This window comes from Diplotaxodon limnothrissa, linkage group LG12, assembly GCF_057381915.1.
Source record: "Diplotaxodon limnothrissa isolate DT_005_m linkage group LG12, D_limnothrissa_male_GT1.1, whole genome shotgun sequence".
Classification (NCBI taxonomy): Eukaryota; Metazoa; Chordata; class Actinopteri; order Cichliformes; family Cichlidae; genus Diplotaxodon; species Diplotaxodon limnothrissa.
Genome location: NC_140607.1, coordinates 38798344 through 38870432, shown reverse-complemented (window position 1 = coordinate 38870432; position 72089 = coordinate 38798344). Strand labels below are relative to the sequence as shown.

General features: G+C 41.7%; 4 protein-coding genes across 11 annotated transcripts in view; 2 read left to right on the top strand and 2 right to left on the bottom strand.

Moving 5' to 3' along the window:
• LOC146621891 (uncharacterized) overlaps positions 1-6634 on the top strand; it is a 9877-nt gene extending 3243 nt beyond the window's left edge. The window contains exons 3-5 of the mRNA XM_085367590.1: positions 1-398; positions 3827-4987; positions 5073-6634. The exon at positions 1-398 is cut by the window's left edge and continues 217 nt beyond it. Coding sequence (XP_085223716.1) covers positions 1-398; positions 3827-4987; positions 5073-6634 — 3121 coding nt within the window. The remainder of the gene's footprint in view (positions 399-3826; positions 4988-5072) is intronic.
• Positions 6635-13421: 6787 nt separating this feature from the next.
• Positions 13422-15209, bottom strand: LOC146621890 (uncharacterized). The gene is made up of 7 exons (XM_085367618.1): positions 15138-15209; positions 14966-15028; positions 14778-14872; positions 14239-14362; positions 13961-14078; positions 13666-13742; positions 13422-13529 (listed from the first exon to the last, which is right to left on the bottom strand). Exons 1-7 carry the CDS (start codon positions 15207-15209, stop codon positions 13422-13424), a joined length of 657 nt encoding a protein of 218 aa, XP_085223744.1.
• Positions 15210-29238: 14029 nt separating this feature from the next.
• LOC146621889 (protein mono-ADP-ribosyltransferase PARP14-like) lies at positions 29239-60841 on the top strand. Of its 2 annotated transcripts, none has more exons than XM_085367583.1 (25): positions 29239-29480; positions 29706-29788; positions 31947-31974; positions 32317-32379; positions 33560-33733; positions 34356-34481; positions 35710-35883; positions 42899-43024; positions 43158-43259; positions 43920-46101; positions 49043-49237; positions 49343-49409; positions 50175-50411; positions 53635-53856; positions 55333-55438; positions 56012-56146; positions 56735-56797; positions 56884-57066; positions 57684-57887; positions 58206-58288; positions 58848-59083; positions 59190-59461; positions 59595-59740; positions 60092-60266; positions 60365-60841. In XM_085367583.1, the coding sequence occupies exons 1-25, from the start codon at positions 29297-29299 to the stop codon at positions 60643-60645; spliced, it is 5847 nt and encodes a 1948-aa protein (XP_085223709.1). In that variant the 5' UTR covers positions 29239-29296; the 3' UTR covers positions 60646-60841. The 2 variants fall into 2 exon arrangements, with proteins under 2 accessions (XP_085223709.1, XP_085223708.1); XM_085367582.1 differs by having other exon boundaries at positions 58203-58288.
• Positions 60842-71814: 10973 nt separating this feature from the next.
• Positions 71815-72089, bottom strand: part of LOC146621888 (GTPase IMAP family member 8-like) — a 2900-nt gene continuing 2625 nt past the window's right edge. For all 7 annotated transcript variants that reach the window (XM_085367594.1, XM_085367596.1, XM_085367597.1 and 4 more), the window contains exon 2: positions 71815-72089. This exon is cut by the window's right edge. In XM_085367594.1, coding sequence (XP_085223720.1) covers positions 71815-72089 — 275 coding nt within the window.

Below are 72089 nucleotides of genomic sequence, written 5' to 3'. Positions count from 1 at the left end.
GGACTGTGTGAGACTCTCTGCTCCTGGACCTCATGTGTTTCTGCTGGTCCTCCAGCCTGCAGACTTCACTGAGGATCACAGACAGAGGCTACAAAGAGTCCTTGAACTCTTTGGTGATCCATCATTTGATCGTTCACTGGTTCTGATAATGCCCAAAGACAAGAGTTCAAGTTCCATTGAAAAGTATCAGCAGCATCCACAGTTAGGAGAGATTATCAAGAAATGTAGAGAAAAATTGTTGTGGCAGAAGAACCTGGAACAAGAGCAGCTGTTAGCAGCCATAGATACAGTGGTGAAGAAGAGCACGAGGGAGGAAGTTTCCAGTGAGGAAACATCGGTTTCACCCAGTCAAGATGAGGAAGAAAAAGTCCCTGCCAACGTGGATCCTATTAGGGGCGGTGAGTCTAAAACTGTGTTTTCTGTACAGTATAATGTGATGGTCAGGTTTGTAAAACTGTCTGGAAACTCGTGACAACTGCTGGCTCACTACCTTTCTGAAAGAAATCCTGGAGATGACTTTTTTTTTAAATGATCCAACTCTTAAATATAATCCCGTCCACATGTAAACGCTAAAAATGAAATGTTGGCCAATCGGAAGTATAGAAGGGAAAGAGTAAACAGGCCTTTGTATCCTGACAAAACCTTCAGTACTTCTGAAATGTTATTGTTTTTCTGAAAGGCAGCTAATTTTGTGTTACTTTGCAAGTGCCATTTTCAAGTGCTTTCATTATTTCAAATGTTAATAACTAAAGACAGTATTTTGGCTGTTGTGTAGACTCACACGTTGGGAATGAACCACATGCATAGAGCATACAGAAATGTAACTGAAAAAATATTACATTTATTCAAAACGGACGTCAGGATTTGGGTTGTGACAACGTCTGTGTTGAATGTAGAAACCACGTCCGAAGTTCACTCTGACGCCTCTGTCTTTCTTAACGGAGGGACAGTAACTGTGTGTGTGTATGTAAGCCTGTGAAAACTGCAGATAGTAAGATTAACAGCAGATAGACAGTATTTTGTCTTTATCCGCCATTATTGAAATTCATCTCATGTAAACAATAACGTGGCGCACAGCGTGACGTCAAAAACGGCGCACACCTTTGATGTTGCGTGAGTAAATTGAAAATCTCCACCCTGGCAGGAGTTTTTTAAAATCTCAGCTGTCAGTGACCCAGAATGCTGTTAATGTGTAGATGAAAGGCCCAAATGCATAGAAAATACCGTATTTTCAAAAACACCCGTGTACGTGTGGACGTAGCCTAAGGTACTGTTGGTAAGAAAGGTGTTTAGCTTGATAACAGTTCTAGGAAACTATTTTAGAAAGTCATGGATTATGGAGAGGTGAGATCATCTGCGTCTAGCTGTGAACTTTCCAACTTCAGTTCAGGTTTGAACGATTCCAGTTTGATAGAAGGTGGAGAACCTCTTCCAACTGTGGACCATGGCCTTTGATTTAGAGGTGCTGATTCTCATTCTCGCCACGTCACACTTGGCTGTGAACTGTTGCAATGCGAGCTGGAGGACACCACCTGATGAGCCAAACTGATGAGAAACACATAATCTGAAAAAATAAGCAGAGACGAATTTGTGCCTTCCACCACTGGACTGCACCTAGAAATTCTGTCCATAAAAATAATGAACTGGATTGGTGACAAAGGGCAGTCCTGCTGGAGTCCAACACCCACCAGGAGTCTGACTTGTTGCCAGCAGTGTGGACCCAGCTCTAGCAATGGTTGTAGAAGAATCAAATGGCTTGCTGCAACAGGCAAAACACTCCATACCCCTGAAGAACTTCTCACAGAATGCTCTGAGGGACACGGTCAAAGGCGTTCTCCAAGTCCACTAAACGCATGTAGACGAGTAGGGCAAACTTCCATGCACCCTCAGATATCTCTGCGAGGTTAAGAGCTGGTCCAGTGTTCCATGATTGGGACTACAACCACATTGTTCCTTCTGTATCCGAGTTTTGACTAAAGCATGGACCTTCCTTTCCATCATCCTGGAATAGACTTTCCTGGAGAGGTTGAGGAATGTGATCTCCATATACAGTGGCTTGCAAAAGTATTCGACCCCCTTGAACTTTCCCACATTTTGTCACATTACAGCCACAAACATGAATCAATTTTATTGGAATTCCACGTTGCATTTCTGATCAGCGCTCTCCTTGTTCGGCCTGTGAGTTTATGTGGACGTCCTTGTCTTGGTAGGTTTACAGTTGTGCCATACTCCTTCCATTTCTGAGTGATGGCTTGAACAGTGCTCTGTGGGATGTTCAAGGCTTGGGAAACCTTTTTGTAGCCTAAGCCTGCTTTAAATTTCTCAATAACTTTATCCCTGACCTGTCTGGTGTGTTCTTTGGACTTCATGGTGCTGTTGCTCCCAATATTCTCTTAGACAACCTCTGAGGCCGTCACAGAGCAGCTGTATTTGTACTGACATTAGATTACACACAGGTGCACTCTGTTTAGTCATTAGCACTCATCAGGCAACGTCTATGTGCAACTGACTGCACTCAGACCAAAGGGGGCTGAATAATTACGCACACCCCACTTTGCAGTTATTTATTTGTAAAAATGTTTGGAATCATGTCTGATTTTCGTTCCACTTCTCACGTGTGCACCACTTTGTGTTGGTCTTTCACCTGGAATTCCAATAAAACTGATTCATGTTTGTGGCTGTAATGTGACAAAATGTGGAAAAGTTCAAGGGGGTCGAATACTTTTGCAAGCCACTGTAGTTGGAGCACCCCCTTATGTCCACCTTGTTGAGGATAAGAACCCCCACCCTGGCTTACCAATCTAAAGGCTCTCAATGAGATCCTGTAGAGGTGTGTGAACCAAGACAGCTCTACAACATCCAGAGCCTTCAGGAACTCAGGGCAAACCTCATCCACCCCAGGGGCTCTGCCACCAACGAGTTGTATAACTGCCTCTGTGTCCTCACCTATGGTGAGGGATGACTTTGTCCCTGTTGTCCCCAGACTTTGGTTTCTGGAGGCAGCAGCCTAAGCAGAGAACCTCACACCTTCCTCTTTCTAGCCAACTCCTCTAGCTTATCCGGTGGAATACCAAAGCATTCCCAGGCCTCATGCACTAGCTCAGGCTCCTTCCCCACCAGAGAGGTGAGAGTCCATGTCCAAGTCACCAGTCTCTGTAGCAGGGATCAGTCTGCCAGTGTCAACGTTCTTAGTACACACATTGCACCCGACCTCTATGGCGTCTTAAGGTGGGTTACCTAAAGGAGGATGGGCCTATGTTCCTTCTTCAGGTTGCACCCGGCCAGGCCCCATGGGCTAAGGCAAGTCACCAGATGCTCTCCCTCGGGTCACCTCCCATGTCCTAGCTCCAAAATGGTGCCCAGGTAACCGGATGCCTGACAGGGTAAACTGTTCCCTTGGTCTGGTAAGGGTCTTATAAGGGTCTTCTAAATGGCTTAGTGTCTGGTCCCTCACTCAGGGCCAACTTGTAATGGGACACACAACCAGGTGGCAAAAGCCCCCCAACAGCATAGCACCTGGGATCCCTGGAACACACAAGCCCCTCAACCACGATAAGGCAGCGATTCACAGAGGGGCAGATGATATTAAAAGGTGATACTGGTTGTGCGCTGTGAATAGAGAGTGCATCTGCAGTTTTCTTGTTATCGTGAGCAATCATCAGCTAACTGTTTTAGGAAAAATAAGTAAATGGTGGTGGTATTTAACCAATCAGGTGATCTTATTAATGTTTCAAACCCTGTAACAGAATGTAGTAAAACTGTGGTGACAAAAGTCTGTGTGTCACAATTTTAAAGGTAATTTACAAGTTTTATCTTTGTTTTTCAGCACATGAACTCAGGATAATGCTTTTTGGAAAAAGTGAGAACAAAAAATCATCCCTCGAAAAGATCATCATTAGAAAGAAAGAGTTTAATATGCCTAAAGTCCTTGGAGGAAAGCAATGTCGCGCTGCCTCTGGAGAGTGGAAAGGGAAACCGTTAACAGTAGTCAAAACCCCCGACATCTTCAGTCTGTCTGTGAAAACTCTGTTCGAAGTGATGAAGAGCTGTGTGAGTCTCTGTCCTCCTGGACCAAACGTTCTGCTGCTGTTAGTCAAACCTTCTGATTTCACCGAAGAGGACAGAAAAACTCTGAATTTGGTCCTGAGCTTGTTTGGTCAAGATGCCCTTAAACACTCAATGGTCATTATAACACAGAAAGAGGAGAAAGGCAATAACTCAGTGGAAAAACTCATTGAAGACTGCAACCAAAGGCAGAACTGGTTTGAAAAAAATTGTTCTGCTACAGATTATTCAGAGTTGATGGAAGAAATGAATGAGATAGTGAGTGAAAACTGGGGGAAATATCTCATGTTAAAAGAAGAGGCTAAACCCAATCTGAAGTCCAGTGTGAACCTGGTTCTGTTTGGGAGGAGAGGAGCAGGGAAGACGTCAGCAGCCAAGGCCATTTTAGGTCAGACTGAGCTTCATTCAGCCTCCAACTCATCAGAGTGTGTTAAACATCAGGGAGAGGTGTGTGGACGTTGGGTTTCCCTGGTGGAGCTGCCTGCCTTGTATGGAAAACCTCAGGAGGCAGTGATGGAGGAATCATTCAAGTGTATCTCCCTCTGTGATCCTGAGGGTGTCCATGCCTTCATCCTGGTCCTACCTGTGGCTCCCCTCACTGATGAAGACAAGGGAGAGTTAGAGACCATCCAGGATGCATTCGGCTCTCGAGTCAATGACTTCACCATGATTCTGTTCACCGTGGACTCAGATCCTACAGATCCAGCTGTTGGTAACTTTTTAAAGGAAAATAAGAACATCCAGAAGCTCCTCCAGAGCTGTGGAGGAAGATCAGTTGTTCTCAACATCAAGAAAAAACAGCAGATCCCAGAGATGTTTGAGATTGTGGACAAAATTAGTCAGCCTACAGGACAACTGTGCTGTTATACAACTGCAACATTTTTACACGCACAAATGGAGAAAGTCTTAAAACTTGTCACTGGTAAGTAATTTAGATTTTCTATTTCCAATGACCCACTGAGTCCTGATCTAACTCTAAGTTAAATGCAACTGTTTTCATGTTTTAGGTGGTGAAGTTGGAGAACAGGACTCAGACTGTCTCAGGATTGTGCTGATTGGGAAGACCGGCTGTGGAAAGAGCTCTACAGGAAACACCATTTTAGGAAGAGACGAGTTTGAAGCTGCATCAAGTCAAATGTCGGTCACACAATGCTGTCAGAAAGCAAATAGTGAGGTGAACGGTCGTCCTGTTGTTGTGGTCGACACTCCAGGTCTGTTTGACACAAGTTTGTCCAATGAAGAAATTCAAGAGGAGCTGGTGAAATGTGTCAGTCTCCTGGCTCCAGGACCACATGTCTTCCTGCTGGTGGTAGAGATCGGCAGATTCACAGCAGAAGAGAAGGAGACACTGAAACTCATCAAGAAATTTTTTGGGAAGAATTCTGAAAAGTTCACCATCGTTCTTTTAACCAGAGGTGATGAACTGGAGCGTCAGGGAGAGTCTGTTGATGATTACATCAAGAAGAAATGTCACAGTTCCTTTAAGAAGCTGATCTCTGACTGTGGAGGAAGATACCATGTGTTCAATAACTCTGACAAACAAAACCGCACACAAGTCAGTGAGCTGATAACAAAGATTGACACCATGGTGAAGGACAATGGAGGAAGCTTCTACACCAACGAGATGCTGCAAGAGGCTGAAACTGCGATAAGGAAGGAGATGCTGAGGATTTTAAAGAAGAAGGAAGAAGAGATTCAGGAACAAAAGGCAGAATTTGAAAGAAAACATAAGGAAGAAATGGAGGCTATGAAGAAAAGAATGGATGAAGAAAGAGAAAAGGAGAGAATACAGAGAGGAAAAGAACTCGAAAAAATGAGAAATAAAATTAGAGAAGAAGAAGAGAAGAGAAAGCAGGAACAGGAAATCAGGGAAAAGGAGAAAAGGGAAAAGGAAGCTGAAGAAGAAAGACGCCGACAAGAATTTGAAACAGAACTTGAAAAGCTGGACAAACAAATTCAGTCAGAAAAAGAGGCAAAAGAAAATGTGGACAGAAAACTGGAAGAAGCCAGAGAAGAGATGAGAAGAAAACAAGAGGAGTGGGAGAAAGAACAGAAAGAATGGTGGGACAAACAACAACAAGACGAAGACAAAAGACGAGAGGAAGAGAAAGAAAAAATGGAAAAACTACAGGACGATTATAACGAAAAGCTGGAATGTGAAAAAACCAATAAAGAAGAGGATCAAAGAAGAAGAGAAGAGGAAATAAAAGAACTGGAGGAAATTCATAAGAAAACTCTGGATGATCTAAAGAAGAAACATGAACAGGAAGCCAGAAAGAAAGCTGAAGAGTTCAACCAAGCCCAGAAGAAACACGTGGATGATTTAGCAGCTCAGAAGGAAGAACATAAGAAGGAAATTTACGACTTGGTGAGACGTGTGACCAAAAAGACTGACTATTCGAATAGGATCAAGAATTTAATGCAAAAACATGAAAAAGAAATGAGATCTGTGACAAATGAAGAGGGGAAAGAAAACCTCCAGGAAGAACACGAAGAACAACTAAATAAGTTAATGCAAGAAATTTTGAATGAAGAGATCAAGGACGCGTCGACCTGCAGCATTTTATAAAGAGAAATCCACTTTTACAGCTGTTCTTTAACTGTTAGAGGACAGAAACAAACAACATGTGCAGACTTGTTGTTCTGCATGTTTTACACATGATTGTTCATCACGACCACAGAAAAAGCTGCTGATTGGATATCATCTCAAATAGTTCAGTTCAGTTTTATTTATATATATATAGCACCAAATCACAACAACAGTCGCCTCAAGGGGCTTTATATGGTAACGAAAAGACGCTACAACAATACAGAGAAACCCTACAATCAGATGATCAAACACTTTGGTGACAGTGGGAAGGAAAAACTCCCTTTCACAGGAAGAAACTTCCAGCAGAACCAGGTTCAGGGAGGGGCGTGGCCATCCGCCCACTAACTCCACTCACAACCAATAATAATCATTTTGATTTACACGTTAATCTGCACTATGTAAGCAAAATTACTCATGTGGATGATTTTCTTTGGTTTGGTCAAAATCACCATTTGACCAAAATGTTTTTTTGCTTTTTTAATATTAGATTGTTGTTAAAAGGAATCTTGATGTTCTTTCATATATTGTTCTGTTGTCAATATTTGTGGTTTGATTATGATTGTTTTTTGTTTTTGCTTTTTTTGCATAAATGTGTCATTAATAATAAACACAAGATGAATAAATAAACAAGTGAAAGAAAACTTAATGATTATTTTTCTTTCACTTATGATGAATAAATAATTTTTTAAATTTTGTTATAATTTAACCTGTTCTCTCCAAATATCACAGCAGTTATTCATTATAAAAACATATCTGCATATCATTTACACCAGTTTTATGGCAGAACTAAGATCGTATCCGTGTTTTCTTTAATTATTAATGTAAACAGTTTTTCTCTGTAATCAGCTCTGATTGTTGTTAAATGATGAAGTCAAACATCTTCATTCAGCTCTGAATTTATGTGTTTTTAAATTACTGAACTTGCAAAATTACATGAACTGCTCCACCTATGCTGACATATTTGATTTGCATAAGTTTTTGTCTATAAGGTAAAATGTGTATAACCTGTATTATGGTAATTAGTGATTGTAATGTGCACAACAAAGTCCTGATAAAGAAACTGTTGCTAATAAAAACAAAGGTGGGTTTGTGTTTTTGGTGCCTTTTCATTCTCAGCATCGTTGCAGGTAAATGCAGGATCCCTGAGTGGTCAAAAAACATTTGGTTTTTTTCTTAATCTGATTTAAGTCCGGACTCAGACACTCAAAAACTTTTTTAAGGAGAATTTGCTGGTTTTGGATCATCGTCCTGCTGCATTACCCAAGTGCTCTTTAGCTGCAGAGCAGGAAGTGATGGTCGAAGCTCCTTCAGGTTTTTCTGGTGGAGACATTCAGGAGCAGAATTCAGCAGCAGCCCAGCCCATCACACTACCATCACCATGTCTGACTGTTGTTGTGATCTTTTTATGAGCTGCTGTTAGTTTGATCCAGATGTAACGAGAATCACAGTTCAGCTTTTGTCTCGTCAGCCCACAGAAAGTTTTCCCAGACGTCTCGGGGATCATCCAGATGTTTTTTGGCCAATGAGCAATGAAAGGAGACACAAGTCCTTTTAAAGACCGACAGCGGAGTGTGAGAGATGGACTCAAAAATATCCCATTGGTTACTTTCTTACCTATTTTTAATCAGCTTTAATTAATAAAAACATAAAAATGTTTTTGGATTTCGGCATCATTGCTCATGTACCAGTTAAATAGTAGTTAATTAACCTGCATCATATGCATCATCTAACACTGTGCATTTTCTTCACAAGCATCTATAGGATTATTCAAATGAGCACAAAAAACAATCTGAACTAAATGTTGATGCAGATTCAGTTCCTGCTGATGCTGCAGATTTTCAGTATGTCAGAGAATGCAATATAATCACAGCAGTTATATTCTCTCCTCGTCCACCGTCAGCCAGACACGCCTCTGCTTCACTCTGCCTCTGATGGACGTCTCTCACTGTGGGGACAAACATGTGACGCTGATCTGTCTGAATGGATCTGCTGCAAACTCAGGCAGAGTTATCCCATCTGCTCCCTTTCTGAACTGAAGTGTGGAGAGAAGCTTGGTTTCACTCTGTCATTTAGAAAATGCTGATCAGGACTTTTCAAACATTTTTTATTAACTACAACAAATGAATCTTTTTAAAAACAGAACTAAATGAACACATTTCATATCTGATCCTATTTGGAGGTTTAAACAGCCTGGAAAACGACTCTTCGTGTGAGCGATGAGGATGTTTTATGGTGCTTTCTGTCGTTGCTCACACTTTGTAGAAATATCGTTTAGTTTGAGATGAATAAAAAACAAAAATGCAGGGTAAGGGTTATGCAAAGTAAAGATGATCTGACTGATCGCTCTGAATATGAATCCAACAAGGTTGATTTAATCATCTTTGTTTTACTGAATGGCTCAAATTTATTCTTCTGCATGAAACTTGTCAAACAGCCAGTTAATGATGTAATCAATAACTGGTATTGATTAAATCTGAAGCATAAAGGAACATGAAGATCAGACGTGTCCAGACAGCAGTGATAGAAATGAGAGTGCTGTTGTTGGAGAGCTCTTAGTTGTGGGTGTTTGGTCTTTAAAAGGACCGTTTGGTTTGTGGGGTGAACATCCAGCTGGCGTGGAGCTGCTGTGGACGTGGTGGAAGACTTTCACAGGTCTGTTTCCTCGACATCACTGGCCTCCTGCAGACCATCCACAGCCAGGCAGTGAGCGCACACGTGCTGGTCAAAGTGCAGAGCCAGCTCCCGAGCCAACTCCTGGAAGTCCTGACCACGGCTCAGCGTCTCCAGTTTGTCCCGGCAGTCAGAGATGTCCATCGGAGAGAAGTAGAAGCGTGTCTGGCTGACGGTACATGAGGAGAGGACAGGAGGTGTCCTGGAGGTCAGAGTCTTGTTGTTGGGACTGGATGGAGTCTGGCTGCTGGATCTGTGCTCTGTGGTCCTGCTTCCATCCATCGTGGTCTGGGTGATGTTATCAGTGTGAACTGTGGGACTCTGCCCTTTAGGCTGCTTTATATCGTGAGAGCTGCGTGCTGATTGGATGAGACAGAACAGGACCTACAGGTCCAGGTCTCCATTGTTCAAGTGACCCCCCCCCCCCCACCCCCACCCCCACCTCACCACAGGCTGAAGCCATTCAGGAACAAACCAGAGTGTAATCAAAGCAGTTGATTAGTTTTAGTTGAGCACAAAGACTTTGATCATTTTTAGTGATTATTCATTATCATTGAATCATCTCTGACAGTGATGAAGTCATTTTTATTATATGTTTATGTTAATGATATAGAAACAATTTAACAGATTTTGTCTTTTTAGCAGATGAAACAAATTTTATTAAACATATAAAAGGAACTTTTCGAAAGTTCAGAAACATTGCACCTCCTGCTCTAACTGGTCACTCAAATGAAGAGTGTGAAAACTTTCTTTCTTTATTAATAAGTCTAATATTTCCGGAGCAAACATCAGTCCTCCTCCTTTCTCTCTGACTCCACGCTTTAACAGGCCACCACTCTTAAAGAGCTTTGGACCAAGCTCTCTGAACGCTGTCATCAGTTTGGTTGACAAAATGAAACCAGCACACTCTTCAAAAGGGTCTTCAACACCATTGGACCGTTTGTTCTTAAGGTAATTAATAATTCTCTGACCTCCGTCTGTGTCCCTACATATTTTAAACAAGCTGCCTTTTATTTCAAAAGTGTTCTATATATGCTCCCACATATCCTGAATAGCTTTGAGTACATCTCGTACCATTGTTATGCAGACGCTATTCAGCTGCATATGTCCTTCAAACCCCAGAATGTAGCCACTTAGACTGAGGAAACACTGCGGTCAAGTGAGCCCTCACTTACGAAGTCACAGTCGAGGAATGTAGCCATTTAGAATTTATACCTTCAACATTAGCTGGAGATGTTTTAATCTGGTCACTTTGGAAAACCTTTATTATCTATTAATTACATACAGCTCTAAAAGCTTTAATTCTCACGTGAAATGTATAATTGTGTTTAATAGTGCTCTTATAGACAAACCATATTAGTTCTGACTCCATTCTCTGATTTAATCATCAAGCTTCTGCAAATAATCCGAGACACATATTTTTAATAGAAACAGAAACACTTTCAGCCTCCTGAATGTTTCAGTGTTGATTCCATCTTCTGTGGAAAGTGGAGATCTTTGGCTTTTGTATTTGGGTTGTTCGAGATCCGCCGCAGTAAACTCGCTGTGGAGGTCACAGCAGCGAAGCATTTTCTCAGGATTAATCTTCAGGTAGCAGGAACCAGACCCCATTTATAAAGTTAGTTATGATCAACACCTACGGTTCAGATTACACACTGATTAACAGGTCAGGTTAGAGATCATCAGGTATGACATCACTGCCTACTGACCAATCAGACCTCAGCAGGAGAGTCTAAAGTCTTCGTGTCTCCCTGTGAGCATCAATAATAAATAAAGATTATTAGACAGCTTTATTCCTGCATTTTCTTTCTGTTGGCAGCAAACAATTTGTCAATATTTTTATTGTTCAGTAAACGTTACTGACGCTAAAACAGAACACCTGTACTGTACCTGCTGACCTCGTATATTATTTAATCTTTACTCTTGTAACAAGTAAAGATTAAATTATATATATCTATATATAGAGATATATATATAGATATAGATATAGATACACACACATATGCATATGTAGTCTGGCCCGGAGACTCAAACCCAGGACGCTTCTACTGTAAGCTGTATGGGTGCTGCTCAATCACTGACCTAACTGCTTCTCAGTGTCTCAGTTTTCTCACTGCTCTGTGATCCTCAGTGAGTCCTGTCATTGACATAATTCCATCAAACATGAGCGGTTTAAAGCACTCGGGCTCAGCATGACTCACTCTTCTAATCCCGTCAACACCTTGAACTTTGTTTACGCGTCAGAGATGCAGTGACGCGTCCTGCTTTATGACAGCGTCACTGACTCTGGACTGGTTGTTGGGGCTGTGATCCAAATCTCAGACTTTGTTGTGGGTCAGCTTCCTCTCAGGTGGTTCTCTTTTGTTCACCCTGGGACTTTGTGAGCTCGAACATCAACTCATCAAAGTAAGGCTTTATTGTCAAAAACAATAAAATCCCAAATCCTTGGAGCGGCTCGTTTATGACGTGAACGCGATCCGAACCGACTACCAGGTGTTGGTGACGTAAATAGCCAGGTGTGCTTTGTGTTCGTAAAGCATGACGGTACTATACACGTGCACAGGTGAACTAGCAGCTCGCCATGAAATGAACCAAACTGTCCAGTCTGCTCCTTCTTCCTGTGTTTACTTTTGTTGCGCCCGCCCCCCACACACCTGGCCAATGAATGACGTGGTTTGTTGTGACGCACATAAACCAAAAACTGTAAGTTTAGAAACGCACCAGCTGATTCGGTCCAGAGGAAACACTGCGGTCAAGTGAGCCCTCACTTACGAAGTCACAGTCAAGCTAGCCGCCCCGAAAATGTGGTTGCACTACTCTTACGTATATTACGGTATAGGTGAAGACTGGCTTAGAAACGCAGTGTTTTCTGTCCTGACACTATTTTACTTCACAATCCACTCCCAGTTTTAGTGTATCTCCACTTTCCCCCCTGTGATCCACAGCCCAAATTACTGTACGGTTTTTGAGAAAATTGATAGTAAAATCTTCCCATTTTGCTTTACTGTACTCTACATATTGACATCTTTGAGCTCAGATTACAGGAAAACTGTAAGAGGTGACGCAGATATCTCACTGGATTCTGACTCTGGGCCATCTCCACTCTGCACCCTGTGATCCACAGCCAAAATTACTGTACGGATTCCCAGAAAATTGATAGTAAACTTTGCACAATTTACTCTACTCTATATATTCTCAACTTTAACCTAATATTACAGGAAAACTGTAAGAGGTGACGCAGATATCTCACTGGATTCTGACTCTGGGCCATCTCCACTCTGCACCCTGTCATCCACAGCAAAAATTACTGCACAGTTTTTGAGGAAATTGATAGCAGAATTTACCCAATTTACTCTACTGTACTCTATATATTCTCATCTTTAACCTCAGATTACAGGAAAACTATAAGAGGTGACACAGATATCTCACTGGATTATGACTCTGGGTGACCCCCACTCTGCACCCTGTCATCCACAGCAACAATTACTGTATGGATTTCTGATAAAATTAAATCCTATTCCATTACCAAACAAAATGAGTTCATTGAAGTATTTGCTTAACTACAAGAAATTTCTTTCCACACACAATTTAAATTTTTCAAAATGTCATTCACACACCACCTCAAGTAGCAACTTTAGTTTTAGACATTATTTATTCAGTGCTTAATCACAACAATAGTCACCTTAAGGCACTTACATAATAAGTTAAACCTTACAATAATACATACAGAGAAAAACCCAACAATCATATGAGCCCCTATGAGCAACAGTGGGAAGGAAAAACTCCCTTTTAACAGGAAGAAACCACCGGCAGAACCAGGCTCAGGGAGGGGCGGGGCCATCTGCCTCAACCGGTCAGGGTGAGAAATTACATTTCTCAGATTACTGATTTCTCATATTACTACTACACAGTTTAGATATATTGTTATTCATTATCTGTCATCACACAAATCAACCCAAAAAAATCAAAAAGGAAATACTTGAAGTACGTGCACAAAGCAAGAATGTTATACACATTGTGTTTTACACATGTGTTCCTCAAAACACCAATAACAACTATAAGCAGATTATTCAAGTAGCTTTCACTGAGTGTGGAATTAGGTTACACAAAGCACACACTTCCACTCTGTCTTCTGAGCACTGCTGAGCTGTTCATTTGTCATGTCCAGGCATTCAGAATGGAACCAGCGGTTATCACATTGGATCTGTAAACAAAAACAAATGAACTTTCATAAACACATTAAGTAAATAATTCTATGTTTTAATCAATTACAATCTTTAAGACACAGAGTCAAATACTTTGTTGTAGATAACATAAAACAATTTTTAAAAATACTATACCCAGTCAGTGATGGAGGGTCCTGGATTAGGTGGTTTCACCGTTGCACACATGGCACAGTTGTTGTAACTGTCAAATACTAAAATATATATATATATATATATATATATATATATATATATATATATATATATATATATATATATATATATATATATATATATATATATCTATATATATATATATCTATATATATATATATATATATATATATATATATATATATATATATATATATATTAGTATTTGACAGTTTGACACAAATAAATATGTCCATTTGAAGAAGATATTACACACCAGAGGCCTCAAGTATTGTCTGTGCAAATGTCCTTCGTGCCTGGGCCATCTCTTTTTTTGTCGTCAAAAATGTCATTTCTGGTTTATTTGGGAATGCTTCCATTACTACTTTGACCATCTGAAATAAAAAACCCCAAAAACAATTAATTGAAAACATCTGCAAATGTTACACTTCCTGTTTACACAATTTAACCTTTTAAGATTATTTTAACTTCCCCCACCCCATCTTCTTATCTAATTTCACAGAACAATATTATTGCATCAATGTGGTGCCATACCATGATGACCATTACTCCGCAGCTAGAACCATCCCGTTGAAATGGATGTGTCAGTACTCCTCCTCGAAGTCTCACATTCACCCAGTCTGTTTTGTTGTAGCATGTCCTCATTTTGAAGTATTCACTTTGTGAACATAACATATATCACATTTATATACAAATGAAAGATAAAAGTCACACAGAAAAAGGCACATATAGTACATATCACTGTTTTTAATGGTGTGTCAGAAAGCCCTGTGCTCTACATTATGTTAGATGAAGTATCAAAATTATTAACATGTTCTTTTAAATCTACAAATGTTAACTGTCTCAAATGTATCACTGCTTAAACACTGTCAGTGGTTGTTTTATTATTTAAAATTACATATGTGAGTAATTTTGAATTATTTTTTTAAATTCTTTAAAGAACTGATAACCACAGATTTTATTAAACTTTAATCTACAACCATACGTTCACCTTTAGAAAAAGACCTCCTAAGTCCTCCTGTCACTTTTCTAATATTTCATGTTATTATATACATGTAATAACGCATAATTACCGGAATCTTTTGGCTGCACGGTCAGACTCTTCCTGCTCCAAAGAGTTTCTTGAAGGATCGACCAAATACAGACAGCTGTCATCTGCATTTATGTACTGCGATAGATATATAAATTTAAAAAGTACATAAATTATGAATAATGTGTTATTGAAACAAACTGTTTTCACAGAAATGCTGCTCATACTAACCAGAAACTTCCAGTGTATATTTCCAACAAAGGATAAAACGGCTCTGTAGTTGTCAAAATTCACCTGACATATTAGGAATTAATTACAAATTTGCAACAATACTTTTTCCATTTCGAGACATTAATTAACTTTTAAAAAATTAATTCTAGAATATATAAAAAATTTTTTTTACCTTGGACAAGCTTTGTCTCCTGATTAGTTCTCTCTCTCCATAGAGGATCACACCGCTCGTGTAGTGGTTCATAATGTAGATATTATTCCCCTGATTTAGCCGCATGGCCCAGTGGTGCAGGAGACTTTCAATGACCTGAGGAGTTTAATAAATAACCTTTTATTACTTTGTAAACATGATAAAGTTTTGGAATACAATCTTTAATAAAGATTTTTTTTACTTACGTATACTCAGTATTCAGTCATGAGGATATGCCTGGAATGTCGATCTAAAGCAGTACTTACTGAATGTGTAGGGAAAAACTAATGTCCTGCCCCAGCTTTAACGTTAACCTTATGCAGTACATTTTTTTTTTAAATAACTAGTTTACATACCTCTCCAACAAGCCAGCTGTGTGGTCTAAGGGTCAGGAACTCACTGTGACGTATGACAAAGTTGTTACCTCTAATCTGAGATGGGACCACAGAAACAACAACTTCCGTTTCCTGTTGTTTCCACAAATATGCGACCTGTGTTTCAACAAGACAATAGTAACTAAATTCAAATAATTCTTCTTATGAGAACATTCATTGTAATCAATTACAACGGTTTTAAATCTAACTCAAAAAAGTATTTAGTCAGCCACCGATTGTGCAAGTTCCCCCACCTAAAATGATGACAGAGGTCAGTAATTTGCACCAGAGGTACACTTCAACTGTGAGAGACAGAATGTGAAAAAAAAATCCATGAATCCACATGGTAGGATTTGTAAAGAATTTATTCGTAAATCAGGGTGGAAAATAAGCCCCACTGTATGTGACAAGCAGGTACACAGGCCTTTTGTTTTGCATATTATTTTATTTCCACTTTAGGGAAGCTGTTGGCGTCTTTTTGTTTTAGTAATGTCTTTGATCTGGCTCAGCCGCCCGGTTCTCGTCCCCAACATTTTTCTTTTGTTAAGCTTACTGTTATCAGGGCATGGTAAATGAACAGTAAACCTTGCCTGATTACTAATCTTCCCGTTTCCCTCTCATTGATTTATTTGGGTTGTCATGGAAGAAGTATTAAACAATGCCTTTTATTAGAACATAAGCATTGATATGCAGTAATTGTATTTGAATTAGTTAAATATGAGTGGGCAACTCTGACCATGACAAGACTGCATTTACTTTAAGGAATTAATAGAAAAAAATGTAGACATATTGTTGTCATTATTTTTACTCTTCAATTTGATGTGTTTTTTCTTTAAGATAGTATCAGAAGTTGCTCCTCCACCATGAAAAAAACCCAGCTGCATGTATTCTTTTACTACAGCCATGATTCTCCTCTGTGGTCTTCCTCACTCATCCTGTTTGGAGCTTAATGTTCAACATCCTTTATCTATTAAAATTACAGAAGTAGAAGAAAGTAATCATCAGAGCAGGAATCATGATAAATGATAAATAGATTACCAGTACATGAAAACATAACATTTGCATAATTTCTCTGATAACCCTGCATTGGATGGGTTTATTAACGGTGGGCTGAAATTGTACTACAGTCTGCTGATGAGGAACTTTTTTGAATGTTGAATTAAATGTCCTCCACAATCTGTATATGAATTGTCATTAAAACCATAGAGATTCTTACTTATAAAGGAAAGAAAAGTGTGACAATGCCCATCAACATATAGTGTATATTTTTTGAAACATTACAAAAATACATGTAATTCTGGGTTCACCTGAATTACAGATTAGACTGGTGGACAAACAGAGATGCTGTGTACAACTGGTGACAGCATCAGTGACAGGGATGCCAAAAGGAAGAACAAATTAATCAACAAGGCTGGAAGCAGAATTAGGAGGCGTCATAGTCAGCGAGGGTCAGAGATCAATGAACAAATTTCCCACTTTCTTGGATAATGCATCACCCTCAAAAGGATTCAAAATTTGGGCCATGAAGAACAGTTCAGGAAACCTCTTTTATTGTTTCATCTGTGAAACTGTATAAATGAAATGTAAATTATGTTAAAGGCAAACACATTTGTAAGCAATAAGAAACAAACATGCTTTGCATTATGTCTTTAAACATCTGTATGGACTTGATACAATATTTATTAACTGAATTTAAAAACATGTCTTACATAGTGGGAGTATTTCTTTTACTGATGATATTTCAATGATATGTATTTTCTATGACTAAATAATGCTCTAACACATGGCAATAACAGCAGATGTGGCAACTTTGTAATTTGTTGTATAAATTTGATATTATTTTAGGCAGTATATTTTCTTAGCCTTTATCATACTCTGTCAACACAGCAATCTCAGAAACCGTACAGTAATTGTTGCTGTGGATGACAGGGTGCAGAGTGGGGGTCACCCAGAGTCATAATCCAGTGAAATATCTGTGTCACCTCTTACAGTTTTCCTGTAATCTGAGGTTAAAATTGAGAATATATAGAGTATAGTACAGTAAATTGTGTTAAGTTTACTATCAATTTTCTGGAAATCCGTACAGTGATTTTGGCTGTGGATCACAGGGTGAAGAGTGGCAACGGCCTAGAGTCCGAATCCAGTGAGATATCTGCGTCACCTCTTACAGTTTTCCTGTAATCGGAGCTCAAAGATGTCAATATGTAGAGTACAGTAAAGGAAAATAGGAAGATTTTACTATCAATTTTCTCAAAAACCGTACAGTAATTTTTGCTGTGGATGACAGGGTGCAGAGTGGGGGTCACCCAGAGGCATAATCCAGTGAAATATCTGCGTCACCTCTTACAGTTTTCCTGTAATCTGAGGTCAAAGACGAGGAGATTAAAAGTACAGTAGAGTAAATTGGGTAAATTTTATTGTTAATTTTCTCTGAATCATACAGTAATTTGGGCTGTGGATCACAGGGGGGAAAGTGGAGATACACTAAAACTGGGAGTGGATTGTGAAGTAAAATAGTGTCAGGACAGAAAACACTGCGTTTCTAAGCCAGTCTTCAAATCAAATCAAATCAAAATTTATTTATAGAGCACATATTAAAAACAACAGTGTTGACCATAGTGCTTCACAGTCAATAAATGGTAAATGGCCTGTATTTATATAGCGCTTTACTAGTCCCTAAGGACCCCAAAGCGCTTTACATATCCAGTAATCCACCCATTCACACACCCATTCACACACTGGTGATGGCAGCTACATTGTAGCCACAGCCACCCTGGGGCGCACTGACAGAGGCGAGGCTGCCGGACACTGGCGCCACCGGGCCCTCTGACCACCACCAGTAGGCAACGGGTGAAGTGTCTTGCCCAAGGACACAACGACCGAGACTGTCCAAGCCGGGGTTCGAACCGGCAACCTTCCGATTACAAGGCGAACTCCCAACTCTTGAGCCACGATCACCCGTCATAAATAAAATAAAAACATGAGACAGTTAAAACAAACAATAGAAGAGGACAACAAACAATAGGTAACAACGCAACAAGCTAAAACAGCCAACTAGACAGAATCAAAAGCCAAAGTAAAAAAATAAGTTTTAAGACGTGATTTAAAAGACTGGATAGACTCGGCAGTGCGAATATGAACGGGGAGGTTATTCCAGAGTCTGGGTGCCACGGATGCAAAGGCCCGGTCGCCTCTCGACTTCATTCGAGTCCTAGGTTGTGCTAGGAGCCTATGGTTGGATGATCTAAGTGCCCTGTTGGGATTGTATGAATGGATTAAATCAGAAAGATAACTGGGCGCTAAATTATTCAAAATATTAAAAGTGAACAAAAGAATTTTAAAATCTATACGATATTTAACAGGGAGCCAATGTAATTTGGCTAAAATTGGAGTTATGTGTTCATGAAGTCTTCACCTATACCGTAATATACGTAAGAGTAGTGCAACCAGTTTTTCACCGCGGTAAAGTGAGCCGTCATTTGTGAGCCGCGGTCAAGCCAGCCGCCTCCTATCCGCCGCATAAATTTCCTTGCGCTTTTACACCAGTCTTTACGGTAGCGCCTTTTCGCTTTATATCCTGATTGAAAGCCTAGACTCGCGCACACACGCACGCGCGTGAACAGTCACACGCACGCGCGCACACAAATTACAATGGAACAGCCCAATACAGCCATCGTGACAGTCTGGTTGCATATTCAAAAATTCATTAAAAATCATTCTTAAAAGTTGATGCCAAGCTTTCAACACAATCCTCTTCTCGGACACCTACTTTACCTCTGGGCCAGTTTTTACCCAGATTTACTGTAATATTACTCAGAAATCACAGTAAACTCATATTCAGTGCAATACAGTCAATGCACTACAATTATGTTTATTTCAAAAATTCATTAAAAGTCATCCTGAATAGTTGAGGTCCAACTTTCAACACATCCCTCCTCTGGGACACCTACTGTACCTGTGTGCCAATTTTCATCCAGATTTACTGTAGAATTCCTCAGAAATTAAAGGAAACTTATATTCAATTCAATACAGTCAATACAATAGAATTATGTCAATTTTCAAAAATTCATTAAAAGTCATCCTGAGTAGTTGATGTACAACTTTCAACACATCCCCCCTCTGGGACACCTACTGTACCTGTGTGCCAGGTTTCAGCCCGATTTACTGTAGAATTCCTCAGAAATTAATGGGTACTTGTATCCAATGCAGTCGGCCAATACAGTAGAATTATGTCAATTTTCAAAAATTCATTAAAAATCATCCTGAGTAGTTGATGTACAACTTTCAACACATCCCCCCTCTGGGACACCTACTGTACCTGTGTGCCAAGTTTCATCCAGATTTACTGTAGAACTCCTCAGAAATGAATGGAAACATTTATTCAATTCAATACAGTCAATACACTACAATTATGGAAATTTCAAAAATTCATTAAAAATCATCCATAATAGTTGAGGTCCAACTTTCAACACTTTCTTACTCTGGGCGTCCTACCGTACCTCTGGGCCAAGTTACATCTCAATTCACTGTAATCTTTATCAAAAATTGAAAGAACAATTATATGTCAATGCTGGATGTGTGTCCTTTCAAAGTGACACTAAATAACAGAACTCAGGCACATCAGGGAATAATCCAAAAGGCGGATTTATTAAACGAAAACAACATACAAAATATCTCTAACCCATACTACATAACCTAAAACGAAACAAAGGGACACTTAGAAGCACAAGGAAACAATACTGAAAGGGCAAGAGACACAGTCCAAACACAATCCACAACTAAAATGCCAAAAGAACAAGTCATCCCACATAGCAGACGGGTCTTGCCTGGATCTGGTGTCAAGCCGGCACTGCTGGCTGACTTCTGGCATGGTAAGATGGCACTGTTTATGTGATGGCATGCCACATTTGGCCTGATTGGGTGAATGTGACATGTTGTATAGAGCACTTTGAGTAATATGGGTGAGTAAAAAAGTGCTGTATAAGAATCAGTCCATTCACTGTCTGAACAGAGTTTCGTCATGTTACTTTTGCACTATTATGTTCCAGCACATGTTGTTATTACATGGCTTACATGGCTAAGGTACACATTAGGCTGACATCTGGGGCCAGAGCTGAAACTGTTCTGGGCCAGCACAGGGCCAGCAGTGTGTCTGCAACTGGCCTTGTGCTGGCTCATGTGTGGGCCACCTCTGGTAAACCAGATCTGGGCCACCATAGGGCCGTCATTCTTTGCGGTACGCAGGCCATGTGTAAGCACATTGTGTGGGACAGATCCAGGCCATACCAATTTTGCTATGTGGGAGGAATTATGTAAAAATAGAAACATCATAAAAATGAAAATGAACATAAAGTAAAATGTACTGAAAAGAACATCAGTATGGCCATCATTATTTGCTTGGAAAGTCTAAAGTTCCATGGCTTTGAACAGCCAGAGAACGCAATGCCCAGCTTAGAATGACTAAAAGTAACTTCTTTTAACATTCTGTCATTCTGCTTCTATATCAAAAATCCACTAAAAATAGTCATTTGAAAAAAAATATTCGCCACTTTTCATCAGTTTGGGTTCCTCTGTTTATAGCAATTTTTAGAAAAGAACCCAATACCTTTGTCACTATACAGTTGTACAGTGAGATACAGAGCATCTCCTACTCATTGCAAACATGCTGGGAGGGTGGCTCTATCCACCTTAGTGCAGCTGCTGTACCATACTGTGATGCAGTAAGTTAGTAGGCTCTCAATGGGCGAGTGGTGGAAGGGTGAGCTGTAGTCCACAAAGAGCATTCTGGCGTAGCTCTGCCGCTGTTCTAGGTGACTCAGCACCGAGTGGAGGGTGATGGCATCTTCTGTGAATCTGTTTGCACGGTATGCAAACTGGTGGGGGTCGAATTCTGGGGGGAGGTAATCCTTGGTGTGCTGAAGGACTAGTTTCATGATTACCGGTGTGAGGGCCACAGGGCAATAATAGTTCAGGCTGGTGATGGGAGACTTCTTTGGTACTGGGATGATTGTGGCTGATTTTAGACAGGATGGGATGGCTGCTTCATCCAGTGAGAGGTTGAAGATTCTGGTGGAGATGAGGGTGAGCTGGTGGGCACATGGTCTTAGCACTTTACCACGTATTCCGTCTGGACGCCTTCCTGGGGTTCACTGCTAGGAACACTCATCTGACATCGTGCTCCGTTACAGTGAATGGAGCGGTGCAGGAACCAGGTGAGGATGAGGATGGGAGCAGGGCTGAGGCAGATGAATGCTGCTGTTGTGGTGTTTCAAAGCGGGCAAAGAAGCTGTTTATGTCCTCTGCTAGCTGCACACTCAGGTTTTCTGTTTTCACAGTTCTGCCTCTGTGGTTTATGATGTCTATTATTCCATGCCATGTGTTGTTGCTGGACAGGTGGGACCCCTTTTCAGGTCAGCTCGAGCAGACCTGTACAGAGCTCTGTCAACAGACCTACAGGGAGTGCAGAATTATTAGGCAAGTTGTATTTTTGAGGAATAATTTTATTATTGAACAACAACCATGTTCTCAATGAACCCAAAAGACTCATTAATATCAAAGCTGAATGTTTTTGGAAGTAGTTTTTTTTTTTTTTTAGTTATTTTAGGGGGATATCTGTGTGTGCAGGTGACTATTACTGTGCATAATTATTAGGCAACTTCACAAAAAACAAATATATACCCATTTCAATTATTTATTTTTACCAGTGAAACCAATATAACATCTCCACATTCACAAATATACATCTCAGAATCAGAATCAGAATCAGAATCGTGTTTATTGGCCAAGTACAGTGGGGCAAAAAAGTATTTAGTCAGCCACCGATTGTGCAAGTTCCCCCACCTAAAATGATGACAGAGGTCAGTAATTTGCACCAGAGGTACACTTCAACTGTGAGAATGTGAAAAAAAAATCCATGAATCCACATGGTAGGATTTGTAAAGAATTTTTTCGTAAATCAGGGTGGAAAATAAGTATTTGGTCAATAACAAAAATACAACTCAATACTTTGTAACATAACCTTTGTTGGCAATAACAGAGGTCAAACGTTTACTATAGGTCTTTACCAGGTTTGCACACACAGTAGCTGGTATTTTGGCCCATTCCTCCATGCAGATCTTCTCGAGAGCAGTGATGTTTTGGGGCTGTCGCCGAGCAACACGGACTTTCAACTCCCGCCACAGATTTTCTATGGGGTTGAGGTCTGGAGACTGGCTAGGCCACTCCAGGACTTTCAAATGCTTCTTACGGAGCCACGCCTTTGTTGCCTGGGCGGTGTGTTTTGGATCATTGTCATGTTGGAAGACCCAGCCTCGTTTCATCTTCAAAGTTCTCACTGATGGAAGGAGGTTTTGGCTCAAAATCTCACGATACATGGCCCCATTCATTCTGTCCTTAACACGGATCAGTCGTCCTGTCCCCTTGGCAGAAAAACAGCCCCATAGCATGATGTTTCCACCCCCATGCTTCACAGTAGGTATGGTGTTCTTGGGATGCAACTCAGTATTCTTCTTCCTCCAAACACGACGAGTTGAGTTTATACCAAAAAGTTCTACTTTGGTTTCATCTGACCACATGACATTCTCCCAATCCTCTGCTGTATCATCCATGTGCTCTCTGGCAAACTTCAGACGGGCCTGGACATGCACTGGCTTCAGCAGCGGAACACGTCTGGCACTGCGGGATTTGATTCCCTGCCGTTGTAGTGTGTTACTGATGGTGACCTTTGTTACTTTGGTCCCAGCTCTCTGCAGGTCATTCACCAGGTCCCCCCGTGTGGTTCTGGGATCTTTGCTCACCGTTCTCATGATCATTTTGACCCCACGGGATGAGATCTTGCGTGGAGCCCCAGATCGAGGGAGATTATCAGTGGTCTTGTATGTCTTCCATTTTCTGATGATTGCTCCCACAGTTGATTTTTTCACACCAAGCTGCTTGCCTATTGTAGATTCACTCTTCCCAGTCTGGTGCAGGTCTACAATACTTTTCCTGGTGTCCTTCCAAAGCTCTTTGGTCTTGGCCATGGCGGAGTTTGGAGTCTGACTGTTTGAGGCTGTGGACAGGTGTCTTTTATACAGATGATGAGTTCAAACAGGTGCCATTCATACAGGTAATGAGTGGGGGACAGAAAAGCTTCTTACAGAAGACGTTACAGGTCTGTGAGAGCCAGAGATTTTCCTTGTTTGAGGTGACCAAATACTTATTTTCCACCCTGATTTACGAATAAATTCTTTACAAATCCTACCATGTGGATTCATGGATTTTTTTTTCACATTCTGTCTCTCACAGTTGAAGTGTACCTCTGGTGCAAATTACTGACCATCATCATTTTAAGTGGGGGAACTTGCACAATCGGTGGCTGACTAAATACTTTTTTGCCCCACTGTATATGTGCAGACACATACAGGGAATTTGGTTCCGGTAGATGGTGGCTCTCAAGCACAGCAATGTAAATCTCACACACACACACACACACACACACACACACACACACACACACACACACACACACACACACACACACACACACACGTGTCTATATATACACATTACACATACATACACAAAGCTGTGTAAACCAACTATAAATAACGAATCTAAACTTATATACATAAAATACAGAAATGAATGAGGTGGAATGAATACTACAGAATGTACATAAGGTGCAGCTGCAGTCTGGCAGTGGGAGCAGTGTGACAGGTCAACTGTTAAGAAGGGAGATGGCGAGGGGAAAGAAACTGTTCCTGTGTCGGGTGGTCCTGGTCTGCAGGCTTCTGTACCGTCTGCCAGAGGGCAGCAGATCAAAAAGTCTGTGTGCAGGGTGTGAGGGGTCTGCGATGATTTTCCCTGCCCGTTTCCTGGTTCTTGAGAGGTACAGATCCTGGATGGAGGGCGGGGGGGCGCTGATGATCCTTTCTGCTGCCCGTACAGTCCGCTGCAGTCTGCTCCTGTCCTGTTTAGTGGCTGCTCCATACCAGACTGTGATGGAGGAGCACAGGACAGACTCAATGACCGCAGTGTAGAACTGGATCAGCAGCTCCTGTGGGAGACTGTACTTCCCCAGTTGTCTCAGGAAGTACATCCTCTGCTGGGTCTTTTTGAGGATGGAGTTGATGTTGGTCTCCCACTTCAGGTCCTGGGAGATGGTGGTACCCAGGAACTTGAAGATCTTCACAGTCGACACAGGGCTGTCTGATATGGTGAGGGGGAGCAGAGTTGAGGGATGTCTCCTGAAGTCCACTGTCATCTCTACAGTCTTAAGCATGTTCAGCTCCAGATTGTGCTGACTGCACCAGAGTACCAGCCGCTCAACTTCCTGCCGGTATGCAGACTCATCACCATCTTGAATGAGGCCAATGACAGTGGTGTCATCTGCAAACTTTAGGAGTTTGACAGCAGAGTTATTGGAGGTGCAGTCGTTAGTGTAGAGGGAGAACAGTAGTGGTGAGAGGACACATCCTTGAGGGCACCAATACTGAGGGACTGGGTTTCAGAGGTGATCTCCCCCAGCCTCACTTGTTGCTTTCTGTCTGTCAGGAAGCTGGTGATCCACTGACAGGTAGCTGGTGACACGCTGAGCTGGGAGAGTTTGGAGGAAAGAAGTTCAGGCACAATGGTGTTAAAAGCCGAACTAAAGTCCACAAACAGGACCCTGGCATAAGTTCCCGGGCAGTCAAGGTGTTGCAGGATGTAATGCAGCCCCATGTTCACTGCATCATCCACCGACCTGTTTGCCCGGTAGGCAAACTGCAGAGGGTCCAGCTGGTGGCCTGTAATGTCTTTCAGATGGGCTAACACCAGTTGTTCGAAGGATTTCATGACCACAGACGTCAAGGCGACAGGTCTGTAGTCATTCAGTCCTGTGATGGTGGGTTTCTTGGGAACAGGGATGATGGTGGAGCGTTTGAAGCAGGAGGGAACTTCACACAGCTCCAGGGATCTGTTGAAGATGCGAGTAAAGATGGGAGCCAGCTGTTCAGCACAGGTTTTGAGGCAGGAGGGTGAGACGCCATCTGGTCCGGGGGCTTTCCTGGGCTTCTGTTTCTGGAATAGTCGGCTCACATCCTGAGTGTGTATTCTTAGTTTCAGGGAGGAGGAAAGGGGGGTGAGAGGTGTGGTGGAGTTCGTTGAGTCTGGGTTGGAGAGGGTGGTGGTGGTCGTTGAGTCTGGATTGGGGAGGGTGGGGGTGGTCGTTGAGTCTTGATTGGGGAGGGGCAGAGTGAAGGGGGGAGAGGTGGAAGGTGTGTTGGGGGTCAATGTCTGAAGCAATGTCCCTGGGGAGGGGAGGGTGGGGCATGGGAGTCTGTCCGTCTCAAACCTGCAATAGAAAGTGTTTAACTCGTTGGCCAGGTCTTTGTTTGCTTCAATAGTGGGTGGGGGGCGTCTGTAGCTGGTGATTTCCTGCAGGCCCCTCCACACTGACGCAGGGTCGTTGGCTGAGAGCCGTTCTTCCAGCTTCTGGGAGTAGATCCTTTTAGCTGCTTTGATCTCCTTGGTCAGTGTGTTCCTGGCTTACTTGTACAGGGCCCTGTCACCACTTCTGTAAGCGTCCTCCTTTGCCTTGCGAAGATGTTGGAGTTTAGGAGTGAACCATGGTTTATTGTTGTTGTATGTGCAAAAGGTCTTTGTTGGCACACACACGTCTTCACAGAAACTGATGTATGATGTCACAGTGTCCGTGAGCTCATCTAGGTTCTCAGATGCAGCTTCAAAAACAGTCCAATCAGTGGAGTCAAAACAGTCCTGCAGTTCCTGCTTTGCTGCGTTAGTCCACTTCTTCACAGTTTTGACTACAGGCTTGGCACGTTTGAGTTTTTGCCTATAAACTGGAATAAGATGGACCATGCATTGATCAGAATGTCCCAAAGCTGGGGCACAGAGTGATAGGCATCTTTTAGAGTGTAGCAGTGATCCAGTATGATGTTGTCCCTGGTGGGGCAGTCTATATGCTGTCTGTATTTAGGGAGTTCGTAGTTTAGGTTTGCTCTGTTAAAATCCCCAAGAATAATTGTAAAGGAATCCGGGAATTTCCTCTCCAGGGTAGTAATCTGGTCAGCCAGCTCGCACAGTGCGTTGTTCGCGTTGGCCTGTGGAGGGATGTAAACTCCGACCAGCATGAAGGAAGAAAACTCCCGCGGTGAATAAAAAGGTTTACAGTTGATGAGAAAACTTTCCAAGTGTGGGCTGCAGTGTTTCTGTAACACTGTGACATCAGTACACCAACCTTCATTAATGTAGAAGCAGACTCCACCACCCTTTGTTTTCCCTGAGAGCTCTGTTTCGCGGTCCGCCCGGTGAAGTTGGAAGCCCGGCAGATTTAAGACAGCGTCTGGGACTCGCTCACTGAGCCAAGTTTCAGTGAAGCACAGGGCAGCAGAGCGTGCAAAGTCCTTGTTAGTCCGGTTTAAGAGCAGTAATTCGTCGACTTTGTTTGGAAGAGAGCGGAGATTCGCGAGGTGAATGGAGGGGAGTGCCGTGCGGAATCCTCGCCGACATTCAAAAACAAAGCAAAAACAAATCAGCGACCAATATAGCCACCTTTCTTTGCAAGGACACTCAAAAGCCTGCCATCCATGGATTCTGTCAGTGTTTTGATCTGTTCACCATCAACATTGCGTGCAGCAGCAACCACAGCCTCCCAGACACTGTTCAGAGAGGTGTACTGTTTTCCCTCCTTGTAAATCTCACATTTGATGATGGACCACAGGTTCTCAATGGGGTTCAGATCAGGTGAACAAGGAGGCCATGTCATTAGTTTTTCTTCTTTTATACCCTTTCTTGCCAGCCACGCTGTGGAGTACTTGGACGCGTGTGATGGAGCATTGTCCTGCATGAAAATCATGTTTTTCTTGAAGGATGCAGACTTCTTCCTGTACCACTGCTTGAAGAAGGTGTCTTCCAGAAACTGGCAGTAGGACTGGGAGTTGAGCTTGACTCCATCCTCAACCCGAAAAGGCCCCACAAGCTCATCTTTGATGATACCAGCCCAAACCAGTACTCCACCTCCACCTTGCTGGCGTCTGAGTGGGACTGGAGCTCTCTGCCCTTTACCAATCCAGCCACGGGCCCATCCATCTGGCCCATCAAGACTCACTCTCATTTCATCAGTCCATAAAACCTTAGAAAAACCAGTCTTGAGATATTTCTTGGCCCAGTCTTGACGTTTCAGCTTGTGTGTCTTGTTCAGTGGTGGTCGTCTTTCAGCCTTTCTTGCACTGAAAATAAGTTCCCTGCAATTTCTGAAGAATATTACAGTAAATCTGGCTGAAACTTGGCCCAGACGTACAGCAGGTTTCCCGGAGGAGGGATGTGTTGAAAGTTGGACCTCAACTACTCAGGATGATTTTTAATGAATTTTTGAAAATTGACATAATTCTATTGTATTGACTGTATTGAATTGAATATAAGTTTCCATTAATTTCTGAGGAATTCTACAGTAAATCTGGCTGAAACCTGGCACACAGGTACAGTAGGTGTCCCAGAGGGGGGATGTGTTGAAAGTTGTACATCAACTACTCAGGATGATTTTTCATGAATTTTTGAAAATTGACATAATTCTATTGTATTGACTGTATTGAATTGAATAAAGTACCCTTTAATTTCTGAGGAATTCTACAGTAAATCTGGATGAAACTTGGCACACAGGTACAGTAGGTGTCCCAGAGGGGGGATGTGTTGAAAGTTGGACATCAACTACCCAGGATGATTTTTCATGAATTTTTGAAAATTGACATAATTCTATTGTATTGACTGTATTGAATTGAATAAAGTACCCTTTAATTTCTGAGGAATTCTACAGTAAATCTGGATGAAACCTGGCACACAGGTACAGTAGGTGTCCCAGAGGGGGGATGTGTTGAAAGTTGGACATCAACTACCCAGGATGATTTTTCATGAATTTTTGAAAATTGACATAATTCTATTGTATTGACTGTATTGAATTGAATAAAGTACCCTTTAATTTCTGAGGAATTCTACAGTAAATCTGGATGAAACCTGGCACACAGGTACAGTAGGTGTCCCAGAGGGGGGATGTGTTGAAAGTTGTACATCAACTACTCAGGATGATTTTTAATGAATTTCTGACATTTCCATAATTGTATTGACTGTATCGGGCCGTTACATTGTAATTTGTGCGCGCGCGTGCACGTGTGCGCGGGTATAGGCTTTCAATCGGCACATAAAGCGAAAAGGCGCTACCGTAAAGACTGGTGTAAAAGCGCAAGGAAATTTATGCGGCGGATAGGAGGCGGCTGGCTTGACCGCGGCTCACAAATGACGGCTCACTTTACCGCAGTACATTTTCGGTGCGGCTGGCGGAGCGGCTAGCTTGACTGTGACTTCGTAAGTGAGGGCTCACTTGACCGCAGTAGAGGAAACCGGCTATAGATATGAAAACACCCACCTGATCTACACAGTACCCGGCAAAATAAAAACGATAAATCCATCATTTATTCATTTATTTAAAATGTGTGCCTACCTGTAACAAATCAAGGCAGCAGCATTAAAAACACGAACTTCTTTAACTCAAATCAGTCGCGTGCCAGAAAATATCGCAAACCAATAAACCAGTAAAAGTGTCATTAGATACAAGTAACACGTAACCAGACCTTGTGACCTGTGAGTAACCTGTGAGGCGCGGTTTCAGTTTTCTGGACGTTTGTGACGAAACGAAAGTGAAAGTAAAGTTTAGCCTGAAGTCTCGTTCGGCGGTCAGTGTCTGTGTGTGTCAGTGTGTAACAGTGTGTAACAGTGTGTGTGTGAAGCAAGATGGAGGGATCCGAGTGTCCGCCTGTGACCGTGGAGGGGGACTGGACTCCGGCTCAGACCAAAGCCCTGAAGAACAAACTGCACATTTACTTCCAGAGCAAGAAGAAGTCGAGCGGAGGAGACTGCCGGGTGGAGGCGGAGGAAGGAGCCCCGAGGGCGGCCGTTTACTTCATCTCACCGGAGGGTGAGTGCGCTTCATCGTGGTTCAGATAGGAAAATAAATCATTTAATAATTAAAAACACCGACAGACGGAGACCTGCGAGTGTAATGATGGAACAAACAGGTCTGAGAGTCTCACTGTGACACAGAATGAAACACGTAATTCAAACAGCTGATCATAAAACTGTGTGTGTGTGTGTGTGTGTGTGTGTGTGTGTGTGTGTGTGTGTGTGTGTGCTGTGATGTCAGTGAGAGAGCGAGTCCTCGCGAGGAAGAATCATGAGATCATCCTGGACAGTAAAACCATCCAGTTGCGGCTGAGCTCAGAAGCAGTAAGTCCAGTTTTAGATGTTTCATGTGGATGTTTTTCATCACTCAGAGCTTCCTGTTTGCTGCTCGCTGTCACTGCTCTGGGTTCAGCTCTTTGGACCAAGCACCTTTAGGTTTTTATGACTAATCACTGAGCGCCTCCCTTTATACAAATATCACAGTTAGTTCTTTAAAAACAGAAAACTGAATAACTGTGACGTATGAACCAACAGTCTGACGTGTCTCCTCAGTGTTTGAATCATAAACATGCTGTTATGACCAGGGTGACTCCAGCCTGCATGGCAGGTTTTCCTTGTGGTTATAAATCAGTCCCTGGGTGTGTGAAGCAGCAGAAGCAGGTTGGACTTTGAGCTGATATTTTCATATGTTTGCCCGTGCACTGTAATCGTGCCAACAATAACCAACCTGATGTCACATGGTCTTCAGGTTTGTCAGGCAGTGAAATCACCCATGAGGACAGAAAGTGTTCATCCTCTTCCTGATGTCACACTTTTGTCACACTTAAATGTTTCAGATCAGCAAACAAATGTAACAAAGACGACACAAGTAAACACAACATGCAGTCTCTAAACGAAGGAGGTGAGAACCACTGAGGCTGAACAGGTCGTTGCAGGTCGTGATGGCGGCGGCGAGTGCAGCTCGCCGTCTGCCAGGCCTGCTTGGATCAATGTTTATTCAGTGTTTGTTGCCACGGTGTTTCTGCTCTTCTGGTGTATGATATCTATGCTCTCTTTGATATCTGATCACCCACAAAACTTAGAGCGCGATCTGGATAACCTCAAGCCTTCTACCTTTCCTGATGATTTGGGTGTATTTTATGGCGGTGCGATCGCTGGAGCTTGTGTGGAACCAGCCTGTCTGTTCGTCCAGGCCTACCTAACTCATCAGTGCTGTGTAGAGTAGTGGAGACGAGGACCCAAATACAGGATGACACAGGCAGGTAGGAATGAATTGAGAAAAAGGAAGTGATCCTTTAGGCTGATCGTTGATACTCCAAAAGGCTAAACAAGGAGCGCAGAATGATAACAGGGAAGTATCAAGTTCCAGAAGACCTAAACTGGGAGACGGAGTGGGAAGACAGATGCTCTGACAAAGGAGGACAAGGAGGGTGATTGTTTGGCTCTCAGTAATGCTGCATCACTAACAAACAAGACTTTTCTGCTGAAGGAACTCTTTGCTTTCAACGAACTGGATTTTACGTTCCTGACACAGACTTGGCGTGGTGCTGGTGACTCCGCCCTGTTCTTAGTACTTCTTCCTGCCTGTTAGTTTTCTGCTCCCCTTACCCTGCTGGCAGCGCTAAGACGCCAGTGACTGTTCAAATCCAGTTTCCAGTGTCTTACCCGTTATCCAAGTTTGCAGACATTTGTCATAAACTTCAACAGTCCTGTGCTGTGTGCTCTGATCTCCCACTCAACAACATTTAACACAGATTTCTTATAGATCAGATTTTCTGTCACTTCTCGAGCTGTGTGTGGGCATTAAAGGTACATCCTTAAATAATTCACTCATACTTGTCAGATAGTCGGTTCTGCGTCAGGTAAGCACCATCTGTGTGTTGCACACAATTTAAACTGTTTCCTTTACTCGTCTTTTGTTCTCCAAACACAGAAAGAAAAGTGCTTCAGTTCAGTGAGGCTGAACTCTGCTGGCCGTTCATGAATATCGGCTCCCTGTTAGATTCAGAATTGAAACACCTGCTCCTCACATACAAGCTCTGTAATAACCAGGCCTCCTCAGAGAGGTTCATATGATTGTTTCTGTTGTGTCTGTAGGTCTTTGCCGTACTATGAAGAGCACTCTGAGGCGACTGTTTGATGCCATATTAATGTTATAACACTGAACTGAACCGAAGTTCAGTTTGTTTGCAGCAACAGAAAAAGTGTAATAACATTGGTATAAAACTCAAATTTATTTGAAAGTTAAAGTATAAGAAAGATATTTTTGTAATATTTGCAGATATGTAATATTACATATTTGTATCATATTCATGTATTTATACATATTAACCTTGTAATGAAGTTGCTTTTGCTATAAATATTTTTCCAAAGTGCAAAACTGAAAAACCCCGTCAGTTTGAATGTTCTTTTAAACGTAACTGTCGACATATTTTCCTCTTTTTTTTCTTCTGTTGCTTTAAACCTTTTTTTTTGTTCTCAGAGCCCAACAAGCAGCGACCGTGTCTCAGGTAAATCCTCCTCCTCGGTTTCTATCATCACTGAATTCTGTTCATTTGTTTCAGCATCTTCTTCATGTGAAATAAGTGTGTGTTTGTGGCAATGAAGGAATATTTTACCAGACTTTATTCAAGCTGAAGCACATTCAGGTCAGATTGCTCTCTGGTGATTTTAATCTCAGATGAATCCAAATATGTTCCTGGTTAAATGATGATTCCTGCTCGTCTGGAGTAAAAGACTCAAATCAATTTAAACCAGTAAAATATAAGAAGTTCCACGTGGGCTTATTTTTAATAACCATATATCAGATCTTAGTGCTCTGACCTCTCTGTGTTTCACTGTGTTCATGTCAGGCTCATCGTCAGACTCAGAGACGCCTCAGGCTGAACCTGGAGCTGCTGCTGCCAGCAAAGAGGGTAAAAACAAAGTGATGAAGAATAAAGAGAACAGAGAACAAAACTACAGGAAGTTTGTATTTATACTTTATACAAAGTTGCATTAACTTGGCATTTGATACATCGACATTTAATTGTTTGACACAAACAATTTCAAAAGAATTTGTGGGAAAATGTAACCAGTTTAAAATCGCACTGTTTTGTTTTTCTTGATGAAAATTGACGCTTATATATATTTTATATAAATATATATTTATCATAGTCCAGCTATTTTTTGTTAATGAGAAATATGAAAAATATGTTAAAATGTGAAACTTAAAATGAATTCCACTGAGTTACTCTGCAGTCATGCTTCTTTCACATTTCCACAGCAGTGAACTTTGACATGAACTTACAGAGTCACACAGTGTCTGACATTAAATGGTCTCATCATTGATTTTCTTTGCACTGCTGTGAGTGGACGGACAAAATATAACTGTGGAGTGTTCCAGTGTTCGCAACACTAATTAAAGGGGTTTTGTGTGGATGAAACAGCCAGAGGAAAACATCTGTTCATGTAACGCACAGAGACAGAGAGGCGGGTAACACTGCCGTCCGTCAGGTCTTAGACCTCAGTGATCAGACGAGCTGCAGATGGACGGGACCTCCATCCTCCTGTCAGAGAGGAAAACTGAGTTCATTCGACACAATGGGAGAAGCTTTCTTTAAATAATGATGCTGTGTGTTTTCTGCATCCACAACATCCACCCTGATCCACACTGGACTGTGACAGCTCGTCATCACACACGGGAAACCTTTCAGATTTATTTGATCATATATTCACATCATGAAAGTTCACGCCTGCAGTGCATGTGTGAGAAGAGCTTCATTCTGTGAGGTGAAATTCAAGAACAACAGTTTTTCCTTCATAAACTATTATAAATAAATACTTACTAGTGTTAAGGGCACACACCAGCGTTCGTCTCAACTAAACAAATAAATCAAAACATATGTGGTTCTTCTTCTTAGTCCAGTGTTTCTGGAGCCATTTTTCTTCACTGGTTTTATTTTGGATAAAGTATTTTGATTTTGCCGCTTGACGGTGCTTCAAGTAAAGAAAGAGAAATGTCAGCAAAGTTTTAGGAACAACAGGTGAACAAAAGCCTCCTTCCCTCACTGCTCACAGACACTTTCTTTGATCAGGTTTGTGTGTTTCTCTCAGACTCAGAGTCGTCTCAGAGCTGTGCGGTGGTTTTGGAAAACGTCACAGACAACATGTCCACAGACCTGCTCTCAATGCTGGTGGAGAACATCTGCAGGTTGGATGAGAACGGCTACAGCATGGAGAGGATCCTGGAATCCAACAAAGCTGTGGTCACCTTCAGCAGCCCTGCAGGTAGGAAGCAAACAGCTACCACCTGATTAGGTGACAGCAGGAAGGAACAACTCCCTTTTAACAGGAAGAATTTACATTCAAAATAAAATAATAATTAAAAAAATATTATTTATTTAAAATAATGAAGGATTTTAAACTTGGTTCTGGATTTACACTCCACTGGTTCAAGAACTTTTTTGAGAAAAGGAAGTTGGAGATTGGCCTGTAATTAGCTAGGACAGCTGGGTCACTCGCCACTTTAAAGGCCAGGCGCCCATTAATTAAGTGCAGCCAGCAGCTTAGGTTAGCATAGCTATTGAAACCAGGATAAAGGCTCGTTCGGTTCATCCACAGCTTTTTAACCTTCGATAAGTGACTCGCTTTAAGCTCACCTCTGACAGCCTGAGTACACATTTGGGTCCTGCAACAGTCGACACACTAACAGCACAAAATATTAACACATCTGTCTGCAATAAACGAGGATTATTAAATATATAAAGTAGATCCAACAAAGATTGCCTTTATATTTGAAACAAGGACAAAGCCTGACATCATTATATAGATAACACTGTGTAATCCAGCTCTTCTCTCTCACCCTCTCACCCGTTTCAGTGTGAAAGGATTAACCTGGATTATTTTGCAGATGTGGAGAGATTCCTGTCTGTAAGTCAGACCAGCACAAAGATGAAGAAGCATGGACTGACCGCTCGGCCCCGAAAGGTAGCAACAAACATCCGAGTGGAGAGTCTTCCTCCGCCTGTGGTCAAAGGTACACACAGAAAGCAGTACATGCTGCACTTATTCTCTTTTGGCTCTTGACGAAGGCGGTCGCACTTTCTCCCTCTCCCCTCCCCTCCCTTATCTTTCCTGCTTGGCTTTCTCATGTCTCTGTCTAGTCTTGTCTACTTCTCTCCCTTTGCCCTGGAAGTCTCACAGTCTGTTCTCTAAAACCTAAAAGAGGAATTATGGATTTGACACCCTCTTCTCGATGAGAAGCCTGGGTTCAGGAGAGCCGATTGAAGACGTCTATCTTTTCGGAACCATGATAACTGATCAGCGCTGGCTTGGCCCTGGCTTATCGAAGAATAAAGTAAGCAGAAACGGCTGTTCAGATCCCCACAAGGCTGCCCGCTGTGTTGATTGGAACGATGGAGCGAGCCGTGGCTTCTCAGAATGGGCTCATTAGACGCAGCACGGAGGACATATTGGAGAAGCTTGCGGCTGCTGTCAGTACTGAGACTCTGACAACATCTGACAACATCTTGGAGAGGCTGACGGCTGCACTCGTGCTCTGTGAGCAAACTGGATAACTTCTCGGTGTAGCTGGATAACATCGTGGAGAGGCTCACGGCTCTCCAGCGGGAACGGTGAGACACCAGTGATGGACATTAGATGACTGTAAAATTGACATGCAGCGGTTCGCACTAAAGAAAGAACACCACCGTTATTTCATGCGGCTACCATATCAGCGCCAGCTGCGGTCTCAAGGGTGGAGCTGAACATAACAAATAATCTCTCCCCTGATAACAAACTGTGTTTAGACTCTTCGATCCAAACGCCCTCGTACACTTACCTCCGAGGCCGAGTCGGACGGCGGGTCAGGGCCCAGCGCTGGATGAATAGCTGCAAAATAGAATTATAACACCTATAAAAGCAGCTGCACAAACAAAACAATAAGTGTCATAATTCTGTCATTTGATCACTTTTTCTCAGTTATAGCTGAATAAACTTCCTACTGTGTTGAGAAACAAATAACTCAAACGTGGGTGTGTGCTGACTGATGTTCACTGTTACTTAATCAAATAGCACTAAAACTCTGCTGCTAGTTCAAGCAAACAGCCCAGAATCTGCCGCCCTCACCCCTGGAGGAGGCCCTGCACTTTACAGAAAAGAAATGCTGCTGACAGTAAAGTTTTAGGAACAACAGGTGTACAAAAGCCTCCTTCCCTCACTGCTCACAGACACTTTCTTTGATCAGGTTTGTGTGTTTCTCTCAGACTCAGAGTCGTCTCAGAGCTGTGCGGTGGTTTTGGAAAACGTCACAGACAACATGTCCACAGATCTGCTCTCCATGCTGGTGGAGAACATCTGCAGGTTGGATGAGAACGGCTACAGCATGGAGAGGATCCTGGAATCCAACAAAGCTGTGGTCACCTTCAGCAGCCCTGCAGGTAGGAAGCAGACAGCTGGACGTTTCCACATACATAAACACAACGAGCCAGTACAAGGACAAACATCCAAAATCCCCTTTAGATTAACCTTTGAGTCTAATTTTAAACCTGACTTTATAAAAAATCACATATCTGATCTGGAAAAGTGTAGAGAAGCACAAACCACGTGATATGATTTGAATAATGAATCATTTTCATATAAATATTACTTTAAACTACACAAACATTGCATTCCATTTACTGTATATAGCATTAAGACTGTAAAATAATAATGCAGAGGAAACTCAAGAATCCGATAGCCACCTATGGGCAGCACTTTGGCGACAGTGGGAAGGAAAAACTCCCTTTTAACAGGAAGAAACCTCCAGCAGAACCAGGCTCAGGGAGGGGCGGGGCCATCTGCTGTGATTGGTTGGGGTGAGAGAAGGAAGACAGGATAAAGACATGCTGTGGAAGAGAGACAGAGGTTAATAACAGATATGATTCAATGCAGAGAGGTCTGTTAATACATAGTGAGTGAGAAAGGTGACTGGAAAGGAAAAACTCAATGCATCATGGGAATCCCCCGGCAGCCTACGTCTATTGCAGCATAACTAAGGGAGGATTCAGGGTCACCTGGTCCAGCCCTAACTATATGCTTTAGCAAAAAGGAAAGTTTGAAGCCTCATCTTTTTTTTTTTTCTTTTTTCTTTTTTTTTCTTTTTTCTTTCTTCTCTTTTTTTTCCTTCTTTACATATATATATATATATATATATATATATATATATATATATATATATATATATATATATATATATATATATATATATATATAGAGAGAGAGAGAGAGAGAGAGAGAGAGAGATATATAGAGATATCTATATATCTCTCTCTCTCTCTCTCTCTCTCTCTCTCTCTCTCTATATATATATATATATATATATATATATATATATATATATATAGAGAGAGAGAGAGAGAGAGAGATATATAGAGATATCTATATATCAGCTGCTTATACAATGAGTCTCTTATCCTGTGGACAAGGTCCAATTCTCCTGTTATGGACTGTAGCTAGCACTGGTAGCGTTTGTTCTGCTCTTCAGGCTCGGTGAACTCGGCAAAGCAGCACATAAAGCAGTTCTACACCATTGCCAACTGCAGTCCAAGATGGTGAAGTACCTCTGACTGCATGACAAGATCCTGTCTGGGGATACTGAGGACTGTGGGAAGGAGTGGATCTAGCATTCAAAATAAAAAAAAAGGGTATTGTCGTTGTACTCTTTGACAGATTTAAAAAAAACAAAAAAAACAAAAAAAAAAAACTAGGTAGCATCCCTGAAAAATCTATGTGTGGGGAAATGCACATGAAAGCACTGCAGAGTTAATAGTGGAAGTCTTCTTCCTTTAACATACTGGGTAGTACTACATTATACATTAAAAACACAATATGACCTACTTAAGAAAACCCTCACTAGCCGAGCACAAAAGTGTTCTGAGTCTCGCTGCACAAATTCCACATACTGCACCGAGTGACTTTACTTACCGCAGAGGTGTAAATGGTATGCTTGAGGTACTCCTTAGGTAAGTCAATAATTTTTATGAACCTGCTGTTTAACAGGCTCTGTATCCAAAACTATCAGGTCCGTTACACTTTTCATATATTTTGAAAAGGAACAGATATCACTTTGTTCTAAATCAGGTCAGACTAGTTTGAGAAGAACAGATATTACTGCTTTTTGATGGTATCTGATAATGGAAATATTTTCAGAGTCAACAGGTGTTTCTAGTTTTTCAGTGTGCTACCCAGCGCGGCCAGTGCTCAACAACTGGAGGGAATTCATTTAAAACTGAATATTTCGCACGCATTTCTCTTTAGCCGTTAGACAATCACAGGAAAAATGAAAAGGTACCAACAAATTCCACATCAGTGAGTTCATATTTACAGACACTTTTATGATTTAAAATGCCCATAACTCTTAGATTAACAATTATTTATTTGCTGTGAGGAAGTTCATCTGTTTGTGCATACATTGTGGTGTTATACATTTATTATTAGATAGAATTTTTATTGCGAACATGCAAATATAACTGAAATAACAAGAGAAAAAACAAAACTTAAAAATCATCAAGTTTTCATGTATATATGTCTATGTCTACAGAATATGTGTGTGCTTGAAAATATATTATAAATAGATGCTGGACCTTGAACTAGAAATTTGGATTGATCTGGTTTAATATCTTGCTGTAATCAGTAGAAGAACATTTGAGTACTTGACGCATTTAGGTTGCAGTAAGCATTATCAAATGATCCTTAACATTAATAGAACATAAATGCATGAAATACAGACAGCTGTTTGTTAACAGCAAGTGTCTGTGTGTGTGCATATCGTACATCTGTCATGTATATTCCCTAATCAAGTTTGCAGACACATGCCATAAATTAATTTAGCAACTCTAACTCTTTATTAAATGAGTCATTTGTGGGCATGCTTCAGACCGTGCGACAAAGACTCCATATAGTATTTTATTGCTTAACTGGAAGAGACTTTTTTTGGATAGTTGTGGAAGAAACTTGCTTTACCTCTCTGTAACCTTTCTGATATTTCACACAGGAATCTAGATCAAGGATGTTCTTATAGGCTGCTATCTTAATTAGCACATGTTAATTGGCAATGCGCAGTCTCTTGGTAAGTCATATTTATTAGGGAGCACCTGATTCATCCCAACCCTTTGGGAATGGAAATCATTAAGGGACAGTGAAATGTGTTTCCAGACATTATTCATAATATGAACCGTGTAAGCACTCACAATCAAAATGGCTCTGCAACATGTAGACCTAATTTTCATTTTTTACACAAGTCTCAGCTATTATGTGGAATCAGTGAATTTTGTGTCTTTGTCACTCTATAATTCCTCATTTTATCCAAGCAGTGAAATCGCCGTTTATAACAGAATTTTCTTCAAAGCAAGAATAGAATTAATCAATGCAACCTCTGTTTATGTCACATCCCTAACGCGAACATGGAGTCATGCACGTTAACAATTCGGCACTTAAATTTTTTTTCACCCCAGCAAAGCCAACTACTGAGCTAGGATGAGAGTAGAAAGACAGAAGAAAGCAAAGGCGGAGGGAGAGTACCCTGAGAGAGGTCAGACCTCGTTTCAGAGACCCCCATCCACACACACCCCAGGTACTGTGACACTGCTTTTATGAGTGTGGCTGGAGAACACAAACCCACCGGATTAGTGTCTGTCTCTCAATGTCCCTGGGAGCAGAGCCCATTGGCCGAGACAAAGCGGGGCTGATTGCGTTGTCATCTGCATCACAAAGGGAAGCCTTTTTCACCTAAACCACTGCCTGTGTGCCATGCTATGCATCACTTCTATCGCGAATCTGGGCCCACGTGACATCTGCCTTTTTTTTTTTCTATCTCTGCCTCCCCCTCCATTCTATCCTTTCTCTCTGCCCCACACCGTCTGTCCACCACAGTCCATATCAACAACAAGACCCCCTCCCCCATCTCTTCCCAGTAGAAGCCAGCGTTTTAGTCTGTACCAACCCTGCCGTTTTCTGGTTTTGCCGGTAGTTATGTGCTTAATGCAGTATGCAACAGCTCCTCTCGCTACAAAGACCCACTAACACATTTGTTGTCTATCTCCCACTGGGTCTGGCTGGCTAGCTGGATCTTAGATTGGTCAGCATGCATATATATGAAACCAAATCCCAGCTTCATAATATCAGACCTTAATGGGTCTAGCAGTCTCATTCAGACAGACACCCCAGCTGAGGTGCAGATGTGTTTTATCTGATTAGTGTGCTGGGAAAACAGGCTCTGTTCTTCTGTAACTGATGACCTGCCTTGCGTCGCTGACCTAACCGGCTCCAACAGCCACAACAGAAACAGATCAAGCTTCTGTTTTCAGTTCAACTTCTTAAGCCTGTGTACATAATAAGTACATGCCTAAGCCTTATTTTGACTTTTTTCAAAACAAGTATTTACATGTTTCATCACTATCAAATTACTTTTCAAAGTTACCATCTTCCTTTCATATTTTATGACCTGAATTGGCACTTTTTCTCCTGCAATAAACATATTTGGAAGTGATATAAATAGAACAGAAATATCCCGAGCACAGGATTATGAGATAAATGCTTTTTAAAAACAAAAAAAAAACAAAAAACCTTTCTATTTAAGATGCTTTATGAATAAATTCAATAGTTTAAACTGGGTGTAACATCTGAAAAACAGATGGAGGGAAGGGAACCAAAATGACTTTTTGTGTCCTCAAGTGTGATAGTTGGTTTTCTTTTCACAAGTAATTGCATTAGCTCAGAGAATAGGGAATTAACACAAGGCAATTAACTGATTTGGCCTTTGGCTGTGACTTGTCTGGTTTTAGAGAGCTGGAGTATTTTCATAGATTAATTTGGAAATTGCATTCAGTCAATTGCAGAAACCCTGGAACTGGATATAATTAATCAAAATAAATACATAAATACGAGTGGAGACAGACAGTATCCATTCTGGTAACATTTGGTTACCTTTGATAAAACTGAAGAAAATGAGCTTTCTGGGGGGGTGAGGGCTGTCAAAGGCACACATTATGACGACGGCACGGTAAATGCACTTCTTCGTGCTTAACTGCCTGTAGTCTAATTACAGAACTATGGTATGCCTGAATGGCTGTTTGTTAACAGTAAATTTATAATTATGATTTTAACTTTTAGCTGGAGACTATGATTATTTTGCAGTGGTACTATTGATGTCCACATACACCATATTTAATACAGTTAACCCTGTGACACTTAACATTACATGCTTATGTGGTGGGTAGTAAAAGAGGTCTGTTCACTTATCTGTGCAATTAAATCTTTCAACTCTCATAAGCACTAAATTCTGCAATTTTTGACTTAATGAAAATTGAATACTTTGAGAGCTGATATGGGCAGTTTTCATTTTATCAGGGTACACCTGCCTAGCAACAACTGTGTTTTGACAGATCCTACCAATCATTTAGTTTATACTGTTTGGGCTCTTTGTAAAATTCAACAAATTTTTGTCTTTTTCAAAACTGTAATTTAGCTTCATTTTTATTAATGAGATTTATGTTTCTAGCCCATTCTCAGCGGATCAAGAGGTCAAGATAATAAAAACACGAATTAATTTGCAGCAGATATCTAGCAACTGATTGGCAGAATATGTTTCTTTAAAAAAAAAATGTATTTCTATTATTCATTCTTTGAGCATCAGTGGTGAGTTTGTTGTCTGGAGTTAGCAGAAGGGCACAAATGATTTATGTGATATTATTGATGGTGATGTGTGTCTCCCTAGTGAAACAGAGCTCAACCCAGTTACAGCCATTCAATAGATTTCAGGTTACTGTGGAGTGACACGTGGCCCACACAGTGAACATGGTTTTGCTGTTAGGCCTTTGCTTCAAACAATAGTGTAATTGGGACAGACGAAAGCTAGACTTTTTCCACTTGCTGGGGGTTTTTTTGTGTTTGTTTTGTTTTTGTTTTTTTTGTTGTTGTTTTTTGTTTTGCCTTGACCTCATGCCATCAGTCCAAAACCAACTACTTCTCCAAAATCAATAACCCAGACTCAGCAAAGATTAAACTCCTATGATTTTGTTTATGGAGTCTTATCAATTGACACTTCATTATAGTCAATTCATATTCAGCAAAGCCCATGATAAACGTTCCATTCGAGCAGAGTAAACGTTCCATTCGAGCAGCCTCATCTTGAAAGTAGAGATAGTGTCTGTCTCAGGATTCAGAAAGATAAAGCTCGATGCTGGATTTAAATCGTGCTATTTTAAGAACATTTGTAATAGAAACAAAAAGTAGATAACTGGTGATCTATTGGGGTCATATGGCACTACGAGGTCTTTAGGATCAGACGGGGCCTGATCTCGGTCACGCTCAGCGGCCCTGCAGTGAGGATAACCTGCTTGACTTTACATCATACACAAACAAGTGAAGCACATGTTAAACAATTTTTACTTTGATATCAGTAATCATAAATAAATTGGTATCAGTAAAGTAAAAGTGTCACGGACCGCCGGGGCAGACCGTGTGGAGTGAGTGAAGGACCCAAGAGCAAACAGAGGTGAGGACACAAAACCGGACTTAACAGAAGGCGAGCCTTTATTTAGGGCCGAAAACTTAAGGAACAAGGCAGCAAAGCAACTGAGGGAAAACCTGAACATAGACTGGGAAAACTATGGCTAAACAAAGTACAAACTAGGACTAGTTAAGGCTGGGAAACTATGACAAGGGGTAGGGGAGATAACACAGACGACGCGACACAGACTGTAAGAAACACAGAGACTAAATACACATGAGGGATGATCAGGGGAAGTGGCCACACATGGGAACGCAGCTGACATACATGAACTTAACGACAGGACAGGAGGAGTGAGCTGAATACACAGACAGTGAATGCAGGCCTTCAAAGTAAAACAGGAAACATGAGACATGAACCGGGGAGACGTAGTACAGGGGGAGGTGACATAACTGACAGCATGAACTTGACAGTACAAGACACACAGACATAAACACACGAAGGGCAAGGGAGACGTAATGCAAGGGTAACATAATTACAAAAAAGGGCTGGACTACCTTAAAGAACCTAAGCAAACAATAAACATCAAAATAGGTCAAGCATAACACACTGGGTCACACGACCCAGGACCATGACAAAAAGAATGAAAAGATCCAAATACCTCTACAGACTCTTTGAGCAGAGGAACCTATCACTGCTTTCCTTTATCACCATTCTGTTTGCTGCCACTGATCCCAACGTCTTTGTTGCTTTACATACAACATAATGTCGTCTACATAACAGCATAAAATGACAGCAGATCTGTCTCCAATAAAGCAGGATTATTAAATATAGAAAATAAATCTTTATTGACTCTACATTTAAAAAATAAAGAGGAAGCCTTCATTCATTCATAAGAACATTTCTAGATAATATGTTGCAGCCCCTGTTTCAGTCTGAAAGGATTAATCTGGATTATTTTGCAGATGTGGAGAGATTCCTCTCTGTAAGCCAGACCAGCACAAAGATGAAGAAGCATGGACTGACCGCTCGGCCTCTGGAGGCAGCAACGAACATCCGAGTGGAGAGTCTTCCTCCGACTGTGGTCAAAGGTACATGTGCTCCTAAAAACCATAGACTGTATGTAAAAGCCTTTGGATAATTAATACATTATTTTTAATAAACGCAGGGGTCGACTCCTCTGGTTGAAATCTGTAAAGCTGTGCATTTCTGGCTTTTTTCTAGACATACTGGAGTTGTATTTTGAGAAGACTTGGACTCATCCCAAAAACATCATCATGATCCCAAAAGAAAAGGCTGCCATCATCACTTTCAGTGATCCTAAAGGTCTTTTTTGTTGTTGATGTAAACCTATGCTGAACGTATGCAGGCACCAGCTTGCTGTAGTAGTGGTGATTAATGTGAGGGCTTTGCCCACCAAGTTCTTTCACGTCTTTAAACAGAAACTGGTTCAGCAAACTTTGGAAACATTTTAGTGTTTAAGCTTTCAGAATGGATTCTGTACGACTAATAGTTGTCCTTACTGGAGCTAGCAGCCGAGATGAAAACAACAAAAAACAAACCCAAACGTTAGAACGCATCACTCCTGTACTTTGGTTATATAGTGCTTTCATTCCCAAGGACGAGGTACGTCTGAGGCAGCTAGCTTCACATAGGAAATATTAGGTCAGCTTTTCCAGTTTTTTAAAGTGAACCTGAACTTAGAGGCAAAGAAATCAGTTATTACTAAAGTTAATAAAATAAAATAAAAAATGCTTTAGATTAATGCCTGTTGTACTTAGAAGTAGTGTACAATGACTGAAACGGTTAGCTAACAGTGACTGAGAAACTGTAAAAAGTCTAGATCCAATCTGAAATGTGTTTAACTGAAGTAATTTGAAGATGAAAAGTGTTGTAGAAAAATGATATTTGTCAGATAAAGAAAGTTCAGAACCGCAGAGTAACCACTTATCTAACCTTTGCTTCTCTGCTTCTTGTTTGCTGCAGTTGTGGAAAAGATTTGCGTTAAAAAAGACCTCGAGATGAAATCTATCACAGTGAAGGTATATCCATACTACGAGTCACTGGGAACCGCCTTGTACGCCAAAGAACGCCCAACATGGAAGATGCCCGAGCCCTTCACAGAGCGTGTTCACCACATTATCTGGAAATTCCTTGTGGAGAAGAAACTATCAGAACACATCAATGATCAGATGCGTCCACATTTCTGCAGAGTGGATTTGAATGACCCTGAAGTGAAACTCAGCCCTGTGCCAGAGTTTTTGAGGCAGCAAGGTCTGACTGCAGAACATGTAGAAAACTGGATGAGTAAGGCCCAACATGCCTTCCATCGCCTGATGTCTCAGTACACAGCATTCATATGTCACGTAAATGCACTGGGATGGAGAGCTGCACAGAAAGATGTCCGTTCAGTTGTGAAGGAAGATGCCATCCTGGTGCTGGATGCATCACAAGGGGTTCTGACTGTTGCTGGCCGAGCTGATGATATAAAACGAATCAGGGCTCCTGTGGAGAAGATTCTTCTGAAAGCCATGAGTCACATTGAACGACAGACAAACAGCATCTCTGAGGAAATGATTTTGTCCCCTGCGATGTTCTACATCCTGAAGCAGGAAGGGCTCCACAAAGCTGCTCTGGACTTTTCTCCTGAGATGAAACTCTCTTATGATGAAGGCACCCAGAAGTTAACCATTACAGGACTCACTGCAGAGTTCTACAAGACCAAGTCATGGATCTCTGAGAAGATAATGAATATGAGTAAGAAACAACAGAATGTCCCCCCATGTCTTCTAGACTTTCTCAGAACATTGGATCCCATGGACATGTCCCAGGATCTGTTCACATCTCAAGGCATCAGTGCAATCTACACCATTGAAAGCAAAGGGCTTCTCCTGTTGGGGAGTTCTGACAGAGCCCTTGTTGATGCAGAAAGTAAGATGAAGGCTGCTTTGGCTCATCAGATTGTAGAAGTGGAAGACCAAAAAGTTCTAAAACTTCCCACCTGGGGCCACCTGAAGCAAAAGCTGCTGGATACCTACAACCTATCCAAGAAAAAAACGGTTGCCATTGAGATGCATCCAGAAAGAAGAAACAAAATAACAGTGGCTGGTTTTGTGAATCCAGTGAAAGAGGTCAGCCAGAGTCTGAGGGAGTTTATTGCAAGCCATTCACAAGTCCAAGAAATCCTTCGTCTCCAATCCTGTGCTGTTGTTTTGTTTATTAAAAGGAAAAAATCAAAGGAGTGGTCCAGTATTGTTAAAGATAATCATGTATCAGTAAGGTTTTATGTACAGAAGCAGGGCATCAGCATCCTTGGCGCTCGTCTTCATGTCCAGAAAGCCAAATCCTGCTTTAGGGAACTGGCCAGTGCTCTCTTCACTGACACCTTAACTGTGGACAAGCCAGGAGCAAAGAAATACTTCCAAAACCAAGGAAAAATGTTACTGTCTACATTAATGAATGAGGTAAGATGTGCGGTCTTCCTTCGTCCAGAGATTGAAGAAGAAGAAGAAGCTGCGAATTATGAAGAAGAAACTACCCTTTGTTATTGTGAAGTGCAGACCATCAGTGGAGTTCTGATTTCTGTCAGTAAGGTGGACATCTGCAGCTTTGGTGTGGATGCTGTGGTCAATGCAGCTAATGAGGACTTAGACCACATTGGTGGCCTGGCTTTGGCACTGCTAAAGGCTGCAGGACCACAGCTGCAGAGAGAAAGCAGCGACTACGTCGCTAAAAATGGACGTCTACGTCCTGGTGACGCCATCATAACAGATGCATATAACCTGCCTTGCAAACATGTTGTCCATGCAGTTGGTCCACGATTCTCTGACTTTGACAGGAAGACGTCAGTGTCACGCCTGAAGACTGCCGTTAGAGAAAGTCTGAGACAAGCAGAGATGGCCAACTGCTCCAGCATTGCACTGCCAGCGATCAGCTCGGGCATCTTTGGTTTCCCTGTTGACCTCTGTGCTGAGACCATAGCCCAGGCAGTTCGGGAGCACTGTGACAGCCCACAAGGTCTGAGATCATTAACTGAGATTCACCTGGTGGACAACAACGATACGACCGTCAGAGTCATGGCCACAGCTGTGAGCAAGGAGTTCTCTGACCTCAGACCTACAATGACCATCTCACAGCAAGCAGGCGGGAAACGAACAGGGGCTTCAGGGTAATTTTTTTAAACCTTTTTTAATAATGAACTTTTACTGTAAACATCTTAACTAGAGATGGACCGATCCGATATTACGTATCGGTATCGGTCCGATACTGACCTAAATTACTGGATCGGATATCGGAGAAAAATAAAAAATGTAATCCGATCCATTAAATATCACGAAAGCACCTCACAAAACTTGCAACACGCCGTAACTCACCTCAGAACGTTAGCACGTCGGAGCAGTATGCATCACGTGATAGAGCGGCTGTGGCATGCGGGACCTGTCGGTGGTCTGGATAGCATGTGGAGCTTCGCTAGCAACCTGGCATTTCATCTCCGACAAAGTTATCCCGAGAGAAGTAAAGCAAGTGTGTAAGTCCATCTCTGAATGTTTGTAAAGCATTCCTGCGTTAAGCTTAAGGAGCGACTGCCTCTCCTGCTGCTACTTCAATCATGAAACTGCTTAACGATCAGCTGATCGGCTTTTCTGTCGCGAGTCTGTCTCTCTTGTTTGTTTTTGGCCCACTTTGCACCAGAAAGAGGAAACCAGCGGCTGAACAACAGCAGCACGTTTAACCTTGATCAGCTGTTGTTAGAATTTATTTAATATTACTTTCTACACCAGGATCTTTTTCTACGCAGCTGACGCTGGTAACTGTGCAGGGGCGGATCTAGCAAAGTTTAGCCAGGGGGCCGATAGGGCATTAACAGGGAAAAGGGGGCACAAAGACATACTTTTCTTTCTTATTCTCATTTAAAATGTCGAGCTTTTAATAAATAATTATCTGACACCCAAAGTTTTAATTTGATGTAAAATGAATAGAAGTCAATTACTGTATATAGTAACTATTAAGTCTAATATATATACCCTAGTAAGCTATAGTACTTTTTCCTTTGGGAAGGTACCATCTGTGCAGTCTGCAATTCTGTTGAAGAAAGATGTTGAATCTATTTAATATTTCTTGAAAAATAATTGATTTCTGTGCATTTTTTTTTCACACTGCATCAAATTAAGGTTGATTATGTCGATTAAGCATCATGAGGTGGAGCGTGAGGGGTGGTTCCCTATTTTTTATTTATTTATTTTTGTTGTTGCTGGGAGTTGGAACCCTATTAGTTAGGTTGCTTAATATTTCTGCTAAGTACTCTTTAAAATACCAGAATAGGGAGGATGGTGTAGGTCTAAGTTTATTAGATTGATCAGTAGGGCTGCTCAATTAATCGAATTTTAATCACGATTACGATCTGGGCTTTCAACAATCATTAAAAATGACTGAGCCGATTATTAGCCCCTCCCTCATTTATCCGCGACACCTTAAAGGCCGGTCCGTGAAAATATTGTCGGGCATAAACCGGTCCGTGGCGCAAAAAAGGTTGGAGACCACTGATTAAGAGGACCCGAGGGAAGCTCGGAAAGCTAAGCAGAAGTTATTTGGAGAGTGACTGCCGTTGGTTGAAAAGAGAGTTTAAAAAAAAAAAAAACTTCAGTGGTGTTGCACACTATTTTATATTATTTTTTAAAGTCATTGTTAACCCTTTAAAGCCGGTCAGAGCAGCACGCTCTGTTTTGTGTAACTATTTTTAAATCCCCGTAGAACCTGAACCGTGTAAGCTAGCGCAATAATTTGTTTTGCATATGAAACCGGAGGAGTTGTACTTACATCTGATGCCATCAGCTTGTCCTCAGTCACGGTTTCGTTCCACATATAGCTTTGCAAAAATTGCATAAAAAGCGCTTGCAGGAACAAAAACATAATATTCCAGAAACACGCTTTGCCGTTACTATCAGCTGTTCGTAACACTTCCCACAGTGAAATGATGCACCTGCTGTTTTCTTTGCAAATTTGCATCATAGGATTGTTTTTTGTTTTTCCTGCAGTATATAAAAATTGCTGTATCTCCAAAATAAAACTATGAAGACACTCAAAATAAATTTCCTGTTGTTGTAAACTATTTTTTGCAACTTTATTGTATTTAAAGTTTTGAGGGATAAACCTCTTAAACTTCTCCAAGTAGAAATATATGTAAACAAAACAAAAGTGATTTTCAATTTTTTTTGTAGTTTATTGCACTTTTTTGCAATTTATGTAATTACTATGGACTTAATGCATACATATTATTAAAATCTGGGCTATAATGGTTGTATTGATGTATAGCAACTTGAAATGCTCCCACAAATGGCACTACAGCATGTAAAATAAATAAATAAAAATAATATAAGCTCTGGTGGACTTGGTTCTATAGTAGGTCTTAAAGGGTTAAATAAATATCGTCAAATAATCGTGATCTCAATTTCAGTGAAAATAATCGTGATTATCATTTTTGCCATAATCGAGCAGCCCTATTGATCAGTATTGCTGAACTATGAAATATTTTCTTTTGCATACAGGTATAACAGAATAGCTTTAGTGTAGTTGTTGTTTTAAACTTGAGTATGAACTTATACAAAATGCAGCAAGATATTTTAAAAAACAGTTTTGTTGATTAAAAAACACTATATCGGATTCATATCGGTATCGGCAGATATCCAAATTTATGATATCGGTATCGGTATCGGACATAAAAAAGTGGTATCGTGCCATCTCTAATCTTAACATTGATACTCATCAAGCTCATGATCACAGGTAACAATATCCAGCTCCATGTAACGTCCTTATTTGGATTTTGTCTGCTGTATAACTGTATAAGCACTTCTGTATACCTGACAGCATGGAGGTAATCTATATCCACAATCCCCCAAAATAAAACTATTTCTTTAAATCTTTTCAGTAAACTTTGTTGATGCTGAGCTAGTTGAGAAAGATTATATCAATTTATTGGTCAGATTTATGGTTTATGGCTTCCTAATCCACAAAGATGGCTGAGCAGCTATTATTAACTTTAAATGGCTGCTTAAGTATTCAGTCAAATTGGAGTCATTTGGAAAGTATTTAAAATTGTCATTACTTCCTAGTGGACATAAGCGGGGTCGAGGCAGAGGCAGAGGTCAGAACCAATCACATGATGCCAACTGGTGTAATGAAAAGCGAGAAGAAGGAAGAGGTGGTGGAAGAGGCGGTGGAAGAGGAGGTGGAAGAGGAGGAAATCATCACGGTAACAGGGGAGGCCTGAGCCCCAAGCAACAAATCAGCCATAGAGAGCATGGAGGGTAAGGTGGTTCCCCTTCTATTTCTTTGGTTTTGTCACACTCTTGATGACCTCATGTCCATGAGGCCTCTTTGATATCATCAGTCTGTTATCTGATTGGATGTAGGTTGGAGCAGACCACAGCTGAGGGGCTGAAGATCATTTTATGTAAGGGAAGCATTCAGGACCAGACTGTGAGTACCTGTGCTGTCATTTGGATCATAGTTTAGAGGATTCTGTAAATGGTCATGTAATTACAACATGAAGGGATAGATTTGGCTTACATGCATCTTTAAACCAGGATTAAAAGTAAATTCTGGTTTATGCAGTATTTTTTCAATCTGTCGCTGTCTTTTCATGTTTTTGTGGAGTTTCAGTTCTGCTGAACACCACAACAGTGTTCACCACAGGGCCAAATGAGCTTACTACATAAATTCATTTGGCCCTGTGTTTACAAAGGAATGCTCATCAAAGACTTTTGTACATTAGTGCATTGATAAATACAGCACATTCAAACATCCACTGATTCCAATTTGAAAGCTGCTTTATGTTTTTAATTGACTCGTGTGAAGGTGTCACATGTTTCAAACACGACTCAAACTTTGCTCATTTAACTATAATTTGATTAACATGTCAAAATGCCTGGATACATTTCCTGGTCTTTCTATATCAGGTGGGCAAAACCATCAGCCAGAAATAAGATATTAATTAAGAACAAAGCTACACACCTTTATCAGCAGGAACAACGAAGGCACATACAAATCTGATCACATAATTAAGAATTTATACTGCAATATTTTTATGGAAGACTGTACAGTTTGTGTATTTTATATACTGTAGTTTGCAGACATTTAGTGTCTCGGCCTTTTTAATGCAAAAATAATGAGATATTTTTGATTTTTTACTTAAAACTGGCTTTCATTTACCAAGCTTTTTGTGATTTTACTTTTGTTCCACAGACTGACGTCATCGTCAACACCATCTCAGAGGACATGAAACTGAACCAGGGAGCTGTGTCCAAAGCCATCCTGTCAACAGCTGGAAGGAGTCTGCAGGACGCCATCTACTCTGAAGCCAGAAGGAACACGCTGCGATACGGTGATGTTGTCGTCACTGACGGCTACAACCTCACGTGCCAGAAAGTCTTTCACGCTGTTTGTCCTTTCTGGGACAAAGGAGGCGGCCAGGCAGAGGAGGTGAGGCCTAATAAAGGTTGGACACTGTAAACATGAAGGACCCAGGATACACAGTTTAGCTTTCCAGCTGCTGGTCGCACACACACCAGCTCTGGGTCCTGATGCCACTGAAAAAGGAGAGCGTGAATAGTCTATTAGGCTCAGCTGCCCTGTCAGCCTGCCGGTCACTGCCCCCTGAGCCCACTGCACCACCCTACCCTCTCCCAGCCTATCACCCCTTTGGATCACCATGAACTTAAATGACTGTGGACAAATACCACTGCGTTATCTGGGCGTTGGCATCTTTCATGTGGTGGAGCCATTGCAGCTGGGCGTGGTCTGAGCAGAGGGTGAATAAGTGTCCCAGGATGCAATAACAAAGAGAGCTGACTGCCCACTGGATTGCCAGACACTCTTTCTCCACCATGCTGTACCTGGCCTCCCTCTCCGACAGCCTCCGACTGATGTAGACTACAGGGCAGTCAACCCGCCTTACCTGCTGTGACAAAACTGCCCCCAGCCCTCTGTTTGAGACATCCATCTACAGAACGAAAGGGAAGTAGAAGTTACATGTGTGAGACAGGGGCTCCCACAAAGAACCTTTTTAAACCACACAAAAGCTCCATCCACTGGACCAGATCTGGGGCACCATTTTGGTCAAGGGGCTGGTCAGGTTTGCAAAGTTTGGAACAAGACGGTCTTAATAACCAGCCAGTTCCAAGAACCACCATCTAAGGGGCGCATCTGTCCACCTCCCAAGTGGTACCCGATATACTCTACCTCTCTCCCTCAAACCACACACTTCTTTGGGTTGGCCATGAGCCCCACCTGGCTCAGGGACTCCAGGACTGTGGCCACCCGCTGCACATGCTCTGCCCAGGTGTCACTCTGAATGATAGCGTCATCCAAGTAGGCAGCAGGCATAAGCAGCACCTGGTCCATGAGGTGTGAGACCAGCGCTCCGAACAAGCCGAACAGAAGTGTAACCAATTGGTGCAAACTGTATGGAGTGGAGAAGGACAGTTTTTCCTTAGACTCCGCAGACAAGGGCATCTGCCAGCAGCCCTTGGTTAAATCCAGGGTTTGGTTTTTTTTTTAAAACTTGCAGTGCCTAACAAGTCCAGGAGGTGGGAATGGTGGAATTTTGCACCTCCAACTCATCTCTCTTCTTCACCAGGCTCACCAGAGAAGCCTCTCTCCATGCTTTGAGGGGGTTGAGGTGATATACAAGTTCCTCCCCTGTCTGACCATACCACCTCATAGTCTACGTCCCCCACCTACCGTGTGACCACAAAGGGTCCTTGCCAGTTGGCAAGTAATTTTGAGCTAGAAGACGGGAGTAATACAAGCACTTTATGTCCAGGGAAAATGAGTCTAGCCCCTCTGTTGTGCAGGTGCTGTTGACATTGCTGGACCTGGGACAAATTTTGCTGTGATAACCTTCCCAATGTGTGCAGTTTTGCTCTCAGGTCCAGAACATATTGAATTTCAATTATAGCTGGGCGCCGACCTTCCTTCCAGTTTCCTTTAATCAGGTCCAACACCCCCGCGGCTTTATGCCAAACAGTAACTCAAAGGGAGACGATCCTGTGGGGGTCTCAGGATTGTCTGTTGTTTGCAGTGCACCTCACGCCCTGCAAACAACAGAAGGTCCAACCAGCAATCCCAATTGCATTCATCCTCGTGAATGAACGTATGAATCATGGACTTTAAGTCTTATTGAGCTGCAACAGCCCACCAATCTGAAGGCAACAGATGCCATCCAAACAGACTTAATGCCCAATAATTTCTAAAGCTCTTTGAGTGTGTGAGACATGAATGACGTGTCCTGGTCAGTCAGTATCTCTTTCGAATTTTGTCTGAGATGCTTGTGAGATGACCAGAAACACCACGTTCTGTGCAGAACTGGTGCACAGCGGCACAGCTTTGGGATATCACACTGCATAATCTACCAGAATTATTACAAAGCAATATCCGCATGCATGCCAGTGAAACGGGGCGATCGTGGCTGAAGAGTTGGGTGTTCGTCTTGTAATCAGAAGGTTGCCGGTTCGAGCCCCGGCTCGGACAGTCTCGGTCGTTGTGTCCTTGGGCAAGACACTTCACCTGCCGCCTACTGGTGTTGGCCAGAAGGGCCGATGGTGCGATATGGCAGCCTCGCTTCTGTCAGTCTACCCCAGGGCAGCTGTGGCTACACCTGTAGCTGCCTCCACCAGTGTGTGAACGTGAGAGTGAATGAATAGTGGAATTATAAAGCGCTTTGAGGGGTCTATTTAAATGCAATCCATTATTATTAAATGGCCTGATGAGGTCCATGCCAATGCGCTCAAACAGGACCTCCATTAATGGTCTCGGGCGCAAAGGTGCTTTTGGAATTGCTGGCTACTTAACTCCTCCGAAAGGAGGGGGGTTCAGGGCAAGTTCAGGGCAGCCGTCTGAGCTTCCCCTGGAACATTTTCAGGAATGCCTGGGAGTCATTGCCTGGCTCCATCCGGTGCAGGTTTATCCTGCAGCTTCTCCAGCCGAACTTGATGCAACGCCACCTGCTTCTTGTGCATCACAGCAAGCTAAACCATCATCTGGCCAGTTGTGTGGGTTGTGGGTCCGACATGCCCAACTAGGTTTTGTACCAGTGCAAACGTGAAAGAACCAGGACACACATTTTGGGCAGTGAAACGTGTTCATTTGTGACTCATTGCAGGTTCTCCCGCTGGTCACATAGCAACTCCAGATGCTGTTGTCACTGAACTAAGGAGCATGATTAGTCTGTTAGGCTCAGCTGCCCCGTCAGCCTACCGAGTACTGCCCCTGAGCCCACTGCACCACCCCACCTCTGCAGAGGAACTGCAGACCACACCCCAGCACAAACACTTAAAGTGTGTCCCACAGACATCTGCATTTCTTCTACAGAAAGCCGTTTCTATTCTCTTTTCTTTTCTTAAACTCTGTTATTCTTATAAGCCCCAGCATGTGTGAGATACTAACATAGCACTTCTCTACTCTGAGAATTCCAGATTCTTTCTACAAGCCTCGCACATTCATCCGATCACTGTTTTCTATCCCCAAACGCTTTTTTACCATCATTCATGCACTCGTCCACTGAGGGATGCATCAGGAGAAACTCTGCGCCCCTCACCACCACTGAAAACTCCACTTTTGTTCCTGGTCGTTCACATACCATACTGTGTATCTTGCCCAGTCACTGAAGTCCAGCTTCACTTTATGTCTTATCTCTGTTTGTCAGGAGTTAACGTCCATCATCAGATACTGTCTGGTGGAGGCTGAGAAACGTCAGATGGCATCGTTGTCCTTCCCAGCCATCGGGACAGGAAACCTGAGCTTCCCCAGAGCCCTGGTGTCCAAACTCCTGCTGAGAGAGATCCGCTCGTACAGCGGCAGCAGAAATCCTCGCTGTCTGAGAGAGGTGGTCATCGTCGTTCACCCCAGTGACAGCCAAACCGTGGATGTGAGTTTGTGACTCTGATAGGAGCTGTTTAAGTGCTTATCATGTTCTGACAGTGAGCACTAGAGACGAGCAAACCCACAACAAACAGATGGACACATAATGTGCAGGCAGACACTGATCAGTCACACCGTCACCTAGCTTAGCACACAAACTGGTGAAGCTGCTTGTGGCTACAGGTAGCAAAAACCACACTGAGTGGTGATACACACTGTTAGTACAGTGGTCCCTCGCTATAACGCGCTTCACCTTAAGCCGCCCGTGGATTTTCTTTGTGTGCAATTTTGCATGTTTCCTGTTTTTTGGGTTTTTTTTTTTTTTTTTTACAGCGCATTGTGTTGCGCATCCTTATCTGCTGTAGACCATTGTCAGTGTCTCCTGTGCAGTACAGAATGTGTTCGGCTTGTCAAATTTACAGCAGTGTGACTCTGAAGTGCTGTACTCTCAGTGTTGGGAAGGTTACTTTTAAAATGTATTCCACTGCAGATTACAGAATACATGCCGAACAATGTCTTTTGTAACGTATTGTGTTACGTTACTCAGTGAGAGTAACGTATTCTGAATACCTTGGATTACTTAATATGGTATCACAACTACATGAATGTCCTATTGCTGTGTGATTTATTACTATTACTGAAGGTTACTCTCCACACCAACACCAGCTAGATGTTTAAATCTTAATATAATGAGTAACAGTAGGTGGACATTAGGTAAGGCTGCACTTTTTGCAGCGATCTCGTGTAGAAAACTATTCCTCGCGTATATAAAACAGGTCCGCGGCTCCGAACCGTAGTAAAGGGACCTCTGGCTGATACGTCGGGTTCGTGTCGGCTCGTAGCTGAAAACTAGCTTTACTCTGTTGTCTGGGTCGACTTTGTTAGCGAGAGACAGAGAGAGGCGTTGAAAGGCTCCAACGGAGCTTATTGTTTCAGAGGAAAACAGGAACACAGCGTACAGTCGAGTCTTAACAGCTTACTCACAGCTGGGCTCGTCAGGCTCTCTGTTTGGCTGCAGTGGTTATTATTATATTTACATGCTTCCAGCTCCCGTTTCTGCTCGGTGACAGCTGTACTTTCTTAAGTACACCATTAAGCAGTCAATGCTTTTTATTTCTTAGGTAATGACATTAGCAGAATCATGTTTTGTCAGCAGTGTCAAGCATACAAGCAGCTGATTTCATTAGAGCTGTATGAGAATATATTTGATGCTGCTTCAGGAGGAACAAACCTATGATGTAAACTTAGCAACAAAAAACAATAAAAACTGAAAAATCAAATACAACAAAGATTAAATCAGACTACATTATTACATTAATGTAATAATTAATTATTACATTTTACATTTTATTACAATTATTATTATTAATAATAATACATTATTATTTTTTCTCTGCACTGAGCTGCAGTTACAGCAGCTTCATCAGTGCTGTGAAAACAAAAAATCACCAGCATGAACGTAACACATGAAATATATTATCAGTGTTTCACCAGAGAGTTCACCGGTCAGAGGAACGTCCAACATGAAGCACGTGGTTTTCATGAGGTACCAGCTCAACAGGCTGTCGACCAATCACAGCACTCCTCAGGTAAGAACCATCAGAGCTACAAAGAGCAGAATCCTGTTTAACCTGATGTTCACGGGTTATTTAGTCTTAATGTAGCAGGACAAACTGAGGATGTTTTAGTTTCACTAAGTGGCCTGATGTGACCATCAGTGACAATTCATATTCGTTAAAGATGTATGCGAGCCTAGTTTAACCAGCAGGTGTTGCTGTTGAGCTTTATGTTAAACACATTGGACAGAAGAGAGTAAACACTGTGTGAATGTTGGTGGGTGGACAGTTATTAAAAGGTCTTATTTTAATGCCTTTAGTATAGTTTTAGAAATAAACCTGTAGGAGGCGACGTCGCGCTTTGCTCATTGGCACATTAACTTTACAGGTCCTGAGTTCAGACCTGCAGCTCTGCCTGTTCCTGTTTAATTATATGGAAGAGTTGGTCAACTGTGGATTTTTAAATAGGTGTGAGTGTGAAAAAGTGAGTGTTATAAAAGAGACTGTGTGTGTGTGTGTGTGTGTGTGTGCGTGCGTGCGTGCGTGCGTGCGTGCGTGCGTGCGTGTGTGTGTGTGTGTGTGTGTGTGTACATTTCTCTGTCCCAGTCTTGTCCACCTCCCTCGATGTGTACCAGATGCAGATCGATCAACTCACCTTTGAGGCATCATCAGGTGACATTACCAAGGAAGCCAGTGATGTCATTGTCAATTCCTCCAATCAGAGCTTTAACCTTAAAGCAGGTGAGTGTTGACTTTATATTTGTGGCTACAACAGTTAAGACACTGAGTAGGACCTTCCTTCAGGGTGCTGTGCAGTATCTATGCCGTTCCTAAGACTGATCTGAGATGTTGTTCTTGGGATCTGCTGGAGCCACTCGCCCAGGTTGATAGTCGCCGCACCGAGTGCTCCATTTACCACTGGGACCACTGTTACCTTCACCCTCCACATCTTCTCGAGCTCTTCTCTGAGCCCTTGGTACTTCTGCAGCTTCTCATTCTTCCTGATGGTGCTGTCACTCGGTGTAGCTACATTCCTACAGCTGTCTTCGTCTGCTTGTCCACCTCTGCTGTCTGGTGCTTTAGAGCACTGAGGGCAGCGCCCGACACTGGGCTGGAGGCTCCAGCAGATTCCAGAGCAGCGCAGTCCTAGGAACAAACCAAAAATCGCCTGCAGGGCGGGTAGAGAATTATTATTTTTAAAATATGCACATATAAAGAGAACGAGACAGAGGTAACTGTGAAATTTAACTCTGTGAAAATAAACATGTTTTTTCTGTGTAACAAAATCTGACTAACTGCACCTGCTGCTCTCCTCTTATTGCTGCTCAGGAGTGTCCAAGGCGATCTTAGACGGTGCTGGAGTAACAGTTGAGCAGGAGTGCGCTCAGCTCGGTGTGTACATGAAGCTCCAGCCTTTTCACTTCCTTTTTAGACTCACTATGCTTCACACTTCTCATAATGATGTTTCCTCCCTGCAGTGAGTTCCACGGCTCAGCCTCCTGCAATGATCCTGACATCAGCCGGGCAGCTGCCCAGCAGGAACATCGTCCACGTCGTCGGCCAGAACGACCCTGCAAACATTAAAAACACAATTTACTCGGTGCTGAAGGTCTGCGAGAAGAAAAAGTTCAGCTCTGTCGCCTTCCCAGCCCTGGGAACAGGTCTGTACATGATGCACACAGCTGGGCTTTGCAGCAGCTTTCCAGATGTTGCCATCTGCGCTCTCTCCCCTCTCAGCAAATAGTGAGAGCATGACTAGTCGAGTGGACTCAGTTGCCCTGCCAGCCTCCCTGCACCACCCCTCCCCTGCAGCAGAGCCACAGGCTACACCTCCATCACAACTCGGTTCACTGTGCAGCAATGCGCAGCATCCTTACTTCACCCCACTCTTACAAACCTGAGTTTGTGCCACTAAAATGTCTTTAATACAAAGTTGAAACACAGCTCTGTGTGTCAGATTACAGCGATGTGTGATTAGAGCAGCTAACTGTCCGGTGGATTCACTGCTGCGAGGTAGTTTCCATCTCTGCTGCTCCTCCATGCTCGCTCATCTCAGTCACATTAGTGCTTTTTCCAACAGTACAAACGACTCTGAGGTGGACTGTTGGTGCTCCGCGTTCTAACTGATTTATTTCTGTTTTTCAGTCAGTATGTTTCATTTGTCCAGCTCTTTTTCTTGGCACTGTATTGAAATGGAACTCATATTCTGAATCTAACAAGCTGTCGTCCTTTCATCATCATCATCATCATCATTGCTTGGTCCTTGTCTGCCCATCAGGTCAGGGAGGGGCCAGCCCTTCAGAGGTGGCTGAGGCCATGGTGGATGCAGTGGTGCAGTTTGTGAAGAGGAAACAGCCGAGGTTTGTTCAGAGTGTGAAGATCCTGATCTTCCAGACGGCCATGCTGAAACATTTCCACATGAGCATGAAGAAGAGACAGGAAGAGAGGGTGCAGGAGAAGAGTGTCGTTAGCAAAACTGAAGGTATTACATTGTTTTTTAATCTGTGAACAATAAATCACATTCGGGCTGATGCACTTTTTTACATCAGCTCTTCTTTGAACAACTCTGTCAGTGATGAAGATCTAAGAATAGAAACTGCTGTCTTAAATATATTATATTTTACTATTCTCAATTAAAATATTGTTTATATGTTTTTTTTTAATTATAGTGTTTTTGTGGATTTTTCGCACATTGTTTTATGGAGATTGGACTCTATGTGACATTCACAGATCTCTTTGCTATAATACAACATTTTTTTGAGCTGTTTTAGACTAACTTTGTTTTTTGGGCTCGGAGCAGAGCAGCCAATCGCTGCTGACTTAGTCCTGGAGAGGGAGGAGTTTAAGCCCGCAGTGTTTCACCTGTGTGCCGATGACCACAAGGTACAAATTCATTCATGTTATGTTTCCATTCTTATTTATTTATTTTACAGGAAGTCTGCTTTCTAGACAGAGGTCAGTGCATTTTAGGACGAACCCTTTCTTTAAATAGTCTTTTTACTTTAATAGTCAAGCATAAATATATTATTACACACTGTCTCTTTCTTTTATTAATATTGATCTCAGATCTTCCTACATGTGTAATGCAGAGCTCGAGGCTAGTTTAGCATAAATAACAAAGCAGCAGAGAAACAGATTTCCTTGTTTGGTCAAAAGTTCAGAAAACATTGTTAGAGAATGAATCCACAGTTCCTTCAGAGTTCAGCTTCATCAAGTCTTTCATCACAGTGAGGTTCACTACCATCGTAAATATAGATCAAAGGAAAAATCTCTGCTTCTAACTGAGCAACCAAAACTATATTCAGAGACACTGAGTTGAAGTAACTGCTGGTCTGTATACGTGTTGCTCACGAGGATATAGTTCCAGTACACTCAGTAGAATTAAAATAAAATGATTGTCTTTAAATCTCTGTCATTAACACACATTTGTCTGATGCTGCAGGCAGCGAGTCAGGCCAAGAAAAGGATTAATGACCTGATTCTGGCTGAGCAGGCACAGAAAACCATCTCTGACCCCTGCATTAGTCAGCTGTCACAGGCTGACATGGAAAAGCTGAAGGCTCTGCAGAGAGAACTGACGGTCAGCATCCGTCTGGACAAAGGAGCAGAGGACCAGGACCCGGAGATCCACCTGGAGGGTCTGACCAGGGATGTCTACACTGCTGAGTCTGCAGTCAGGTCAGAAAACAGGAAAGCCACATAAACCATTGATATGCAATAATTCTTAGGTTTAACATGTTACATGTTAAAGTATTGCTTTACCTTTTTATTTGATGACCATCAGGGACATCATCCGTAAGGTGGAGCGGGCGGAGGCCTTGATGAAAAAGGCCTTGGAGATGAGTGAACTGGTGGAATGGCGATTTAAGGACCATAATGGGTCAATGGTGGCCTTTGACATGAACACCAACCTCACCCTCGAGGAAGCTTTCAAGACCAAACAAAAAGCAAAGATCAAGATCAACAATGACGCGTACACCGCCGACCCAGCGCGTGAAAAAGCAGTTTCAGCAAACGGACGTAATGATGTGGAGCTCCATCGAAAAGACCTGAAAGGTGAGTCAGTAATGTGCACGTAGTCCTCATTTAACCTGCTGGAAGAACACAGAACAATGTGTCCAACGTTTTGCATTGGACCAAGAAAAGCTTGAAAAGTTTCACTGGTGAGTTTTTACTTTTTGTTCTGCAGGTACCAGCGCTCTGCCTTTGCCTTCATGTTGGGAGGATATGAAGGACGACCTGCTGAAGCTGTTTCCTGTGGCTCCAGCATCTAATGAATACAACGATGTGGAGAAAGAACTGACGAAGACCGGACTCAACCTCAACATCATCAGTGTATGTTCAGTCATAAATACACAGACCAGGCTGTATGATGTACACAGAAGTATTCTATATTTTTTATATAATTGAAAACAAAAGGAGAGTAAATTAGTTCCCAAGTCTCAGCTTTAACTTCAGTTGGTTTGGCATAAACTGTAGTGTTGGACCTAAACATGTGACATCACCCATTCCCAGTTTGAAGCCTTGACTTTGCCACCTTGGATCATTTCAAGCCAGCAGAATTTGAATGTTGAATAAATTATAAATACTTTGTCAACAATCATTAGAGAGCAGACACAGAGGTAAGGACAGTTATTGTACTTCAATGAAAATCACCAACATGATGTGTTTGGATTACGTCGGCAGATCGAACGAGTCCAAAATCCGTCACTGTGGCAGAACTACCAGATCATGAAGAAACAAATGGAGGTGAAGAATAAACACACAAACAATGAACTGCTTCTGTTTCACGGCACCACTCACACCTCCATCCATCTGATCAACAAACAAGGCTTCAACCGCAGCTACGCAGGAAAAAATGGTAAAGCCATCACACACAGTACACACATACAAGGGTAGAATATTTTAACACTAGTTTGTTAATTAGTTATTCAATTAATTTGTTCACTCTGTCTACAGCTGCGATGTACGGCAACGGCTCTTACTTTGCTGCGGACCCTTGCTATTCAGCAGGAAACTACGCCACGCCCGACACCAGCGGACACAAGCGCATGTACCAGGCCAGAGTTCTAGTTGGAGACTACACCCAAGGACAAAAAGGCATGATCACCCCTCCTCCCAAATCTGGGAGTGCCTCAGACCTGTATGACAGCGTCACAGATGACGCTGCTAATCCAACCATGTTTGTGGTCTTCAATGATATCCAGGCCTACCCAGAATACCTCATCACATTTACATAAAGAGCCATGCTCCTACTGTGCAACATGTCTGGGAGTCGGGTGTTTTAATTTAACTTCAGTCTATCAACTCTGTCAGATAAAATAAAATACTGTACGTCTTTGAAGGGGGCGCTGTTGCTTTCATTTTTCTTGCTGCTGGTGTCACTTTGTACTTTAAATCTAATCAGAGGCAGTTTGAAGGAGCATTAAAGTAACAATACAACAATCAGTGAGTCTCTTGTTGGTTATTTCATACACGCTTCATGTTGATAATGTTATGTTTGAGTTTACAGATCCTGTTCTGAATTAGTCACTTGAGCTTTGACTGGATACATTTAATAATAATGAGTTCAGATGCTGCTTTGGTCATGGAAGAGCATTCCCCTTCATCAGAGGACTGAGGATGTCCACAGTGATCATTTTCAGAGTTCCACTGAGCACTACTGTGAAGTAAATATACGTCTAAATTATTGTTTATTGCTCAGTCTTCTCAAACCTTAAAATAATTTCAAAGTAACTAAGAACTAGAGCTGTTCTTGACTAGATTCTGATATAAGTCAGAATGTGGAATCCCACATTGCTAAATAATCCTTCCAAGTTCAAAGTTGAGCCAAACCTCATGGATCACATTTTCATCCAGACCTGTGCAAAACTGAGTGAAGAATCCTGAAAACAAACAAAAAGGCCAAACCAGTCAAAAATGTAATTTTATTAATACTTCAGCTTTTGGCCTCATGTGATGACATCCATCGGATTGAAGGCTAACTGTGTATTTATGCTTCAGCAGCAAACCTGTACCTTCCACTATAAACACTATAGTGTTGTAGTGAAACATTATAAATAATCCTATAATAATAACTCGTCTGAACACTACGATGTAACCTGACATGCCACCATATTATTGTAGCGTCTACCTTACAATATACAGCAGCTGTTGTTGTGAGTTGGTGCTGTATAAATAAAATTGAACTGAATCTCCCTGGAAATCTAACTACAGTGTTGTGGATGCATTCAATAACTATTGTGATCAGATCACTGCTGATTCCTCCTCCTGCATTTCTACATATTTCTTTCACCAAAGTTTTCAAATTGGCAGTCAGAAAATAACAACAGTCAATACAGGAACTCACAAATATAAAAATGAACGAATAAAAGCAAATTCATGGAGAGAGACTGGCAAAAGTTAGACGAGAGAGAAAATACAAAGAAATGGAAACTTTAGGGATAATTATGGCCTGTATTTGTATAGCACCTTACTAGTCCCTAAGGACCCGAATGTTAGGATGCCTGGGTCGTTGACCCAGGGTTTTTGAGTTTATTATATTATTTATAATTTCTAGTCTTTGGGTTTTTGTTAGAGTTATGTCTTATGGTTTGTCTCTGTGTTATCCTTAGTTGCTGTCTCCCCTGTCCGCTATATCCCCGTGTCCAGTCAGTGTCTGTGTCTGCCCTGGTCCCACGTCTCTGTTCCCTCTGTAGTGCCTGCATGTGAGTCTGCATGTGAGTCTGTGTTATGTGTTTCCTGTTTTACTTTGAAGGTCTCTGTCTTATCTCAGTGTGTTCAGTTTACGCTTCCTTGTCTCGTCAGTTCTGATTTGTCCCAGCTGTGTTTCCCTCCTGTTGTCCATTCCCTGATTGCTCCCTCTATGTATTTAAGCCCTGTGTTTCAGTTTGTCATGGTTGTGATCTACCCTTATCTTGCGGTGTGTGTGTTCTGTGTAAGGTTCTTTTGTAGTCTCAGTTTTGTTACCCTGTTTGAGTTCAGCATTAAAGCTGTTTTGAGTTCAAGTTTTGCCTCCGGAGTCTGCACCTTGGGTCCTTTTCCTGCCTGCACACAGCCGTCACATAACACCGAAAGCGCTTTACACATCAAGTCCAATTATGTTAAATATGTACCAACATCTTATTTCTTTCTATCATGGCTGGTACAGTATATAAAACATCACATGTACATGTAGTACACACGTGTACTTAATTGAATTGGATTCAACTCAGCTTTATTCATTTTCAGAAAATCACAACAACAGGTGCCTCAAAGTGCTTAATTTTGTAGGCTCTACAGTTATACAGAGAAGGCAGGAAACAGGTAATGACCTACGCCTGACTCATGTGACGGCACACATGGTTAATAGTGGGTTAAGAACCACCTCTTAAGGGACGACCCCCACTAGGGTTTAAATACCTGAGACTCTCCACCCATTCAGTCACTTCTTTCAAGCTCCTAACTATGAGAGAAACATGCTCTCTGTTTCTATTTGGTTTGCTCGAGTAAAAGAAGAATTTATAAACTTTGTATTTTCTTCTGTCTCCTTCTTACGCTGATAGCAATGCCTGACCAATGGTGAACATTTAGAAAATGTGTGATCTGCTGCACACAGCTTAACACACAGCTTTCCTGCATGGAGCAACTTTTGTTCCTCACTGGTTCTAACAGGAGCTGTTGATGAGCGATAATTCATTAAAACACAGAAAAATTGTTTATCAGATTATTACAAATATCACTAAAATCATCTGCTGCGACGGGTTCAGGTGAGGGCAGGAACAGAAGTTAATTATAACTAACAAATAAATGCAGAGAGGTAAAAACAAACAAAAAAGTTGAGTGAAGGAGAAACACCCAATGCATCATGGGAATCCCCCAGCAGCATATGCCTATTGAGGATCCAGGGTCACCTGGTCCAGCCCTAACTATATGCTTTAGCAAAAAGGAAAGTTTGAAGCCTGATCTTAAAAGTAGAGATGGTGTCTGTCTCCTGAATCCAAACTGGAAGCTGGTTCCACAGAAGAGGGGCCTGAAAACTGAAGGCTCTGCCTCCCATTCTACTTTTAAATAATAATGAGAATAATAATAATAATAATAACGAACTTTATTTATAAAGCACACTTAAAACCAAGGGTATGCCAAGTAACATAGAGAATAAAAGGAAGATAACAGAAATAGGACCAAAGCAAGTACTAGGTATGCAAGCAGATAACTGTCACTGATACATAGGAAAGCAACAGATACAGAACAAACAAGGAATTAAATGAGCATAAAAGTGCATGATATAAAATCATAAAAGAAATGTTAACTAGAGGGAAAGGCAAGATTGAATAAGTGGGTTTTTAGTCGTGTTTTAAACAGTGCAATAGAATCAGATGCGCGGAGGTCGAGAGGAAGGTTATTCCACAGTCCCGGGGCAGCCGGAGCAAACGCACGGTCACCCCGAGACTTCAGCCGAGATCTGGGTTGCGTAAGAAGTAGTTGAGTGGCAGATCTGAGTGTTCTAGCAGGAGTATGTGGTTTGAGAAGTTCACTAAGATAACTCAGTGCTAATTTATTAATAGTTTTGAATGTAAGGAGTAATATTTTAAATTGAATACGGTACTTTATGGGCAGCCAATGCAGGCTAGCTAGGACAGGAGTAATAGGGCAAAATTTCCTGGCACCAGTCAAGAGGCGGGCTGCTACATTTTGGACTGTTTGCAGTCTAAGAAGAAGAGAAGAGGGAAGACTGTAGTACAAGGAGTTACAATAATCCAACCTGGAGGTCACAAAAGCGTGAATAAGCTTCTCCAGGTCCTCATGCGGAACATAATGCCTAGCCTTAGAGATAAGGCGCAGTTGGTGGAAGCTAGATCTCACTACAGCAGACACTTGCTTATCGACTTTGAACGAGCTATCCAGCAGTGCACCCAAGTTACTGACATAGTCACAAGAAAAGCTAGCAAAGGGACCCAGGGCAGCACAGAGTTGGGCACGAGGGATTTTACTGTTGAACACCACAGTCTCAGTCGAGGGAATTACTCAGGAACCATTCTTTGACCTCACGCATGCATTCTGGAAAGTAGTGCAGGGACACAGTAAGGTCATCAGTAAGTTCAAAATAGATCTGTCGTCGGCGTAACAGTGGAAGGCGATATTGTATTTTTCAAAGATTGTATTTGCTCCCTCTAGGTGCAATGAGAAAAGAATAGGGCCTAAAAATGATCCTTGAGGCACACCACAACAGACTGGTGCAGAGGAAGAGGAGAAGGTGCCCAAGTTAACCGAAAAGGACCTGTCAGCGAGGTATGATTTAAACCAGTGGAGGGCAGTGCCTCTAATACCCACAGTGTGTTCAAGTCTTAATAATAAGATGTTATGGTCCACCATATCAAAAGCCGAAGAGAGGTCCAGTAAAACTAGGACCATAGAGCGTCCAGTATCAGTAATTACAAGAATATCATTAAGAACTCTAACCAACGCTGTTTCAGTGCTATGCAGTGGCTTAAAAGCAGATTGAAATTTCTCAGCAATATTGTTCGTGTCCAAGTACGCCTGGAGCTGGGAGAGAACTAGTCTCTCCAGGATCTTGGATAATAATGAGAGGTTAGAGATCGGTCTGTAGTTTGAAAGGTCTAGGAACAACAAGTAAGCCTGCAGTGTGAGAGCGAAGTGCTCTAATAGGGTGATATGGTACTAGTAGTTTAGAGATGTTGTACAAATGGAAGAAAATATTTGTTTAATATGCACAATGAAGGACATATCCTGGTCAAAAATCAATCAATCAATCTTAGTAAGTTACACGTACATGTTGCGTGTTGCACATACAGTTACCTGCACCCTTTACATCCTTCCCTCTTTACATCTTCCACCATTTAAAAAGGACGTGACATGCAATTCTTTAGGCTTCGAGAACAAAACTGAGAGACTCTCTGAAGGTTAGAGTTAGACGAGTCTAGAAAAGGACATGAGAAGCCAAGCAGGAAAGCTAAGGGAGGAGAGGGAGAGAGATGTGACTGCCTCTGTCAAGAGCCAAAGCAAAATGAGCAAAAATGACTCCAAGGTTCCTCACAGCGTTACTGGAGGCCAAGGTAATGCCATCCAGAGTAAGAATCTGGTTAGATACCATATTTCTAAGCTTTTCAGGGCCGAGTACAATAACCTCAGTTTGATCTGAATTAAGAAGCAGAAAGTTAGCGGCCATCCAGGTCTTTATGTCTTTAAGACATTCCTGCAGTTTAACTCATTGGTGTGTGTTATCTGGCTTCATGGACAGATAGAGCTGGGTGTCATCTGCATAGCAGTGTAAATGTATGCTATGTCTTCTAATGATGCTGCCTAAGGGAAGCATGTATAATGTAAACAGAATTGGTGCTTGATGATTAAACAGGCTGGACACAATAATATAATATATATAATTATAAATTGAGGTTTACTCAGTAGACAAAGAAACAGTTTGATCTGATTCTTAGGACTGATGTGTGTTTCTTAGTTTAAGCGCACGGATAAAGCGCATGAGCAAAAGAGAAACTCTTGCAGGCGCAGTGGTTTCTTTGTGTGCATAGCTGCTGAGTTCTGCCCACGTGATTGTTGGATTTACACCGGTGAAATGAAATTATTTGCTCTAATTATGTTTTTCCCCCCATGGGACTAAAGATCATTCCATATGCAGCACATCCAGAAGAAAACTGTACCAAAGTAAAGATGATCTGACTGATCGCTTTGAATATGAATCCAACAAGGTTGATTTGAGCCATTCAGTAAAACAAAGATGATTGCATCTTTGTTTTACTGAATGGCTCAAATTTATTCTTCTGCATGAAACTTGTTAAACAGCCAGTTAATGATGTAATCAATAACTGGTATTGATTAAATCTGAAGCCTGAAGTCCATCGGAGCGAAGTAGAAGCGTGTCTGGCTGACCGTACATGAGGAGAGGACAGGAGGTGTCCTGGAGGTCGGAGTCTTGTTGTTGGGACTGGATGGAGTCTGGATGCTGGATCTGTGCTCTGTGGTCCTGCTTCCATCCATCGTGGTCTGGGTGATGTTCTCAGTGTGAACTGTGGGACTCTGCCCTTTAGGCTGATTTATATCATGAGAGCTGCGTGCTGATTGGATGAGACAGAACAGGACCTACAGGTCCAGGTCTCCATTGTTCAAGTGAACCCCCCCCCCCCCCCCCCCCCCCCCCACCTCACCACAGGGCCCTGAAGCCATTCAGGAACAAACCAGAGTGTAATCAAAGCTGTTGATTAGTTTTAGTTGAACACAAAGACTTTGATCATTGATTTATTGTAATAATTCATAAAAACAACCCAACATTTCACAGAGATAAAGCAGCGAGCTCTGAACTGTCTGAAAGATCTTTAAACATAAACTGGTTCAAATGGCAGTTTGTTCTTCAGCATCATCTCCAAAAAAACCTCCAGCTCTGAAATGTCTCCTCAGACTCCAGCACTCATAAACGTCCGGTTTCACTAAAATGTTGGATGTTGTAAAACTTCAGCTCTGCAGTAACTGATGTTCACTGCAGCACAATAAATCTACAGCTACAGACATTTACGGTCTGTAGCTGACTTCATGACTCATGTCCTTTTTTAAATATTTGATATTATATTTATATTTGTATTGGGAAAAAGACATTTTCTTACAATGCTTCTTATTCTTGGAACAAATGACAGCAGGACCTGAAGCTGTGCAGCTTAACTAAACTGAAGGGTTTTAAACTTATTCTAAGGACAATGCAGAAAGCATCAGTTCCTAATGCTTGTTATTGTATTTTATTTTTTTTTGTATTTTTCCAGTTAATTGATTATATGAATTGTAATCATTATAGTGTGTTTTAACATGATATACTTTTGTATGAATATTTTAAACAGGTCACTTTTGAAAATGAGTCCTAGTGTCTCAGTTAGATTTATTTGTATAAATAAAGAGGAAATTCTGGGAAAATTTAAAAGGAACGTTTACAGGATACTGAAGGGAAATCTTAAAAAAAATACCTTTGATATAACAGCATTAAAAATCATATTTATGTTTGTTTTTGGAGAGTGGAGACGAGAAAGTCAATGATGAGGGGATGCAGCGCCTCCCATAACCAGGGGAACATGGACACGCATACCCCTACTTGGCGGACTAACTCTTCCCGTTCCTCCTCTCTGGAACACTGCAGCCACTTGCCGCATAGCGACTCCACTGTCCAAATGATCTCCTGCTCTTGTGTCGCTGGGTCCGGCATGGTCGCGTCGTACTATCACGATCTGAGGGGACAGACCGTGCGGGGGTGTGTGTGGTGGACCCAGGTGCGAACACAAGAGAGTAGACCGGAGTAAAAAGCGAGCCTGATGTACAGACTGACCGGGAGGACATGGAGGGTGGGAACACAGACAACGCGACACAGACTACATGAAACACAGAGACTAAATACACAAGAGGGATGATCAGGGGAAGTGGCCACACATGGGAGCACAGCTGACACACATGAACCTAACGACAGGACAGGAGAGGTGAAACTAAATACACTGACATTGAATACAGACTTTCAAAGTAAAACAGGAAACATGGAGATTAGACATGACATGAACTAAACATAACCACGCAGACATGACGCATGAACCAGGGAGACTTAGTACAGGGGGAGACAACAAGACTAAACAGCAATCTAGAAATTAACTAGGTGAACTAAGCTAAGGCACAAATCAATACAAAAGATACATAAACTCAAACACTGGGTCGCTCGACCCAGGACCATGACACAAAACAGTGAAGAAGGCGCAGCAGCGCCTCTTCTTTCTCAGGAGACTAAAAAGATTCGGCATGAGCCCCCGCATCCTCAGGACCTTCTATTGCTGTGCCATTGAGAGCAGAGATGGGCAGTAACGCGTTACTTGTAACGCGTTACTGTAATCTGATTACTTTTTTCGAGTAACGAGTAAAGTAAGGGATTACTATTGCAAAATCGGTAATTAGATTACCGTTACTTTCCCGTAGGAACGCTGCGTTACTGCGTTACTAAAACCGTGATTTTTTGCGAGAATGTCTCATGACAGTGACGTAAGCGAGTGCGCCGTTAGTGACAACAGCTGTGTGCAGATCAACAATGGATCATATATCGAGTGCAGAGAGAGTATGAGCGTGCAGCGTTTAAAGCGTGGAAGTACTGACCTTACTTTGAGTTTGATTCCATAAAAAGTGACAAAAACATTAGTGTCCGCTGTGCGTGGGAAGAAAACTTCTTTTTACAGCGAAAAAACCCCTAAACTTCCGAGCAAGCACCGAGTAGCTACGACGTAATGGGAAACTCACAGAGAAACTCGCGGATTCTTCCACTGACCGCGGCACACCTGCACCAGGGTAAACCTCCGCCTGCCCCACTCCTGCTTTACAGGTGAAAATAGAGCAACAGGACCGCTGAGTCTTTGACTTTATTTATGTTCTGCTGTGTTTTACTTGCATCTATTTGAAAGAGTGAGTGTAAACACAAAAAATTATTTTATTTTATGTGCTGGAATGTGCAGAAAATAGGTTTAAATGTTAAACTCATTTATTCAACTCAGAGAATGTTGCATATAATTAAATTTTTGCTTGATGCATAAAGTTAAAAGATTAAAAATGATAAAACAAGTTAAAAAAAGAGACTTTTCCATTTGATTACATTTTGTATGATGGATTATGTAGAAAAAGTAGAATTGGGCTGAAAGATCTATCGCTTTATCACCTCTTCAGGTTGTAAATCGTGTTTTTAAAAAGTAACTAAGTAACTAAGTAATTAATTACTTTTGAAAATAAGTAATCAGTAAAGTAACGGGATTACTTTTTTGGGGAAGTAATCAGTAATTAGTTACTGATTACTTTTTTCAAGTAACTTGACCAACACTGATTGAGAGCATCCTCACTGGATGCATCACCACCTGGTACGGCAACAGCAGCACTAACAACCGCAAAGCTCTCCAGAGAGTAGCGCGGTGTGGGGAAAGGATAACTGGAGGTGAGCTTCCCTCCCTCCAGGACATCTACAGGAAGCGCTGCCTGAGGAAAGCGGGGAGGATCATCAAGGACTCCAGTCACCCCAGCCATAAACTGTTCAGACTACTTCCATCGGGAAGGAGGTTCTGCAGCATCGGGTCCCAAACCAGCAGACTGAGAGACAGCTTCTTCCATCAGGCCATCAGACTGCTGAACACTTCATAGACATCTCAGCTTCACTTACCAGAACTTCAACATTATGCACTCCACACTGTATATAAATGCCACTCGTTTTGCACATTTCCAACTGCCGACCTCTGTAGATTTAATTTAATTTAATTTTATATATATGTATATATACACACACACACTTAGATATACATATTTACTATACATATTCAGTAATGCGCATACATACTATCCCATAGCCCCCATCCTTAAAACCTCCTCCCTCACAGAGAGAATTATGACCTTGTTTTCTGCTTGTCCATCATCTAAAACAGGAGTCTCTGTTTAACGTCTCCCATGAACTTACAATGGCCTCACTGTGGCAAGTGTGTGTGGTAGAGCATAAGGCCCATTTGTAGTTCACATGCATACAACTAAGTGAGAAAGTGATATTACTGTTACTAATGTGATATGATTAAAATATGTGAACAATACACAGGATAAAGAAATCTGCCACCACACGGGAAACATGGAATTGTCTTCCATTATTCTGCCGATGACTCGAGGATTCATTAAAAAGATAAATGGTTTATCAGCAGACTCCCTGCTCAGGTGTCTTGATAAATTAAAGGCCTGGATGGCTTTGGGCTTTTTGCATTTTAATGAACAGAAAACAGAAGTGACGGTTTTTGGTGGCTTTTCTGAGACCACGACTATGGATCTTGGTTCTTTGACACAGTTTGTTAAACCAATCATCACTAATCTGGGAGTTAAAATGGAAAACATACATCAGTATAAGTGGAGATATTAATTCAATGTTTACTTTGATGAAACATCAAGAAAGACATGAAGTTACTGTAAAAAGGTTTTGGACTTCACCATTTAACAACAGTCCACACTGAACCACAGACAAGAACTGTAGTAAAATCAAATAATCCATATGAAACAAGCAAACGACATATCATTAAAATCAGTCTCAGTTATGTCATTAATTATGAAACAAAAACATATTGGAGAATCAATAATCAAAGAAAAAAATCAAAACATTAAAGGCATTTTATTACAATATGCTATTGATTTAATCGATATTAATATATATAAAAAATTAAGTTAATGCTGTAATATTTGTAATTTAAAGGTCACAGAGAAAATAGAATGACTTATATGTAAACATTCAATTTCATTCAAGTCATAAAAATCTTTTTTTTTTTTACTGAAAGAAAACCAAACTGTCTCTAATGACCAAAACTAAAGACGTTTTCCTCTCACCTATTTATTCATACATTTATGATAAATTGCCTTCTTTACTAATCAAACATATATTTATGAAAATAGTAATGGTTATAAATGAACATATTGTTACTTAACAACTCAGGGACATAAAACTCAGGGAATCCACACGTTCGGCTTTAATAATACAGTATATAATATTAGCCACAAAACAGCAGTTTGTGGGGATAGGTTAATTGGATAATCCAAATTGCCACTAGGTGTGAATGTGCGAGTGAATGTGAGTATGAATGGTTGTCTGTCCTTGTGTGTTGGCCCTGCGACAGACTGGCGACCTGTCCAGGGTGTACCCCGCCTTTCGCCCTATGACAGCTGGGATAGGCTCCAGCACCCCCCGCGACCCTGAAAAGGAGAAGCGGTAGCGAATGGATGGATGGATGGATAATATTAGCCAGTCTGAGTACAGTCTTACTTGATACACATATACTGTGTTGTGATAACAGCTGTATTATACCACTGTCTTTTCATATTTAGACACAACTATAGTTACATGTCTCATTATTAAGTCTCTATTAACTAGCAGTCGAAGTATATTATGATCACACAAAACTGTATTACAGCTTTCTGCCATATTGTTTACTGTAATAATCAAATAACATGTCGATCCACTGTAATTTTTTTATTGACTGTTTTTACTATTATAATTCATTTTTCCCCTTTTCGGATCATTTTGTGGCCTGGCTGCATCTGACGTCAGAGATTTGTGTTGAACTAATAAATTCTGCTGTGATTGTTCATTGTAATTGGTGACAGAAATAAATTACATAATTATGTGAAGAAGTGCTTGTATAATAACTTGTCTTTAGTGTTTTTGTAAGCTAACAAATGGAGTTCTGTAACATACCCTTATATTGTTAGATTGTTTTTTGTGTATTCATTGGAAATGAATACATGTATTTAGCTTTAGAAAATAATGAATGTCACAAGACTGGGGAAGTATACAGAACTTTAAAGAAGTACTGATTCATTTTTGTTTGTTTTTACTGACATAAAATGAAGCATCTGAAACTGTTCGTTTCTTATCACATAACGCTGCAGGCTGATGCGTCATTGATCTTTTCTGATAAGATTTCTTGCATAAGCGTCACTAATTCTTTTTCATGTGTTTCCTGGAGTTCCTCTTTTTTATCCTCATCCTTCACTTTCTTCATTTCATTTTCCTGTTTTTCCAGTAATCTCTTGATCCTGTAATAACTAGAATTCCTTTTGATGACATGTTTCAGTAACTCATTCATTTCCTTCTGATATTCTTTCTTCTGATAAGCTAATTCCTCCACAAGTTTCTTTTGGGATTCAT

Bases quoted from the DNA above. Each gene is read 5' to 3' on its own strand.
- LOC146621890 (XM_085367618.1), bottom strand. From the start codon at position 15,209: ATGAACCACTACACGAGCGGTGTGATCCTCTATGGAGAGAGAGAACTA. The intron at 14,079-14,238 runs GTATGGCACCAC...TTTTTATTTCAG, and splicing joins GCGGAGTAATGGTCATCATG to ATGGTCAAAGTAGTAATGGA. The intron at 13,743-13,960 runs GTGTGTAATATC...TATATATTTTAG, and splicing joins GACAATACTTGAGGCCTCTG to TATTTGACAGTTACAACAAC.
- LOC146621889 (XM_085367582.1), top strand. From the start codon at position 29,297: ATGGAGGGATCCGAGTGTCCGCCTGTGACCGTGGAGGGGGACTGGACT. The intron at 31,975-32,316 runs GTAAATCCTCCT...TGTTCATGTCAG, and splicing joins AAGCAGCGACCGTGTCTCAG to GCTCATCGTCAGACTCAGAG. The intron at 35,884-42,898 runs GTAGGAAGCAGA...ATTATTTTGCAG, and splicing joins CACCTTCAGCAGCCCTGCAG to ATGTGGAGAGATTCCTCTCT.